Source organism: Sylvia atricapilla, chromosome 16, assembly GCF_009819655.1.
Source record: "Sylvia atricapilla isolate bSylAtr1 chromosome 16, bSylAtr1.pri, whole genome shotgun sequence".
In the NCBI taxonomy this organism is placed as follows: domain Eukaryota; kingdom Metazoa; phylum Chordata; class Aves; order Passeriformes; family Sylviidae; genus Sylvia; species Sylvia atricapilla.
Window position 1 is genome coordinate 6818303 of NC_089155.1, and position 60948 is coordinate 6879250.

The 60948-nt window shown below is 56.8% G+C and overlaps 3 protein-coding genes across 9 annotated transcripts; 1 reads left to right on the forward strand and 2 right to left on the reverse strand.

Annotated features, from left to right (window-relative positions):
* Positions 1-7497: 7497 nt before the first annotated feature.
* CD40 (CD40 molecule) lies at positions 7498-13264 on the reverse strand. Of its 2 annotated transcripts, none has more exons than XM_066330665.1 (9): positions 13183-13264; positions 11853-11934; positions 11175-11300; positions 10942-11085; positions 10622-10721; positions 9663-9724; positions 9310-9408; positions 8851-8876; positions 7498-8471 (listed from the first exon to the last, which is right to left on the reverse strand). In XM_066330665.1, the coding sequence occupies exons 1-9, from the start codon at positions 13228-13230 to the stop codon at positions 8394-8396; spliced, it is 765 nt and encodes a 254-aa protein (XP_066186762.1). In that variant the 5' UTR covers positions 13231-13264; the 3' UTR covers positions 7498-8393. The 2 variants fall into 2 exon arrangements, with proteins under 2 accessions (XP_066186762.1, XP_066186761.1); XM_066330664.1 differs by having other exon boundaries at positions 7498-8549.
* Positions 13265-14910: 1646 nt separating this feature from the next.
* On the forward strand, positions 14911-34133 carry NCOA5 (nuclear receptor coactivator 5). 5 transcript variants are annotated; one of them, XM_066330666.1, is made up of 10 exons: positions 14911-15226; positions 18179-18365; positions 18862-18969; positions 22880-22946; positions 26356-26715; positions 26969-27060; positions 27187-27313; positions 29301-29500; positions 31426-31749; positions 32158-34133. In XM_066330666.1, exons 2-10 carry the CDS (start codon positions 18203-18205, stop codon positions 32814-32816), a joined length of 2100 nt encoding a protein of 699 aa, XP_066186763.1. In that variant the 5' UTR covers positions 14911-15226; positions 18179-18202; the 3' UTR covers positions 32817-34133. The 5 variants fall into 5 exon arrangements, with proteins under 5 accessions (XP_066186763.1, XP_066186764.1, XP_066186767.1 ...); XM_066330667.1 differs by lacking the exons at positions 18179-18365; positions 18862-18969; XM_066330670.1 differs by lacking the exons at positions 18179-18365; positions 18862-18969; positions 22880-22946.
* Positions 34134-34776: 643 nt separating this feature from the next.
* Positions 34777-59891, reverse strand: SLC12A5 (solute carrier family 12 member 5). 2 transcript variants are annotated; one of them, XM_066330672.1, is made up of 27 exons: positions 59712-59891; positions 52775-52869; positions 52402-52533; positions 52043-52189; positions 51379-51433; positions 50387-50517; positions 50011-50252; positions 49721-49932; positions 47683-47850; positions 46630-46728; positions 46405-46462; positions 45574-45748; positions 44613-44731; positions 44223-44321; positions 44011-44130; positions 43768-43872; positions 43511-43679; positions 42402-42597; positions 42152-42321; positions 41918-42049; positions 41641-41748; positions 41366-41488; positions 41105-41286; positions 40740-40754; positions 40065-40198; positions 39471-39579; positions 34777-39331 (listed from the first exon to the last, which is right to left on the reverse strand). In XM_066330672.1, exons 1-26 carry the CDS (start codon positions 59761-59763, stop codon positions 39488-39490), a joined length of 3330 nt encoding a protein of 1109 aa, XP_066186769.1. In that variant the 5' UTR covers positions 59764-59891; the 3' UTR covers positions 34777-39331; positions 39471-39487. The 2 variants fall into 2 exon arrangements, with proteins under 2 accessions (XP_066186769.1, XP_066186768.1); XM_066330671.1 differs by having other exon boundaries at positions 34777-39579.
* Between the last annotated feature and the right edge of the window lie 1057 nt (positions 59892-60948).

Consider the following 60948-nt stretch of genomic DNA (forward strand, 5'->3'; position numbering starts at 1 on the left):
ATGCACTGGGATGTACTGGGAGGCACTGGGATGCACTGGGAGGGTTTGCAGTGAGTGCTCTTGGGGCAGCATGAGGGGATTTTCCCAGCACCTATCCCTACTGTCAAGAACTCTGTGCCCATCCATGGGCAGGGACATGTTGGTGATCATTTTGCTGCCCTGGTGGTGATGGCAAGACAGGGTTTGGAGCTGCAGCTGAGCTATGGTGTTGGCAGGAGTGAGAAGGCTTCTGGTGGGTGACAGTGCCTGTCCAGGCCACCAAGGCACAGGGGGGGGCTCTGCTGAGGCTCCAGAGCTGCTCTGGGCAATGTACAAGCATTAGAGATGAACAAGAGAGGCTCATGTCAGAGCCCAAGCCAGCCTGGGATGGGAGAACTGGGCTTTCCCAGGATGGCAGAACATGTCTCTCCCCTGTGTCACACTCAGTATGCATTTGCCAGGGACAGAGGGGAGTCCCAAGGTCTAACAGGCCTTGGAAGTGACCCTGTGCTGGGTGTGATGACACAGGCATGGTCTATGCCAGCAGAAACCAGTCCTGGCAGTGCTGGGGTAGCCAGGGTGGCTGTGGTATGAGCTGCTGCCCTTGCAAAGCCATTGCTTTCCCTGAGCTGCTTTTGTACTTGGGGCAGAGTTGAGAAATCTCTGCTGGTATTGTGGGATTTCACAGACATGAAGGATAAAGTCTCTGAACTCCCACAGCTGCATTTTCTGAGCACTGCAACACTCCGATACCTCTGAACCGCTATTAAGCACCTGGTGCTGGTTTGTCTTTGCAACTGTGTCCCCTAAATAAATCCTTTCCCCATGCTGAGCCATGCTAATGGCCTATTGTTAAATGGCCAGCCAGCACACTGTAAGCTGAAGTCATTATTTTTTCCACTCATCGCTGGGAAAAAAATCTCTCTCCAGCATCTGTCTTGAAGGATAAGACTGAAACTTTGAAGCTGCAAGCTGCTGTGCAGGGCACATGCCCTTTGCCCTGAAGCAGCAAATGGTGGCCACTCAGGCCCCTGCAGGGTTCCTCGCAGGAAGCAGAGAGTTTGCCACTATTGAGCTGGATGAGACACCTCTCTGGTGGGACAGGATGGCACCAGGGCTGGGGAGCAGTGAGGCAGCAGCTTCTCTGTCAGGGTCGGCTGGCAGCACCCACAGGGACCCTTGGCCCCCTCAGACTGTCCTGGACCTACCAGCACCTCTGGCCTCCCCTGTTGTGAGCCTGGGCCATCGCTGCCTGGTTCTGGGCTGCCTGGACTGATGGTGAGGCCAGGCAGGGACGTGGCCCTTGGCACGTGTGTGTGCCTGGCACTGCCTCCCACCACATCCCACCCTGGCTACTCCCTGGCACCCGCGCCTGTCTTTGTCTGCCACCATCTCGCACGTAAGTGGCTCCCTGGGAGACTTGCTCCATTTTTTTCTTTTAACCTTGAAATGCAATTTCCTCCCCAAAATATCCTTTTTCCTGTAAACAACATCTCTTTAGTGAGATTACAGCAGAAATTCCCTGAGTTCCCAGGTCCCGGGTGCTTTATCACCTGGTGAGCCCCATCCGTCACGGCCACGCGTGGGTTCTCGCCACCCCGCCCTTGCCAGCGGGTGATGGTCTTTTCATCATTTTTACAGATTTATTTTACAATAATTTAATTTCATCCTCAGCCCTGGGAAGACGAATTGGCCCCTGATGTGACTGGGGATTCAGAGCCAGTCTCATAAATTTGCCGCCTCTACACAAAGCTCTATTTGGAGTTCCTGATGCAGCCGTGAGCGAGAGTCCTTAAACAACAGGGGACGGGCTGTAAATCCCGTGTGTGGCAGAGGGATGTCGTGGTGCCAGTGATGCTCCCTCAGCCTGACTTGCTGGCTCTGGGTGGCCACAGGGAAAGCAAAGGGCAGAGGGCTGGGAAAGGGGCAGACAGGCTGCCCCAGCACAGCCCATGTGGCACTAGGTGCTGCCAGTGCTGCACTGCCAGGATACCACCTGCCCACATGGGCACCACTGCACAGGTGCCCTGGAGTGGCAAGTGCCCAGGACCCATCTCTGCCAGCACGTGCCTCACTTCCCGACTCACTGGAGCTGGTGCTGTGCCGGGCACAGGCGTCAGGGTGGTGCTCTGCACATTCCTGCACATCTGTGCTTGACACATCTGGGACTTGCTGTGCTTTTGCTGCGAGAGACTTGCCAATGTAATTAAACTCGAGTGAATCCCCTGCCCCCAGGCACAGCCCCTCATTTCCCTTTGATTTATTATGTCTTCTTAATTTATTTAAATGAGCCTCGGTGTTTGCACAGGCTCGGAGGGGGCTGGCTGGAGCTCTAATTGCCGGAGCGAAGGGAAGGTGGCGGGAGGGCTCCGGGGGATCTCTGCAGGGGTGTGTGCTGTGGGGTAGGGGGCTGCGGCCAGACCTCCAGCTGAGCCCCAGGCGTGGGAAGTGCCTTTGGAGCAAAGCTTCCTGCACATGTGGTGATGGTTTGGCCCCTGGCGCTGGGCTGTGCAGTGCCTGGGGATCTGCCTCAATGGGGCTCTGTAGGAAAGGCTGAGCATCTTTTGGAGCTGGCATAGGGGCATCTCCCTGGGGCATTGCAGGGCAGTGTCTGCCCTGGCTCTGAGCTGCCAAAGGCAGGGGATTGAGAAGCCCGGCAGATAACCTCTGCTCAGCCACGCACCTGAAGTGTACAGAGCTGGGATGCTGCCAGATCTCACTGTAGCTCCTGGCCAGGTGGGAGAAGTGTGTGGGACCATGGGGGAGCCCACGGCACAGTTTCAAGAGGTCAGTCTGCGCTTCAGGCCAACAAGGGTTTCTCTCACTCCCTCCATCCATTCCTCCTGCCTCCTCATGGCCCTACTCCCCCAGCTCAGACTGAGCAGACAGCATGCCTCCTGCCTGCCCCACGCCTGCCCTGTGCTTGTGTGGCCTCATGCCTGGCTAGACCCCATGCTGCTGGCCTTGCTTGTGTTTGCACAGCTGATTGTTCCCCTGCTCGGAGTACTGCCGTGCACTTGTCCCTGTTGAATTTCATCCTATTTTTTCCAGTCCATTTCTCCAATTTGTCAAGATCATTTTGAATTCTAATCCTGTCCTCCAAGATACTTGTAGTCCCTCCCAGCTTCGTGTCATCTGCAAATTTAATAAGCACTTTCTCTATTCCATCATCCAGGTCCTTAATGAAAACATTGAGCAAACCAGAACCAGGGCAAGCCCTTCGCCACCCGAGCAGCCCAACACATGCTGTGCTCACCATGCTCTGCCCAAATGTGATGGGAAAGGGTACCAGAGCTTTGCCATGTTGGCTGTGCCTCACTGCACCCCCAGCTCACATGGGACCTCTCTGCTTTGCTGCCCTGGAGCAGTGCTGGCACCATGGTGTGCTGACAGTATCAGGGGTGCTGGTGCTGGGGTGAGGCTGGGAGGGGACAGGGTTCATGTCCAGGAGGGCTCCAGTTTGAGCTGCCAATGGCTGGCACAGTGCAAAGGCCTGGGAGCAGCTCCCATGTGCTCCCAGTGGTCAGTGTGGGCACAGGGGCAGCACAGCAGCCCCTGATGGGCCCATCCTCCCTCCTCACAGCTGCCCACCTCCTATTCCACCGGGTGAGGCTCTGCCCAGCCACACTGTCTCCTCATTCTGAGGCTGCTCCCTTTGGGCTGGGACTGCTCCTGGGGCTGCAGGGATCTGGAACCAGCCCCATCCTGGAGCCATCTCGTGTTGCCACCTCTGGCTACAGCCATCTCTTTCCTTTAATTGATTGTAGAAAGCAATTTACAAAATACAAACTTCTGCTTGTGCCAAGCCCTGCATGTCCAGGCAAAGCCTAATTTCACAGTAAAATTTCAAGTGCAATGAATGGCTTTTCCCAGCACCAGTCCATGTCCAAGCCAAGAGCTTTGCAGTTTGCATAAGCTGTGTGGAGCAGCCCAGAAATGGCTTTGCACTGCCCTGCAGAGTATGCAGCTCCCTTGGGCTGGCTGTAACAATAGCCAGGGCAGCTCTGCCAGCACTCACTTTTGGGCTGGTGCTGCCTGGGTTGGCGTGGCTGTGTATAGGACCACCATGGCTGCAGCCTGGTCTGCAAAGAGTCACAAGCCCCAGCTCTCCATGCAGCCAGCTGGATGATGTAGGAATCCTGAGTGGTCCGTGTGGCCCTCAGGAAGGTGTCCCAGCAGGGCTGGCCAGAGCTGCAATGATGGGGACTCAGCTGAGAAATGGTGCTCCCAGGCTCTGGCTCTTTTCATGTCAAAGCTGTAATTTCATGGTCAGGGTCTAAGAGGTTTGTACATACAGATGCATTAATTCTGCATTTAGTGATACAGGAATAATTGGTGTCACATCAATTAGATCGGTTCTTGGATACTGCAGTGATAAGTGCTGTGCAAAGGCCTCTGGGCTGCAGGATGTGAGGAATTCCAGCAGTGAGCGAGCCTGGTGGGGCTGGCAGCAGCAGGCAGAGCGGGGCTGGCAGGGACATTGGGTGCTGAGAGAGTGGTGGACTGTCCAGCACTTTTGACCTTTGCAGGAGAACAGCAAGGCCTGGGGCTCTCATGGTAGTCAGTGCCTGGGGGTGCTGTGCTGGGGGCTGCTGCACAGCCTGGGGGTGCAGGCCTGTGCTTGGGGAGGGGCTGGTAACTTAGCAAACCTGACTGAGCCCAGTCCCATCAAGGTGATCCTCTGTGTCAAGCCACTTGTTAGGCACCTGGTTCAGCATCATCAGCTGCATCCCTCATCCCTGAGACATGGCTTTGCACACATGGTGGGCTTGCCAGCTCGCTGCTGCCCGCCCCACCAGCTAATGGGACGAGGCTCAGGTGGGTCTGGGGCAGTGTGGAGACCCCCTGTGCTCACACTCCCACAGCACAGATTGGTGCTGTCAGTCCCGTCCCTGCTGCGAAATGTAAGCAGAGGTAATTTGCAGATGACAAATATCCCTGACAGTAAATATTTTTCCCGCCCTCATCTTTCTACAAGCAGATAAGGTGGCAGCACTGTAGCAATACAGTTGCTGGAGGGAGACAAACTCTTTGGCAGACTTAAAAGTCTATTGTGTCCCTGCAATTATTTATAGATAAAGAGAAGAAAGCCAATAAGCAGAGAAAGGAGCTGCACAACTGCATTTGTTATGACGATGATGATGTTATCTCTCCCTCACACCCACACACACATCTTCAGTGCATGGAAACTTGCTGCTGGCAACAATCAAATCCCCTACCAGGACAAGCCAGGACGTACTGGAGGCTTTACCCTCTCATCACTGACTTGTGTCCAGCCCGTTTTCCCACAGTGAACCCACCACACAACTCCTGTGGTTTCTCTGGAATAGCACCTGCAGTGCCCCAGGTCTCTCTGTTTCTGGCTGCAGGATGTGGAGACCAGGTGGTCTTTGCCCCCAGCCCCTGGCATGCTGGATGCCTTGTGGTGAGGGGAGTCTGGGGTTGCCTGTAGGGAATATGGGACTGGCTGGGTCCTCACCAGCTCAGGCAGCAGGACCCCAGAATGTGGGTGCTCCCCACTGATGGCAGGGTGCAGGGGGAGTCTGTCAGCTTTCCCAGATCTGCATGGCAAGGATCTCGTCTCCCATCCCACACCACTACTGAGAACAGAAATGTGGGTGTTCGGAGGAATCTGGGATTAATAGATGTGGCAGGCAAAAGTGAAGGAGGTCACTGCCAATAAGTGCATTTCTGCAACCAGTGGAGCAGAGACACCCTGAGTGAGAAACATTGGCTGCAGCAAGGGAAGAGGTTGGGAAGCACCATGTTTTCCCTTTTCAGTGAGCACTGCAGGAGCCAGTGGAGGAGTCCTGGCAGGGCTGGACCCACAGAAAGGAAGAACAAGGAAGTTGAGGGGTCAAGACCTAGAGTGCAACTGAGCCAGGCACCGAGGTCTCTGGGTGACCTGTCACATGCGTGACACTGGGGCCCTTGACCAGCCCATGTCTCCCCATGTTCCAGGGTGCTTCATGGCATTGCTTGGCTCCTGCTGGGGCAGAAGTCTGCACCTCCCCAGAGCATGCACAGCCACTGCTCCTACCCAAGGCTGGGAGTGCAGGAGGGGTGTGGGCTCCTGCCAAGTGCTCAGCCCTGTCTCAGTGGGACCCCCACCCCGAGAAAGCCCCAGGGTGAGCTCTCCAGCTGCTGAGATATTGCCCAAAAGAGCGACTGGGAACCCTTAACTGGACTGGAGAGTGGGATGATTTTTCATTGCTTCCTCATAATATGAGGACAGGAGTAAGTGACTAGTACAGTCCGTTCACTCGGTAAAGATTTATACAATCACTTCATCCGGTAATTGGTATTCTGGGGAGAGAGAGCGAGCTGCAGCTCCAGCATCCGCCTCTATTTGTTTTATCTCTGTCTTTCTCTCTTTCTCTCCCCTTTTCAGAATGAGTAATTCTGTCCCTCACAATCCCATTTAAACAGAGCATTTGCAGAGTGAATAATTAGTTACATTCAATTAGGCCTCACGAACTCTCCCTTCTCACTTTGGGGGACAGACGCGCTAATGAGATGGTACATGTCTGACACGCGGGAGTGGGCACCGAACACGCTGCATGCCAGCATGGAAGGGTCAGCCTTGGGGGAAATGGGGAGGTGGCCCCAGAGAGTCCAGCCTGCCACCTGGGGAGACAGTCCTTTGGAAAGCATGCGAGGCCAAAGGTTTAATGTTTGGAGCCAAAGACTTTGCATCTGTGGCCCACATAACACCTTCTCCTCCAGCAGGATCACATCTGTCCCCAGAACTGGGTGTTCTCTGGGCTGGTGCCAAGGGAATGCTGCCCAGCCTGAGACCATCCCACCAGCACTGCTGGGAGTGCCAAGCCCTGAGAGGAGGGAAAGCTGCTGCCATGTTTTTATCTCCGTTATTAAACCTAACATTAGGTTTTAAGAGGAGCCTTAAATAATGTGCCACTGCCTGTGCAGGCAAAGTTGCTCCATGCTCCAGCTGCTCCTGCTCTGGGATTTATGGCCTTTCCCACGCCATGCTGCCTGTGTTCAGGCAGTGGTAGGTCACAGGCTAAGGATGCTCCCAGTGCCTAAAACCTGCAGTGGGCTCAGAGCCACTGCAGACCCACAGCACTGCTTTGGAGGCCGTGGTAGCTCTGCTGCGGTGTACCGCTGCACCCTGCAGTGTGATGGACCCTACTCGAGCATTTTACTGCCATAGCGGCGAGGCGAGGGGCACGGAGCTGCCTGCTGCAGGGAGCCCTGCCCCATCCTCTGTCTCCTCTGGCGTGGGGCACGGGCTGGGCATGGCCGTGCTGGGGGCAGCTCCTGCTGGGGGCGTCAGTGAGGACAGCCACAGGGGAAGCACATGCAGGGGAGTGGGCCCAGCCACGGTGTGCTCGGGAGGGCTTGGGGGAGGATGAGGGTCAGCGCAGCTGGTGGCAGCTCTTCCCTCACTCCTCTGGTGGGAGCATCCGCCCACTCCCAAAGCATCCTTCTCGGAACATCAGAGCTGGGACCGCCGGTCCTGGGCGCGCCGGGAGCTCGGGGCTGCTCACGCACACGGGGCATATAATCACGTTTAATCAATCACACGGTTTCGCCAGCAGTGGGTGGAGGGTGACGGAGCGCGGCCGCTCCCGCACGGACGGGTGGGTGTGCGGGGGAGCCGCGGGAGGGGCCCCGCGCTGGGCAGAGCCCCCCGTGCCCACCCGGAGCCTACGCGGGCCGGGGCGGGGGCGGGCGGTGCCGGTGCCGCCCCGCGCAGCCCTCGCCGGTCCCGCAGCACCATCTCCCGGCCGCCGCACGCCGGTGTCTGCGCTCCGGCCCCGCCGCCATCCCCGGCCCTGTCCCAGCGCAGAGCCGTGGGGCCGCCGGTCCTGCCTTCGTTCGTCGCACGGAGCCCGGCAGCGCCGGGCGGCACGGAGGGGCCGGGGCTGGGTGCCCTGTCCAGATGCCAGCATCCACCGGACCCTGCTCCAGCACGGGCAGCACTTCCACAGAGCCCCAGACAGGACACTGAGTTCTGCCGTGGTGATCTGACACTAGCAGCCCCCTTTCCCAGCCCTGGCTTCTCCAGCACTGAAGGAGACCGGGCTCCGTGGTGGGGTCTTCTGTCAGTAGTGGCACTCTGCTGTGGCCAGGGACTGCAAGGTGCTCTGCAAGGGCTCAGCAGGTGAGCAGCCACGCTGGGCTTCATTGCATCGCTTGGGTAGGAAGCAGGATGAGGCTCTGTTCCATGTCCTCATGCGGGCACCCAACCCTTGCTCCACCAGGGTAGCCCTGTGCAGGTGACCAGACCAGGAGTTGTGGTGGCATTCCAGTGGGGTGGTCATGCCATGGTCCACTGCAGCATCACATAATTTGCAGCCAGGCCAGATGCCAGATTTCCACCCCAGCTGGAGAGGGGACAGAGGAGATGGTGCTGTCCCCAGTCTGTGCTCCTGTTAGAGGCAGTGCCTTCAAAGCATCTCCTGCTCTGAGATGCGACTCTCCTTGCCATCCTCCTGGGCCACAGGCTGGCCCCCGAGTAGGGTCTCCTGCACAGGCAAGACATTCTCATCCTGCTCCGTGGGCTGCTGGGTATGTTGGTTCTCTCCGGGCTCCCCAGCCTCTATCTGCACAGGGGCAGGGATCAGGGGCAGACAGCTACATTCCCTCGCTCTGCACCCATCTTTCCACAGGCTCCTGCTACACGCCTGGGCAGGCCAGTGTATGAATCCCTCCCAAATGCTTAGCACCTGCCAGCAGCACCCTCGGGTCACCCCAGCCCTTGTCCTGCCCCAGCCAGGCAGCCTAGCTCAGCCCCCATCCCTTCTGCATTGCAAAGCCACAGCCCTGCTCTGCTGCTGGCACATCCCCAGCTGTGTCCAGGAGGGATCCCAACCCACTCCTGGAGGGGGCTCTAGATAGACTCACCTCCTTCGACACCCGTCGCCTGGAATCTGGATGGGAAGAGGGACAGAGAAGGCAATGATTAGGGGGAAGTATTCCTGCCCTGCAGGGAGCTTCCCGGGGTCAGAGCCAGGGCTGGTGCTGCTGCATCACAGGTCCTGCAGCTCAGGTTATGCCTGCTGCCACTGCCAGGCTGGGCAGGCTGGGAGTCACAGCAGGAGCCAGAATAGACTCATGGGGCACTAGTGCTGTCCCCCAAGAGCTGGGCCAGCTCAGGCTGCAGCAGTGCCAACACACCTGCTCCCAAAGACAGAGCAGAATTCAGCAAACCCTGTCCTGGTGATATTCCCAGAGGAGCTTCCTCACTCTCACCAGAGCTGCTGCTGTCCCCCCTGGCTCAGCCCCTCAGCCCTTTATGGCCCCTCTGGCCAAGGTTCTCCCTCTCTCAGCCAAGGCAGCAGTTCACATGCTTTAGCCCCTCACCTGTGTGCACCAGGCAGTAGATGCAGACACCTACGAGGCATGTGACAACTGCAGCTGTGATGGGGATCAGCACTGACAGTGAGGAGCGCCTGCTTGACTCTGCGGGAGGACACAGGGTCAGTGAGGCACCCACAGGACACCCAGCACGACACAGAGTGCTCCACTCCAGCCCCAGCCCCACAGGGATCCCCCATGGAGACAGAGGCAGGAAGGCATCACACTGGCCATGCACTCAGACCCTCCTCTCCCAAAAACACCATTCATGAGGCCAGCTCTTCTGAGTGCTGCAGGATCTGGAGCCCTGGGGGGCTCTCTGCTTTGCACTGGATCAGCCCTGGGCACCAGGCACTTACCACAGATCACATCTGAGGAGTTTGTCCCTTTCACCTTCACGACCAGCCCCTTTTCTTCACAACTGCAGGGAAGAACAAGACCATGTAACCATAGCAGTAACTCAAGCTCAGAGAATAATAGTTGGGGCTGGGCAGGCACCTGAGCTGCCCCAAAACACATCCTGCTTTGAGCCTGCCAAGCTCCAGCAGGGTGAGCAGGGGGATCCCCAGTGACACAGCGTGATGGGGACAGCAGGGTACCAACCCAGGGGCTTGGCCTGGAGTTGCTGAAACTGCTGAGGATGGGAACAAGTTTAGGGACAAGGCAGAGGAAGGAGCAGACCTGCCTGGTCAGGGAAGCCCCCAGGGCTTGTGCACTGTAGCTATGACAGAAAAGCTCAGATAGGCTACAAGTGCTCTGTGGGGAAGTAATTTCTGGGCACAGATAAAAGCAAAGTGAAATCCAATGGCTGGCAGCTGAAGCAAGACTAATTCAGCTTGGAAATAAGGCTCATGTTTCTACCAGGAACTACAATTAACCCTCAAGCATCTTTCTAAAGACAGGGATGACCTGCCAGCTCAAAGCCAAACTCTCCATGGAGAGGGCTTGCGATGACTACAGCCACAGAGGGCACTGGGAGGGAGAACCTGAACAGGGCATGGGGCATTCCCATAGATCCTGATCTCTATCTTCCAGCATTGATGACAGCATGGACACCCCTGAAGGGACAAGCAGTCTGTGCACATACTGAGGGACAGACACAAGTGCCTGAATGTCTGCCTTGACCTCAGTCAGTGCTGTCCTGGACTGCACTGTGCTCCTAACTCTGTTCCTCTCACTCTGGCCCTACACCAGCCAGATGCTGTGTCCCTCAGAGACCAGCCTGGCTTCCCAGTCCTCCAGGCCACCAAGAAAACTGGCAGCAGAGGATGTGCTCACTGGGGCTAGGGGAAGGACATGGTCTGTACTCAGACAATACCTTGTCCAGGGGTGGCATGGCTCGGTTTTAGAGGAGACATTGGAGAAGGTGCCTTCTGCACAGGGTTCACAGGGGGATGACATCCGGTCCATGGCCTTGGCTGAGGAGGAGCAGAGATGGCAAAAGGTCAGCAGGGGCTAAGGGGAGTGAAGGCCTGAGGGGGCCAGGGGCTGCAGAGGCCAGGTGTGCAACATGCCCTGTGGCAGTGGCACAGCTCTCCCAAGGCCCTGCCAGGGGGCACCGTGCTGGGGAAGCCCCCATTCCCTGAGGTCAGTGCTGATGGCATCGGTCATTGAGTGGGAACAGCTTGTCAGATTTACCTGCTACAAAGCCAGAGCCAAGCTGGCAAGGCTGGTTCTCCACGCAGGTCTGGCAGCTGGTGTCAGAGCAGTGCATGCCAGCCTGGCACTGGCACACTGTGTTGTGTGTTGTACTTCCTTGGATCTTCACAATGAGGCCAGCATCTGGGCAGAGAGGACATGGACAAGGTGAGACACCGAGCAGGAGAGTCAGTCCCCACAGGTTGGGGTCAGTGGTCACAGGGAGCACTTACTGTCTTCACAGATATCATGAGGAGCACAGTGCTTCTCCTTGGTCCAGCTTGGCTGATAGTGTCCACTCTCACAGGGGGAACATGCAGAGTCTTGTGTTTTATTGCACTCAGAGACCAGCTTTTCCCCTGTAATAGAGGCTGGTGAGAAAGAGACAAGGGGGACTTCCCTCTCTCCAGACAGCATCTCTACCTGCAGGACAGGGGAATGCTGGCAGCTGTGGATGCCAGGGCTGCTGCAGCATTCTGCATGGAACCCAGGGATGAAGGAGCCAGCTTGCCTGATGACTACAAATACTGCAGGGGCCAGGTGGGGCAGGAGAACTGTGAGGCCACTCCAGGGACTGGGAGATGACCTGACTGTGACAGCAGCAGCTAGCAAACACCATCACAATTTGCTAGTGCCAGCAGCAGCACTCTCCCCACAAAGCTGCCTTTGCCATGGGGTCCTGTAGCTGCAAGAGCACAAACAGTCCCAAGAGAGCTGCGGCACCTTTGGTGAGGTCCAAGGGGTCTCCTAGAGCACCCACAAGGCCCTGGTTGCTCTATCACTGAGATAACACAGGGAAATGAAGCTGTCAGCATTACTGGCAATGAGGTGGAGGGGCTTGCCCCACTGTGGCCAGGCAGTAGGTCCTGGCACAATGCAGTTGTGAGGTCCTTAGGAAAGGGTTTCCATACCTGGAGGACACCGGTTGCAGCATCTGCCCTTGTATACATACTGCTTATCAAAGCATGTTAAGGCATCACCAGGTTCCCAGCACTGGAAGAAACAAGACCTGTGAATTCATAGCCAACGCTCCCACATCACCATGCTTCCACAGACACACGAGCGAACCTGCACCCTGACGTGAGGGCTTCCTCACACTGCTCTTCCCACACATCCACTAACCACAGACCACAGCAGCCACCCACGCTGCCTGATGGCATCAGTGCTGTCTTTGAAGTGGGGTAACAGTGATTCCGGTAGAGTTGCTCCACACTTCGCCTGATTTCCTACTATAAGGACTGCACATCACCCTGTGCCCCTGCCAACAGTACCGCAGTCCCCCATAAAGGGAGCAGCGATCAGCAAGCTTTCACACCCAGAGCACTGCCAGCCCCTTCCCAAGGCTGACACACCGTCCCTGAGGGACAGGAAATCCCCAGTCAAGCACATCACCCATGCAAACTTTGCCAGAGCCTGCCCTTGCTCCTCCTAGCAGGGGATTGCCTGCACAGGGAAGGGTAAAAATGAGGTAGGGAATGAGCTCTTGGGCAAGACAGGCTGCAAGAGGGCACCCGGAGCACCGTTCCTCTCACAGAGCCAGCCCCTCGCTGCCCATCCCCAGCAGTCCGGCAGCTCCCAGCAGATCCGCCCGGCCATCCCGGGGAGCGGGACGGGGGCTCCGGCAGAGAGCGAGGGAGAGAGGGCAGGGCCGAGGGTGCCGTGGACGAGCAGGCAGCACCGCCGGGCGCAGCCCACCCCCGGGGGCACCTCGAGCAGCCCCGGCTCGGGGACAGACAGCGATGAGGCCGCGGAGCCGCCACAGCAGTCACACCCGCCCACATGGAGCCGAGAACTGAAAGACGCGCCGGCAGCCGGTTCCAGAGCCCCGCCCGAGGGGGGTCCCGGCCGAGGGTCCCGGGGGTCGCCGCTACCCGTCCCTCCCGTGGGGACCCCCGGGGCAGCGCAGGGCGGGGCTGGGCTGCCGGGCCCGCGCCACCGGAGGAAAGCGAAAGCGTGTGGGTGAAAGACCCAGGAGAGGAGACCGCGCAGTCCAGACAGCTCCTCCGCCCTGGCTGGGTCCCGGGAGACCGGACCCGACGGACCCGACGCGGCACTACCGCCGGGTCCCGCTCACGCCGCCCGCGCACAGCCCCGGGGCTCCCCGGAGGGGACGGGCCGGAGCGGCCGGACCGTGCCCCGTCCCGGCAAGCCCGGCGGGACACAGACACAGGGATGGAGGGATCCCCTCCGTTTCTGCCCCGTCCCGCTCCCGGTCCGTGCCCCGATCCCGGCCCCACTCACGCCCAGCAGCGCCGCGCAGAGCAGTCCCAAAAGCCCCAGCCGGTTCATGGCGCTGCGCCCCGGCCGCCGCCGCCGCCCTCCTAAGAACGCCTCGGTCCGTTCCCGCCCAGGAAGGGGCGTTCGGCCGCCGGGGCTTCCCCGCCGGCCCCGGCTGGGGACAGCTCCCGGAGCCCCGCGCTGCCCGCCCGGCCTGCGGGCAGGCTCTGCCACGGCCGGGAACCCCCGGCCCGGAGCCACGGCCACAGGCAGGAGCCGGGGCAGGGGTCGGCCCCGGGCCGCGGGATGGGGAGGGGAGCGCCTGTGCAGCCCCCCCGGCAGGAACTCCAGGTTTCACTTCTTCTTTCACACAGCAGCTCAGAGAAGTTTGGTTATTTTTTTGGGTTTTTGGGGGTTTTTTTATTTAGCCTTTAAGAGCTCCTGAGGTGTCGCCCTGGAGGGCCCCCACGGCTGTGGTCAGGCAGTGCTCCTCTGGCTGCAGCCCTGGAGAGCCCCCAGAGCCGCCAGGAGCCCGGACCTCTGCGGAGCGTCCCGCAAACACGTCAGTCCTGAAAGGGGAAGGGGCAACAGTGCTCTGACGTGTCTCTACCTCCGTCTCAGAGGGGTTCCCAGCAACGCTCAGGGAATTTCTAGGATCCCTGCCAGCTCCGGAGACATTGCCTGGACTCCCCTTGGCATTGCGATGGCTGAGCAGCGAACGGCGGCTCCTCAGCGCCCCTCGGTGCCCCGGTCACTTCTGGCACTGCCGTCCTGTCCCCCGCTGCCACGCTGCCCACACTGCCGCGACGCCGGAGAGGACACACCGCAGGGGCCGCCTCCCCGGTCACGGCCCCGGTCACGGCCCCGGTCACGGCCTCGGCCCCGGCCGGAGGCTGATGGTCACAACCGGCCGTGGCCACGTCACAGCTGCTCCCGGGAAGAAGGACAGCGTGCTCCCCGCGAGAATTGGGAACCGAGTGCTCTGGATTCCCCGGCCCAATGTCATTTCCCAGAACTGACTCACTCGGGAGCACGAAGGGTCCCTGGGGAATCTCGTGGGCAGAGGGGGCGGCCGCGGCGAGAAGGGGATTTTTGGGCACGACTCCCGTGGGCCTGGCCTGGGAAATCCCCGCGGCTCCTGAGCACTGGGCACTGCCTGAGCAGGCTCTCCTGCGGCCCTTGCTCCCGGTGCCGGGCAAGAGCGGGGACCCGGTGCTCGCGGTCGGCAGGAGCTGCTCAGGGAGCCCCTACGAGAGGCCCCGGTCCCGCTACTCGCCCAGCGGGACAGAGCAGAGGGGCAGCTGCTGCTCGGGGCGGCGCCGGGGCTGCGGGCGCAGCACAAGGACACCGTCCCTTGAACGAGGCAAGGACACTCCGGTCCTGGACCTGGGTCCGGTCTGATCCCGACCCCTACCCCGCTCCCCGTCTGATACCGACTCCGGTTCTGGTCTCGGTCTGATCACGATCGCGGCCTCAGTCTCAGTCCCTGTCCTCGTCTGATCCTCATCCTGGTCCTGATCCTGACACTGGTCCCAGTCCCGTTCCAAAGCCCCGTCCGGTCCCTGACTGATCCCGAACCCTACTCCGGTCCCAACAGCAGTTTGATCCCGACGCCTGTTCCTGTCAGTCTGACCACGATCCCTGTCACAGTCTGATCCTCATCCCGGTTCCTGTCAGTCTGACCACGATCCCTGTCACAGTCTGATCCTGATCCCGGTTCCTGTCACAGTCTGACCACGATCCCTGTCACAGTCTGATCTCGAGTCCGCCGCCTCCCCCGCTCGAGGTCCGATAGCGCCACCCAGCGGCCGCCTGGGCTCCTCGGCACTACAACTCCCGACCTGTCTTGCGGCGCCGTACCGCAGGACATGCCGGGAGCCGGGGCAATTGGCCTTTGCCTCGGCAGGTATGGCGGCACGCCGCCGCGCCGTAAAGTGCGCTACGTCACTATAGTGACCGTGCTCCCCTCTCCTCCTCTTTGCGACAGCGCCGTGCGGTAGTGGCGGGTGGCGCCTTTGTCCTGGCGGCAGCGGCCTGACGGGGCATCGGGTCCGGGCCGGGACCGGCGGTGAGTCTGCGGGTCCGCGGCCCCGGTACGCGGAGCGCCCGAGCGAGAGGCTTACGGCAGCGAGCCCTGCGGAGGGCTCGGTCCTCCCGGCCCTCGGCATAGGCTGGGCCGGGCGTGCCTCGCGGCCTCCGGGCGGGCCGCGCCTCCGCCTCGCGTCCGGGCAGCGCGGGATTACCGGGATTCGATGGGGCTCGGTGGGGCTGCTCCGCATCCCCGCGGTAGCCGGTGCGCGGGTTGAGCGGCGCTGGCAGAGCCCAGGCCCGGGCGGAGGTAGGGGAGCGCGCTGGGAGCGGCGGCCGGCGGTGACGCTCCCGGCCGGGCGTCTCTCCCCGCTGCCCCGGGAGCTGAGCGGGGCCCGGGGCAAGGGCGGCGCGGGGCGCGTTCGGGGGGCCGAGGCGCTCTCGGGGTTACCGTGTGGGCCGCACCGCGTTTGCCCAGGTACGGGGGGCCGGGCCGGGCCGGGCCAGCGCTGCCCCGGGAGGGCCCTCCTGGCTTTTGGCAGAGATCGCGGGTCTGCTCCGAGGGAAGCTCCTTGTTCTTCGGCACCTCTGCCTTCCGTGCCCGCTGTTTCTGCTTTGCCCCCGAACTTCTCGGAGACTTGTGTCGTGTTTTGCTTGTGGCAAGTTAATTTCAATATCCCATTCCAGCAGAGTCTTGTTCCTGAAGCTGTAGCGCTGTTAATAAACAACTCTGGTTTTAATATACGATTTTTAGAGAGGTGTGGCTTTAATTAATTTCCAGAGGATTTGTTGGCTCATGAGGCGCCGTGGGCTGTCCTGCCATAGCACCCACAGTTACTGCGCGGGGAATTGGCACCTTTAAACTCTCCCGGTGCCTCTCTGGCTGCATTCATACAACAAGACTCTAACATGGGAATTAGGTATTCGTCTGATGTAGCGTGCCCAGATGTGGGACAACATTCATTTATTCTGGTCTTATGATCACTAAATGGCCCTTAACTATGTAATCTGCCTTGTGGAAAACGGTAAGAGGCAGTGAATTATCTTAGATGAGAATTCTGGGGTAACAAATCTGATTTAGTGATTGTCTTGAAGTGGGAAAATAACTCTCTGTTTTTCGTAATGTGGAAAGTTCTTGCAGCCTCTTCCTCAGACACCCCCTGCTATCCCCACCAATAAGGAATACATAAGGGAATTTCTTGCAACTTTTTATACTGAAAGTGAGATGTCCTGCCAACATTTATAGGCCTGTTTGACACCTTTTTGCTGTGTGTGCCTGTGCACTGCATCCTGCTTCTGATGTAACTTAGATGGTGCCTTCCGTGTTTTATTGCCACTTATTCATTTTGAGGCAATTTTGAAAGCTTCTCTACCCTCATCTGATGAGAACTTGAGCTGCAGTAGTGAAATAGAAGTCCAATGCTTCCATGTAATAAAATGGGATTTGGTACTTCTCATGGGGAAAGCAAAACTCTGTGTATGTGTGTGGACAAACTTGCAGGGAGATAGGGGCAAATATGATAGAGGAGATTAATTTTGTTGCATTTGGGGTTGAATGTTGGGTTTTTTTACCCACCCCAGTTCTGGCAGTTAATTTTATAAAGTTTGTTAGACAGGGAAGTGTTCTCTGCCTCCCATCTCTGCACGGTTTCCTGGAAAGGGGGAATAGTGATGCAAATGTCAAGTTGATTGATCTTTAAAAGATAAATAAATACATTTTATGTCTCAAATCTGGAGCAGATATATTTTTCATGCCAGTTAAGTGTTGCAAAAGTATTGATATAGAGCTGTCTTATATATGTTGACATTTGATTTATTTGTTTAGAGATTACTTTTAAATTGTATTTACTCTAGGGTACTGTTGAGAAGTATCTTGGTTGGAGGCATTGCATGATTAAAAAGAGAAGTTTCTGTTGATAATTTAATAATCTTTCTTTTTCCAGGCTTCTTGCATGTTACAAACAGAAAATCCCATCCTGCATTCCTGTAGGTGAATGCTTAGGAAGTAGAACAACTTTATTAAATAATTTTCAAACTTTTAAGCTCACTTGAAAGTTTCAGTGTCATTAATTTGCTTAAGCTTTATCTATGGTGGATTTTAAACCAGAAAGTCTGAATCCTGTGGATGGTGTTTTTTGTTAACTTTGGCAGTGTTCATTAATTTTTTGGGGGGTAGGGGTAAGGTTTGCTGTTTATTTTTATTTTATTATTTGTTTGGGTGAGTTTGTGCAGTGAATGTTGCTGACTGCTCCACCTGTGTGCTGGGGTATGGGCTAAGGGAATGTGCTTCTGCTGCATGAGGGAGGTGAGGAAGGTGCAGCATTTACCTGGGGGTTGTTAATTGCCCAGCTATGGACCCGCCTGCTGTGGGAGCTGAATCTCCATGGGGACAAGAATATGCTGTCTAATAGACATGCAGATGAGAACCTGTGTTTTCTGGGATTGGAAAACTGAGATTTCACATGTAGTGAAGTGATCCAGGTGTGGTCACTTAGGACTATTTCAGCAGTATTTCCTGATTCCTCATTCCAAACCCTACTGGAATATTTGAGTGCTGTTATGCAGTGTTGCAGTGAACATTTCCTTTCTGCTTATTAAAATATTGCATAAATTTCAATACTTCTTATCAGTGGATTGAAGAACTAGATGTAACAACAATGGGTGTGTTGAGAAGCTTAAAGTTAAGGCATTTTAGTGGAAAATTAGTTTTATTTGTGTCTTAGTTTGGAGTTAAACCATTAAAACCTATCTGCAAAATAAGTAGGTTTGCTACCTTTCAGTATTACAGAAAAGCTCAACCAGAATGCTGCAGTGAGTGTTTTTGCCTGACCTCTGTGTCCCTCGTATTAAGATTTCTCTGGAGTGAAGTTTGCGTCAAGCAGACCCAGTTGGCTTCTAGTCTGCAAAGCTGTTAAGTTTAATCTTGTTCCAGTTTAATTTTAATGTCATGGATTGAAATTATATGCATGGCCATTTTTTTTTTTTTGCGAAGAGTTGAATTTGGGACGAAAGCAAAATGGCTCGAGGACGCAAGAGCAATAGCATCAAACAGAGCGACTTCACTAACAGCACCAATCCTCAGGATTTAGAGAGAAGACTTTTTGTCGGCAATTTGCCCACAGACCACATGACTCGTGAAGAAATGGAAGAGATATTTTCAAAATATGGCAAAATCAGGGGTTAGTATATTATCTTATGCCTCTTTGTGGCAGGGATTTCAGTGAGAAATATTGCTTCATGCTTGTCAAATGCTGTTTGATGATGAGAGGAGTGACCAATGTTGTTCCTAAGTAGTGACCTTTTAATAATTTTAATAATTTTTTGGTAATTTTTTTCTGGAAAAGTGATTCCTTCAGTACAGCTCAAACATAATGCAAGTATATCACTTATGTTTTAGCTTTTAGGATTGCAGTGTGATGTCACAATACTCTTTCATAGCCTCTTAATCAAATCTTGGTCACTTCACGGGCTGTATTTTGGTCACTGCCTTGGCAGAAGGAGCGTGATCAGAGTCTTTGAGCTCTGCATTTTGATCCTGGTGGATTTGATTTTCCCAGGAAGAGCTTGCATAGTGTTTTCCGGGTAGAGTGCAGCTGGTGGGGTTAGCGATGGCAGGGTGTGGGTCAGCACTGTCCGTGGTTGTAACCGGTCTTGCCCTGCTGTTAACTCTTGCAGCCCTCAGCATGTACCATGGCTATGGGTTCGTGCAGTATGACCGTCTAGAAGATGTCCAGGCCGCTCTGGACGGTGAGAAGGGCCGCCTTTATAAAGGGTATAGATTAGGTAAGGAAAACTGCTCCTCGCTCTCCTGACCCCAGCATGCGTTCGGGAGAAAGAGTGCTGTTGGTTTAAAGCCCTCTGGAAAGGTCACGATATCTGGCCTTAGCCTCAGTCACTTTGCTCAGAATGTATTTGCCTCCTGAGTTCCTGCTGTGTGCTTCACCTGCAGTGTGGTTCACCTTGCTGCCTGGGTCTTACCCTGAATTTTTGTGTATTTGTTAGTATTTGGAAAGCTCTGATAGCCTGTATAAGAAACTGTGCAACAAGTAAGCCCTGGAAAGGGATCATTGAAATGTCCAGCACAGAGTTTAATAGCATTTGTAAACCAAAACTGGGCTTCATCTTGACATTCTCAAAGGAATTGGTCACAGCACTAAGCTGCTGGTTGGCTAAGTAAACTTAGCTGGGATTTTTGCACAAGTGGAGCCAGCCTTTAAGCAGTGCTATAAATACTGGGTGCTTTAAAAAGGATATTTTCATAAAGATGAAGATAATTCTGCTAAATGTGCTGGGAGCAGACTTAAACAGAAATGAATGGTTAGAAATCCACGAGTAATCTTTTAAATGCAAAAAATTTACTTTCAAAGTAAAGCCTATGATAATTTGAAGAAAAACTGTTTGACTTTAAAAAGAATGACAGAAGGAATAAATAGTAACCTGTGGGAAGGTGTATGTACAGTAACAAATAGGAGCCTGAAGATGGAAATTGAGGCAAATAGACAAGAATGGTAGAAGGATACAAGAAGAAAACATGTCCAGCATTACCCAAGTGTAGAGGCTTAAATAGGAACAACTTTGGCTGTTTTAGAAGCTAAGGGTAACTGACTGATAATAATAAAATTTCCAATTGAGAAGACCAGGTAATGTTTCTGCTGTCTGTTTCTGAAGAGGCAGGAGGTGTGTTTAATGTAATTTCCACTTCAGTAGCAAAACCAAAAAGGTAAAACTGCAGCCACCAAACCTAGAGCTCTCAAAAGAATTGACATCAGTGAGGCTCAGTGAACTACTGACCTGCCTAGTCTGTTACTGGTGTTTTTCTACAAGACTCCCTAGTTTTCCAAGGAAAACTAGGGAGTTTCCAGGGAGCTGGTAGAGTGCTGCAGGTGAGCCAATAGGCGGGGTAAATGGGATGAGCCTGGCATCAGTGCCTGGGAATAAAGGGATTCTTTCACCTGATGCTGATGAGAAGGCAATTGATTAATGTTCATCAGCGTAAATCCTATCTTGGTTACTCTTATGGTACTGCAAGCTCTAGGGCTTGAAGCAGCAGTGTTAATGTGCAGATTGCTGTAAGGTGTTTGACTTGATGCAAGAACAGATAAAAACAACATTTAAATGTATTTCAAGTGCATCTAGAATGGTGTAGATATAACATAGATGGAATTTCTCAGTGCTTTGAGTGGTGGTCTAGAAAAACTGAGTCCTGGCCAGGGCTTTTATAAAGTGACTTGGAGAGAAAAACGTGTTTAGAAAAAAGGATGAAATAAAGAAGATTTGAGTCACTGATGGTGAAAGGACCTGGACTTCCTATCCTGGATGCAGAAAGACCTGAACTTTAAATGAAGCTGACAGGGAAGGTCTGCACCCAGCCAGAGTGCTTTGGTCATCCTTGGCTATGTAAAACACAGGTGTGCAAGTAGGGAGGTTTTGGTACCTGTGTGATTTTACTGCTGGAAGAGTGCTCAGTTTTGATATGCCTGGTTCAAAAAGGATAATGCTGAATTGGAAAAGCCTGACAGAGGTTTAGAATTAAAGAACAAGCCCAAGAAAAAAACCTCAAGAGAAAGGAGTGATGTGATCTTTGTACAACAAACAGACCTGGGGATCAGGGAGTTTTAGTGTAGTAGGCATAGGTGTGACAATGCCATAAATGTGAATAAAGACTTTTCTCTAACAGCAGAGTAATTGGCTTCTGGAGTAATTTATTGGATCTGTGGTGGTTTCTGTGCCCTGAAGACTTTTAAATTGGAATTGGATGTTTTGCTAAAAGATAAGCACTACTTCAGTGCCACTTCTGCATTTGAGATAGATGGATTCCAGAAATTCCTGTCACTTGTGTTTGCTAGAAGGTTACTGTGTGATTACAGTGGCCCTGTCATCTCAAAATCCTACGGGACAGAAGACTTTTTATTTGGGCTTTTTTTTCCCCCGAAGTTTTGTCAGTGTTCAAATACTTAACTTGTAAATGCTCTGGCATTAAATAAAATGTTACTATATGTGTTTTGCACGAAAAGAATCCCTGTCAAAGTTTTATTTTTTTCCCTTCTAGTAGAATATTTTTGTGCAGATTTAAATACATTTTTATTTGAAAGAAATGTATGATACTGAGTGTAAAAATCTTAATAGGTTTCTTCAATGGCACCTTAAAACAGAAAATAAAAATAATCTTAAACCAAAGAAAGCAACTAGTGTCTTGCTTAAAGATAACACTTTAAAGGGGAAAAATATCAACTAAAAAATAAATGCAAGGAGAACAGATACTTCAGTTATGCAGCCTGAGTATTAAATACAATTGTTAACAGCACAATAAGGTTAGAAGTTGTGGGAGAGTTTAACTCCAGTGTAGCATTATACAAGTATTTCCACAAATGCACAAAGTGTTTTCATATCTTTAGTAGTGAAACTGTTTAGAGAATAAATGTCCTTCAGATGTAGTTTGGAACAGTAGACCCTGCAGCTGTGTTTAGTCCTGGAGAGGTGCTCTGAGGTCCTGTGAGTGGTGTTATGCTGCAGTTGTAGTTAATGTTCAGATTGGACTTGCTTCTCTGCCCCATCAGAGAGGCAACATTCTGCTTGACTGACATCAAGAACAAAAATTAGATCCATTCCCTTTATTTTAGTCTTGAAGACAGTGAAGGCTAGTTTGGGATGTTGCAGAAGATATTAAGTCTGAGTCTGCCTAAAGACATCATGACATGTTTATATTCTCATGCAAGCGCTTTGAAAGTGGTTAATGCAAATAACTCATCAGAAATGTTAATTGTTGGTAGATTCTGGGGGAGTAGATTGGGCGTTTTACTGAAAACCTTTTAAGGAAAAGAACCCAAACCTAGGCCCTAAGTCACTTTGCTGTTTGCTCTTGCCCCCCTCCAGTGCATTACTTCATCTCCAGTCAGCTGTCACGGGAGGCTTTGAGAACAGTGTGGGTCCCTAACAGTTCTGGGCAACTTTGCTTTTGGTGGTTGAGGACAAGATTCTGTTTCTTCACCTCTCTTACGTCTTTGGTTTCCCTTCGTGGTGTTTTTCACGGAGATGCTCTGAAGCCAACCAATTTTCAAATTTCTGATCTGTTGCCTCAGTTTGCATCACAGTAACAATGGTGTTTTGAATGCACCATGTTGACTTCATAAGGAGCCTGTGTTCCAGGCTCCCGGATCCGTTTCTCAGTGGTGGGGGCCGTGCACCTTAACACTGCAGCAGCCCCTTGGAAGGCAGCTGCACGTGCCCCTTTGAGAACCCTTGGATTATTTCCAACAAGGGTATCGGCATGCTCCGTTGAACAGGACTGGCTGTGAACTTAAGACTGTGCTGGCCATCATTCCTTTCTCAGAGGTTTTCAGACTCTGCTTTTTCTCCTAGAGTCCATGAGTTGTGTTCTGCTCGCTCATAGACTGCAGAAGAAAGAGGTTCTCTTATGGAAGGAAGAGTCTGGATATAGGCCCGAACATGCAGGGTTAACACTTCACCCAAGCTCTCCACCCTATTTTGAAGTCAGAGAAATCCATGAAATTTTCATTATGTTGTACTATCTAAACTTAATAAAAAATTGTCAAAGTGACAATGTCTGTCTGCTGAATGGATTTCCTTGCACCATCTGGATGTTGTTGAGCTTAAGTTGCTTTCATTTGAATTGTGCTGATGATCTTTTTTTTGTTTCATAGCATTGAACAGATGGGTTGATTATTCTTTACAGATATTAATAAAGCAGTGGAAAGAAGAAATATGAATAAGGCTTCATCAAGGTCCAGTCCATCACGAAGGTAAAGTACCTGGAAGCAGTGAGTTATATTAGGAATTCAGGCCTTCAGGGCATGAGCCCAGCGGCCTGTGCTAAATGTCTTTGTCTCTTCCCTACTGCCACCTCCCCAGTCAAACAGTGATGCTTCAGCAGGAAAGTGTCTGCTCCACCTCCAAGAGCCCTTTTGGCTCTGGCACCTTGGGAGGCATGAGGGAAACCTTGTGTCTGCTGCGCTTACTGCAGCCCAGCATTTGGTTTTGCAGCAGAGGCTGTAACAGACCTGGGAGGAAGAATATACATGATGTTTGCTCCTGCCTCCAAGGATCAGAGAAGCCGAGTCCTATCTAGAGAATGCCAAGGGGCTGCAGCATTTCCAGTGCAGAGGATATTGAGATCTTCCTCTTCTGATTTTGAAAGCTTCCAATGCTGTGATGAGACTACAAAAGAGCACTTGAGCAAAACACAAGACAGAGCAAATGTCTCTTGCACGGTCCTGTCCACCCATGTGGTTGTGTTATGAGATCCTGAAGCCAGCCCCCCTGTGCTGTTACTGATGTACTCTTCAGCTTCTCCTGCCTTCCCACCACCCAATGGGCACAGCACATTCACCTCCTTCACCTCCTCTGTGGGCAGCCACAGGCAAGGGGAAAAGATAAGGATTGTCCTGTCACAGGAAGATGACTTCAATTTCCTTTTCACAGCATCACTAGGAAGCACACAAAGACATGCTCCAGTGTTGTTTGGTACAAGGTATCACCCTGGGTGCCTCTGCTGTAAAGCTGTCCATGCAAAGGCGTGGTGCTTGTTGGACTTGAAGGTGATTGAGGTTGCACATGTGCTTTACTAACTTGACCTGTTAAATTACCAAAAATAAGGAAAAAGTGCAACTACCAAGACATCTACACCAAAAAATAAAAGTGCAGAGAATGAGTAGCTGCAATTCTGGGCACCATCTAGGATTTTTATGCACCACACATAACCCTGCACAGTATCAGATGTGCTTGCAGAGACCAGCGTGTGGGTGTCAGGCCCAAGAAGTGCTGGGATTCCTGTGGCAGATGCATTAAGTCTTGGGCCTGGTGTGTGCTCAGTGCTGGTGGGAGGACCCTGGGAGTATGTGAGCAGCAGGCACTGAGTGGCATATCTTTGGCCTCAGTGCCACCGATGCTGCAGCATTGCAGGGATGAGGGGCAGGCATCCGTACCATGACCCTTGGTCCTTGGACTGTGCTGCAGAGGGTCGAACACAGGCACTGATGCCATGGGCATTGCAACCTCTGTCATCCTGCACGTGTGCAAGAGCCTGTGCCAGAGTCCTAAAGAGCATTACGTGTGTATGAGCTGTGGTGCTGTGGGCACCAGGTTGTGGCCTGGACAGCAGCCGAAGGCTTTGGTGCTGCTGACAGTCACTGGATTTCATCTGGCACTCCATACACCATGGCCATCTCATGTGGTTAGCACCAGGTCCCAAGCAGCAGTGCGGGCACAGGTGGTGGTGGGGTCACAGTCATCGAGTCCTGGGCATGGCTGTGATCGGTGGGCTCTGGACCACACTGTGGCCTGGGAACAACAGCTGCCGCTGCCAGTGCTGCAGAGCCCCACGCTGCGCTACACACAGCAGTGCTGGGCTGGCAGGGCTCAGTCTCAAGCAGATGAAGGCAGTGGTGCTGATGCTGCAGGAGCCAGGCTGTGGTGACTGAGGGGTGGAAGCTGTGCTTTTGTGCTGCTCTCTCCCTTGGGCAAGGCAGCCATGTGGGCACAAGAGTCCAGGGTACCAGTGCCATGTCTCTGCTTCTGTCTCAGTTGTGCGTTGTTCATTCCAGATCTCTTTGTCTCTGCAGATAATGAATGTGGCCTGTTCTGGTCACCCCCACTCAAGCTGGAATAAATGTCATATGCCAAACAATTCCTCTGCATCTGGTTGTGTTCCTAAATGGTCTTACAGCTATGGCAAGATCAGTTACTTAATATCCATTAGAGCAAGTCAGAAGTTTCCCCTGAGCTTCTGCCATCATTCATTGTAGGTTTTGAGGGAAGGGGGCTATGATGTGTCTCACAGGATGTGGTTTCAACGCAGATCACAAACAAAAAGTGGATTTATATGTCCAAGAGGCTGAAGGAGTTTACACCTGGCTGTCTGCAAATTCAATACGTCACTTAGAGGAGGAGGCTGTGTGTGTCTTGGCATCTCTCATTTGTCCCAAAATCTGGCTTGTATCTGACATGCAAACAGAGAATAGCAGCACTTATGTGTTCTCAGCACAGCTGGGTGTCTGACACCAAAATCCGTGCACAGACTCTGCTCTTCCACCTCGTTCCTGTCACTCTGCCTGACACCAAACTTGGGCTCATCTGACTCGTTCTCTCCAGATGATCTCTGTATGACTGCACTGCAGTGGACACAGACTTCGGTTCTGCTTATCTTTCATAAACTAGATTAGGCTGTTTGAGGACTGTAAAAGTCATGTCAAGTATGGGAAATAAAAAGATTCAGAAAGCTGGGTTTTTCTTTTCCTGATGGTTGTCAGTATTTTGGGGAAAAAACAGTCCGAACACATGAAGCTCCATAGTTTTTCTGCAAGATTTTTTTTAATGCTTTGTTTTGACTACAGTGGGAAACAGAATGCAACCTGGAAAAAAACCTACTACTTTGGGAAAAAATGAAGACTGGAACAGTATTCTTCCTTGCCTCTGAAGACTGCAGTACAGAGTCTGAATGAGATGGATCATTCAGATCCAAGAGAGAAGCCCTTTGTGGCGGCAGAGGATGCAGTGCTGGTTGGGTTTAGTACCCTCTTAAACCAGGCCATTATAAACATAAGGCTGGCTTTCTACAGAAACTATCCCTCAGATCCAGGATGATACCATAGCTGTCTTTACTTTCTGTCTGCAACACAAACTCAACCTCAGCGTGGAACCTGCAATGTCTTTGCTCACAAGCAGCTCCTTTTTTAATCATATGCCAATAACATTACTTCATGTGTTCTGCTGTCATTGATGAGTGAATTTAATGGATCCCTTGAACACTCCTGGCTATTGCATATTTGTGGGTATTAGCCTACATCACCTTAAATTCTCTCAAAGAATTTGCCAAACATGATCGATAGATCGTGTATGGCTGATGTTGGAGGTCAGAGGCCTAAAAATGGTGATTTCTGAAGCACCTGTTCACTTCATCCACAGGTGCTCTACACTTAGTGCTCCATTAAGGAGGTTTCTGGGTCTTGTTTGGCTATGCTGAATATTAGAATTAAAAACCTTCTCCAGACTACTTAAAAAAATATGACTTTTGGTCAATTTTTGTTGTTGTGGGATAAGAGGGAGGATTCAGCTGCTGTGAAAGGTCACTTTGGCAGCTCAGGTAAGAGATCTAGGGGTAACTGTCCTCATGTTGTTAGGAGGCTAATGGAATTTCCCTGGTGTTTTCCTCAGAGAGCAATATGCCTACGGGGATGGCCGAGATGCCAGGCGCGACCGCTCCCCTCTTCGGGGGAGCCCACGGAGAGACCCCAGGGATGGCAGGGATGGCAGGAACGGGCGAGATGCTAGAGACACTCGAGACATTCGAGGTAGAGACATGCGTGATGCCAGAGACCACAGGGACCCACGGGACCTGCGAGACCCACGGGATATCAGGGACCCAAGGGACTTGAGGGACCCACGTGATGTTAGAGATCTTCGTGACCCCCGGGAGCCGCTGTACGATCGATACAGGGATCCGCGGGATATGAGAAGTGCACGAGATGTGAGGGATCCACGGGATATGAGAGACCCTCGGGAGCCTTTGTACAGGTAAACTCTGTGGGATCCTATTTGCCAAAATAATGTTTTTATGGCATTTCTGCTGCAATTGTTTGAGTGGTGTCAGGTGTTTAAGGAAATCGCCCTTGGCTGGGGACAGTTGGGTGCTTGCTCTAGGTCTTGTGAGGAGCAGATGGGTACCTCAGAAATTAAATTTGGGGGAGGTCTGGGTGTGATGCATTGGCCAAAGTCACTGCCCGAGGTGGTGCTGGAGGAAACCCATTGCTGCTTCTGAACATTGCAGACGAGACGAATCTTATGACCGATACCTGCGCCTCGACGACTACTATCGGCGCAAGGACGACTCCTACTACGACCGCTACAAGGAGCCAGAGGGTGAGTACCTGTACCTCTTCAAAGGGAGGGTGCTGGGACGCCCCAGTGCCACGCTTGTGGCACTCTGTGCCCCTCTTGAGCAGGTCTGAAGGGTGTCACTCGTTCTGTCCCTGCGGTTCGTTGCAGACCGCCTGAAGCGCGAGGAGCGGCGCCGGGAGGAGCTGTACCGTCAGTACTATGAGGAAATCAAGAGACGTTTTGATGCAGAGAGACCCGTGGATTGTTCTGTGATAGTGGTGAATAAACAGACAAAGTAAGAAAATAGTTACAATCAGTTTAATAATTGCATGGTAGAAGAGAATGGATTTAAACTTAGTCCTGCCTTGAGGCTGTTTGTCTTAGAGGTTGCTCTCGAGGAGTGTGGCTTTGAAATCCCCACAAAGCTACAGCTCCAGTATTTCTTCTGGGAATATATGTTGATGAGATGAGGAGATGTATCTTATGCTTTGCTTGTATTTTCCCCTTGTAATCTATTGCTGTACCTTCTCCTGATACTTCTATACCTACTCTCCATATAAGCCTACCATTTCAACAGGTTTTAGGGAGGCTGTACTTGTTTTTCCTGTGTTAGCATGATATGGAACTTAGGAATATGTGCCAACCAGGTGACAATACAGAGCAGGGGTCAGGGTGGATTGGGGAGTGTTTGTTCAGAGCTCCTGCTGGATTGATTCCTATGCCAGAGACCAGTCATTGCTGTTAGTCCAATGTGCAAGAAATACAAAATCACTGCTGAAGGCAGGCATGGATAGTATCAAAAGCAGGTAGAAGCAGTAACCAGGGAGATCTAGTATGGCTGTCTGAGCACTTACTGAGTTCATGGGGCAGGCACTCTGTTGAGAACAGGAGGTACACTTGGCGCAGTAGTAGAGGATTTTAACAATGTCACTAGTCTGATGTCTGTATCTTTACAATTAAATATACTAAAGAAGAGTAAATATGTAAATAAATCACAGATCTGGCTTGTAATCTGAGGAAAATGTTTTTCACAGGGGAAAGGTAAAGCTCTGTCTCCTTCACCCTTCAGAGAAAAGATCAAGGGTTATTTTTCTTTAACTTTGTTTTACATGTGGGACAGAAGAAGACAGCTGGCACTTGCCGCATCTGCTGGTAGAAAATGGAGCAGGAAATGGAAACAGGAGAAGCAGTGAAACTAGAAATAAACTTCTGATGGAGTTGATTACTTATTGGAACAAATCTTGAGAGGAAATTTTAGATCCTTTATCCCCTGGTGGCTAAAAGTCTTTGAAAGATATTCTAATAGACCACAAGTTATTGTGCTTGATGCAAGAATAATTTTTTTGTGTCAGAGGATCAGCTTAATATCCCAAAAATCATTTTGGTCTGTCACAGCTACAAACCTTAAGAGTTGGAGCCTGTTCATAACTCTTGTATTGAAGCATTGATGTCAGCTGCTATAGACCTGTTGAAAGATGACTCCTGAATGCCTTAGATACAGTCATTTTACTTTGAAGCTCTTAAAAAGATGGTTGATGGGGGGGATGGTTTTAGTCACCATTACAGACTTTGCCTCCAAAGACAATAAAATGACCCTCTTTCTTGAGGTGTGGGTGCACACAAACTGAATTTGTCAGACTTTTTGTGCAGTCAGTATTGCAGTTTTGGTTCTAAGTATAGTAGGCTTAAAAAAAACCTTGGCAATTTAATCTCAGCCTTGTGAGCTGTGTTTTGTGCTTGAATGAGGAGGTCTTTAGAACAGGGTATACAGGAGCAGTAGAACCAGAGATGCTGTGTTGGCAATAGGTTAGAGCAGGAAGCAGCTAGTAGAATAGAGCAGGCTCATAAGGAATAAGGCACGTGTGAGCAGTTGAAGTACTGAACAAAGCAGGAGTAAATGAGTTCTGTAGGGTGACTCCTCTGCTCTGTACTCCTTGGACCTCTGCTTGCGTAAATTTCTTCCCCTAATGAATTCAGTTGAAACACGTTTATGTGTAAACAAATTTGTAATAGTGTAAATCCCTTTGCAAGCACTCTGTTTCTCAGCTAAGCTGAGGCTTGATTTGTAATTTATTTTGGTTGAACTGAAATTACTGATTCAGATCAGAATAAAGGTTTTTATATTGCTATAATGGGATTGCTTTCGTACTGTCCTGGTAAACGTCATGAAGCTGGGCAAGTAATCAGAAAAGCGAATTTGAGATGTGGAGAGGGTGCAGTGCCAAGGTTTCTGTTCCTGTATGTGACTGATTTGTTAAACTGCTGGCTTTGCCTTGTGCTAGGGAATACGCAGAGTCTGTGGGACGGAAGGTGCGGGACCTGGGCATGGTAGTGGACCTGATCTTCCTCAACACAGAGATGTCACTGACGCAAGCCCTGGATGATGTGAGCAGAGGAGGGTCTCCTTTTGCCATTGTCATCACCCAGCAGCATCAAGTTCACCGTTCTTGCACTGTTAACATCATGTTTGGCACCCCACAAGGTACTAAGGTCTCAGTAGGCTGGGAATTGTGTGGTCACTCACAACCTTTCTTTCAGGCAGAACCACATAGGATGAAGTTCATCCTTGCTGTCACATAAGTAGTTATAAATGGCTTGACACCATGTCATGAATGTGAATATCATTATTTACAAGCTTCCGTAATATTCTATTTGCCCCTTGTCAAAAGGAGTGTGCAGTTCCTGCCAAGAGGGAATCTCATCTGTGTTCTTGGCTCCTAACACTGCCAGCCGTTCCATCTCAGGGCAAGTCATGGACCCCAGAGCTGCAGTGCTCTGGGAGATCTCTGAGATACCCACCCAACCTCACTCTACCATTTGTTGCTCTCAGAAAGAGCCTGTGGGAAGTGTAGCAAATTAAAGGACAGATTTTAAAATCAAATGTGATTTAATAAGGATCTGGTAGAGGTAGAGAGTTGATAATGAAACTGGGAAGAGTAATGAAAAGATAGAACTACAAAGTGTTTGGGTATATGGGCTCTACCTTCTTAGCACAGTTACACTTGTCACATCACTTTCCATCACAGGGTATGACTTGGTTGTTGCATGAGGGTGTAGATACTAAAAATGTCTTATCAGAATGTGATTGGGGAAAGCAGCTGTTACTCTGATCAGAGGCCCGTTCATGCAATCTGTCAACACAGGTGACTGGTTTGACCACAGTTGAGCTTTCAAAGGTTATTTCTCCCTTACTGTGTTCCCAAGTAATGTTCTGCAAGTTCATCTGGGAGAGGAAACCTCTGAGTGCACAGTCAGTGCTTAGTGTGTGCTCCCTGACTGGAGAAGCCCGGTTTCTTTTAACATCAGACACAGGTGTGATAAAAGAGCTCCCTCATTTCCTGCAGACACATAGCTCACACACACTGTCACCGGGCTTCCCGTTGCCCTTGGTTTTAATTCTTAACTTCTTTGGTTTAACACCTGTTAAACCTTTGGCAGAAGGCCAAAGCTTCTTTTCTTCACTGGATCTGCCGGTGTATCAGACCTGATGGGAACCCCAGTCATTAGCTCATCCACAGCTCATTCCAGAGATTAAATATGCTCACTTCAACTGCTCCTGGCCACCTCTGTGTGCATGTTTGTTTCAGGGAACTCTTTCACAACTTGTGCAAAGCCTAATGTTAAAATGAACCCAAGTTTCCTGTTAGGAGGAGAAGGCTTGCAGGATTTGATGTTCTGCAGGTGTAAAAAGGACCCTGCCCTGAGCTTTGGGCACTTTTGGGAAGGTAAAGGCTCTTTTGATCCCTCAGTTTAAAATCTGTGTTCAGGTGACTGTTCATGCATGTGCTTTGGGAGGTGGAAATAATGACCTCAAAAGCCACTATTGAAATTGTCCAATACTCACTTTATCACAGAAGAATTTGATTGCTGCTTGTTGCTTCAGAATGGTGAACGTGAGCAGCCACGTGACACTGAGCCAGTGCTGCTCCCTCTCCAGCTGCATGTGCACATGAGGTGTTAAGGCACTGGCAGCACAGAAATAAAGGTATTCCCATGGCTGTCCTGCTCTGGAAAGCATACAGCTTTCAGAGGGCAAGTTTTGGATCTGTCCGAGGGTTTAACAGTAAAATAATTGGGACCACTTCATCTCAGAGTACCAAGGATTTATGTGAGAGGTAGAGGGAGCTGCTTTCCTTTTAACTGGTGAGAGACAAGAAGGACATTTCTGGGCTGATGAGATGTCTGCTTAGAGCCCTCAGCTGTGAAAGGAAAGATTGGCCTTGCTGACTGATAGCGGTGGGTCTTCTGTTGGCTTTGGAAATGCAACTGTTTCTGTGTGCCTGGGAAGTTCCCAAGTCTGCCCTCCCGCTCCCTGAGCTGCTGACTGGGCTGTGCTGGCAGGCAGGAGGAACAGCACCTCTGTCAGGGTCACTTTGGGTCACTCAGAGCATTTCTCCCTTTGTGCAGAGCACCGCAACATGCCCCAGGCTGATGCCATGGTGCTGGTGGCAAGGAATTATGAGCGCTACAAGACAGAGTCCCGGGAGAAGGAGCGGGAGGAGATTGCCCGGCAGGCTGCCAAGATGGCAGATGAAGCTATTCTGCAGGAGCGGGAGCGCCCACCCCCCATGGAGGAGGGTGTCAGAGGAGGTCACCCTCCTGGGATCCAAACTCTCTTAAACCTGCTGGCAGACAATCGCTATGTGACTGCTGAGGAGATAGATAAAGTCATTAATTACCTGAGAGACCGGAAGGAACGGTTGCTGCGGGGCAGCTCTGAATCTCTGCAGGGTAAGTCCCACGGTCCCAGACTGAGTTTCTTGTGTGGTTTGTGGTCCTCAGGGCTGGGACAGGAAAAGGTTCTTGGGACTGCAGAGGAGTTTGGGAGCATAATATATTCATGCAGCACCTCATTTTACTCAGGTGGACATGTCATTGCATGCCATGAGACAATGCGGAGTTGTCATGTGGAAGACCTTTTATACTGGATTCTTATGGGGCAATAGCAGAACTGCCATAACTGGCTGGGCTGCTACTCTCAGTTCAGTAGAGTGATTTGGGTTCCGAGAGCTGTGCAGGTGTGATCTGAGGGTGGGTGTTCACTGAAGCCGTGTCTTTGGTAGCTGTTTCATTAGTTTTGTTTAGATGTCCCGTCAAGGGAATTTGCAGAGCTTTAACCATCTTTCCTTTCTTTCTCAGCACCCATATCAAGACAACCTTTGGGGGCACCTTCAGGATCATCACTGGGTAGTCAGTCCAATCTTCCAAGTTCTCAGGCTCATCAGGGTTCACAGCCTCTGGTCTCTACTCCTTCTGTTCCAGTGTCCTCTTCTACTCCTCAGCAGGAGCTTCAAGCAAAAATCCTCAGTCTCTTCAACAGCGGGGCGGCGGCGGCAGCGGCAGCTGCTGTGGCAAACAGCGGTCCTGCGGCCTCTGCGGGCTCTTCGGGCAGCACTCCAAACCAGAACTTTGCTAACCTGGCCGGCGGGCAGCCCCGGCCAGCACAGATGAATGCTGGAAATTTAAACCAAGCTCCGCAGAGATTGCAGACTCCAAACACGCAGCTTCCTGCTCTTCCAGGCCCTTCGAGAAACGCAGGTCCGAGACCTGGAGCTCCTCCACAACCTCAGCCGCTCTATGGTCAGCACCAAACCCGCCTCCCTGCGCCTGGCAATGTGCCCGCCCAAAGGCCGGTGTCTTCTGGTATCAACTTTGACAACCCCAGTGTACAGAAAGCCTTGGACACCCTTATCCAGAGTGGTCCTGCACTCTCCCACCTTGTGAGCCAAACCGTGGCCCAGGGGCGAGCGGGGTCCTCAGGCCAGCAACCAATGGGTGCCTACCAGCGACACTATTAGAGCTGAGCTGTTGGGCCCATTCCCCTTCCCTTTGCCATTCCATACTTGTAGGTGTTTAAGGAGTTTCCCATCCTTGACCCGGGACAGATGCCCTGGACATGCATGTCCTCTCCACTCTGGTGAGAGCATACCCCCTGCAGCATTGCTGCCAATGGTTGCTGGCGCTGCCCTCCCTCTTCTCGGTCTGGTTAGCAATGTTTGGAGCAGAATGCTGTTTTCTCCACAGCACAATGTGCTGAACTGTGTTGGATCGTTGGTTGTCTTGTCCCATCCCAGAACTTGCCGCAGTATCAGTCTTGCTGCATTTTCCTTACTCCTAGAACCTGGTGCACCTTCCCACTGAGGTGCAGTCTGGGCTCACTTACTGGTCTTGGTGTAGTTTTGGATCATCAGTTTTGATGAATTAGAGGACTGAAAAGAGCAGCAAACTGACGGGCCTTGGACACCCACCGCTGTGGAATGGGCACTATTTTTTTTTTTTTTTAATTTTTTCTTTCCCCTTTTAATAGCATATAAGCCATTTGGAAAGTCCAGTGATAGTGCTGGCAGCCAAAATCATGAAGCACATGCCTGACCACTGCTCAGTAACCAGGACTGTGCAGTCCGTCCGCAGCTGGCCTGCCCTGTCCAGGCAGAGAGGCCAGTGTTCCTCACCTCACCCCACTCACAGAGACTGGCAGCTGTGGGCTGAGCACACATCTGCAACACAAGAACTTCCAGCCAAGGTAGAGATTTCAAACGGTTTGTCAATTTTCCTACCATGAGTAATCAGTGTTAAGATCAACCTGGTTATTTGGTGTGTAAATTTCCTTTTCTTACAATCTTTGGCACCAGTGTTAGTGTAGCTCAGCTGCAGCCATGCTGATGTGCTACTGGCTCTCCCTGGGAATACCTGTCACCAGATATGAGGGGCAGTGCTGCTCTATCAGACCTCTTCTTACTGTTGATGGATGTTCGGTCCATCTGAGGAGGAGAGGCAGTGCCAAGATGTAATACCATCACTTTAAACATTTTTTCAACACTTTGGTAGCTGCAGCGGACAGTGGATTGGTAAATCAGGCAGTGATTCCTCACCATGTTTTTACTGGGAACATACTTTGATACCAGAAACAAAACATCACTTAATTGTGTGGTCCTCCCCATCATGGCCTACTTGGAGTCTGTGGGCTTCCTGCAGGGAACCAGGAGATACTAAGAAAGCAGTGGATTGAAGCAGAGGATTTTCTTTGTCCCAGGTGGTTTGTGTTGTAGCATTTCTTTTATCTCTGTGCTGTTAACAAGAAGACATTACTTTCTAATAAAAGGCCAGAAAAATTACATATTGCATTTTTTGACACTTGAGTACTCTCAGAATACAATCATTCAGTCATTCCATGTGTTTGCTGTTACTCTCCTCTCCTGGATAAAGCTGTGCTGGAAGCTCCACATAGGATGCTGAGCAGAATGTGTGTGGACCTCACAGGTCCTGACTCCTGCACAGCACTGGGGTGGCCTCAGGCTGGGAGATTTGGAGTGGCACAACCGGTGTGAGGGGTCCGAAACCTCTTTGGTGACAGGTGGTCAGAGGGACAGGGACAGGTCCAGGTCAGCGCCACAAGCCAGTGTAAGGTCAAGGCTGCAAGTGCCTGTGCCTTCAGCACTGGTGTCCCATAACTTCATGCTACCATTGCCCCACAGGCTGAGTGTGGACAGCAGTGTGTCTGTCGGCTGTGTCTCTTCCTGTTAAATCCTTTTCTCCACCCCTACAGTCCTGCAGCCAGGTAGAGCACTTTTGCTGGGGTGACCAGAAATCTTTGTGAGGTGAAATGTGGGAACTGCATCCCTTTGGAGAGGCTGTTCCTCCCCTTGTGCTTTGCTTCCTCTGCAATCTGCACCCTGTCAGGGCTTGGTCCATGTGGTGGAAATAGTGCACCATAGCTGTGGAGACCTGGAAGCAAGTGAAAAGTCCCCATGCAAGTAGTGAAGGGTGTAATAAAATCATTTATTGCATTTTGTGCAGACAGGAGTCTAGAAAAATGAATACAGGTAAAGCAGTAAAGCAGTAACAGGGAGCATTCAACAGCTGAGGAGCCACTCCTCCATGAACACCTGCACAGAGAACACGGGGTCTGCACTGAGGCGGCTTAATGCACAACACTGAAAACACACACAGAAATTAAATGCAAGCCTAATAGGGGTTTTTTTGGTTTGCAACCTGTTTTATTTACAAGGTTTTAAACTTAATTGCATTGCTCTGCACACAGATTCTCTAAAACACAAAGCATTCTAGGTCACTACATGTCTATTGAAATATTGCACTCGAATAAAAGTCACTTGAATGGACAGAGAACATCTAGCTACAGTGATTAAAAGAGTATTGAATGAACCGACTTTGTGATAACATTCATAACAAATATATTGCACATGTAGCACAGAAAGTGTTGTAACCAGCAGGTCTCAGACCTTTTGGTCTTTCTGCTAGTTTTTAGTCCTGCTACACAGAGGAGGGTCTTGACTCTTCTAGTGCAACTCTTGCCCTTGTGCAGTCTCTTGTCCTTCCTCTCATCCAGCCACAGACCAGCACCTGCCCAGGCTGGATGCTGCCTGTGCCTCCTGTCCCTGCTGCCCTGCGGCTTGCTGCCTGTGCTGCGTGGTGGCCACAGCGACCTGAGCTGCCCTTCACAGTGACCTGAGCTGCCCGCTGCCACTCACAGGCGCCAGGGCTGCTTGGCCCTCTTGAAGCAGGGACTGGAGCTCATGCCACCAGTGCTATGTGCTGGCCAAACGCTCCCTGCCGGCTGTGGTCACACTCCAGCCCACCCTCCTATGGGTTGTGCTGCTTAGTGCTGCTCCAGCAGCAGCCTGCCTGTGAAACAAACTGGGGGGTCAAGACCTTCCTATCTGGAACAAAAACCGGACCATGTCTGCGCATGTGCCAAGGAGGAACTTGCATGTCTACCAGAGGAGGACACTGTCTTCACCACGGTGGAGCGGCAGAAGGGTGCTCCATGGGGAAACTGAACACTCACAGAGGCCAAACGTGCAGGGCTGGGTTTGTAAACTAACATGCAGTGCTGTCTGCTAAAACTGGCCCTCTCCAGCCGACAGCGAGGGGACACGCTGTAGAAACCAGCTCCTGTCTTGCCACAGCCAAACTGCCTGGCAGGGGTGTGGGAGCAGCCCTGGCTCTGTCCAGAGCTGTGCCCCTGCTCTTGCTGAAGGATGGGGAAGGGAAATGCTTTTTTTCAGCAGTAGTGATGGAAAGGAATGGCCTTCCTGCTCCCTGGGGGAGCCGGGACCATGGTTTTGCCGTCAGGGTGGAAGTGATGCTAAGGGGAATGGAATCCACTGGTGATGCTCAGGGGACGAAGCCAACCTGTCAGAAGTGTGCCCTGGCTGCTCTCACCATTGCTCTGCAAATGTCATTCCTGACTGCCCCGTACCCGCAGCCAAAGGAGAAGCCTCTCACCTAATGCTGTGTGGGTGAGTGCCGTCTGCAGACTCAGCAGAGGCTGTGCATAACCTGCCCCTGCCCTCTGCCCGGGCAGGAGGGGACTGTCCTCGCTGCCTCAGGCCCAGCAGCACAGGGGGCAGCAGCCAAGCTGCAATTAGAGGGCAACTGAAGGGAGCGAGTGGCATCTTGTGAAGAGGCAGAGCAGCTGGCAAGTGCTTGAGGCCCGACAACATGGTGCTAACACATGAGCTGTGTGGGCAGGCTGCTGTGCCTCCCTCGCTGCTGCTGAAGTGCCTCAAATAATTTTGGGAGGCTGGAAACAGCCTTTGAGCTTGCGTGTGGTGGTATAGGGCCAGCTCCAAGGGGCAGAGGAGCTAGACATTGGCAAATGCTGGTTCCCATGGGCTGCCCTTCCCAAAACTAAAGGAACTTTTCGCTTGCAGACCCCTAGCTGCTCTTCTCACAGCTTCCAGGCTGCTGAGGCAGCAGCAGGATGGGACAGTGCTACTCTGTGCATCTGCACCACTCGTCAGCCCTGAGCTCGTGTGCTGAAGCCAGGTTTCAGCTCAGCCCAACAGTCCCCCTGTATGTAAATGCTGAGCTCCCCATGCCTGTGGGAGCGGCTTCCACAGCAGCGCCTGTGACATAAACCTGCAGCTACACAGGCAGCCGAGCTACCCTGGCAGAAAGTCTGGCTGTGACTGGGACTGCTCCTGGAGAGAAGGGAGGCACTTTGGGAGTAATGGAAATGTAGGAGCAAGGTATGAGCAGGCACAGATGTGCGGCTGGGGCTTGGTTTTGGTCTAGGAGTGTGTCCAAGTAGTATCTTATAGCAAAAAAAATCCAACATCAAAAAACCCACTGCTTTTTATCCAAGCATCCCCAAATAGCTTTGGCCTGGACCTGGAGTAGAGGAGCTCTGAAAGGGAGCAGGGGCTGGAGTGGCCGGTGCAGGGGGGTTTCCTGTTCTCAGGGAGGCAGGAGCCAAGGTTGGCAGGGAGTCGGGTGGGCAGGGAGCTGGGACCAGTCAGGGCTGCCTGTCCCAGGCAGGAGGCAGCTGCTGCCTGGATGGACACCCGTGGGGATGCTGTAGCAGCACCCGCTCCCCCTGCGCCTGCTGCAGTGCAGAGCAGCACTGGGGAGCGTCTGGAGGGGCTGAGGGAGCGAGTGCTTCAGCCTAGGGGCTCAGCTCTGGCCAGGGAAAAAGTGCTGCCCCAGGGCCCAGGCTGGCACAAAGCCGCCAGCGCTGCCAGGAGAGGGCAACTCTTAGCAGGCTGCACTTTGAGTGGAAGCTCAAGTCTGCTGTGAAACAAGTTCAGAAAAGTCTGTGACTTCTTTTCCCTGAAAACTCTTAAGAAGCTAAATTGAGAAGAGAATAAACCTGCGACCTGGCCCTTTCCCAGGGGCTGCTGGTGGCCGGGGAAGGCTGCAGCCTTCACCACCACACTGGAGCGCTCGGTGCAACGGATGGGCTCCTGGTTTGTGCAGGAGCAGCCCGGCTCAGCTCCCCGTCCCTGCGGCCTGGTGCTAGCAGAGCCCTGCATCTCTCAGAATAGATATAGATCTCTATATATAGACTTCATCTGGTTCTATTAACATAAATATGATCACTTTAAAAATACACGTACTGTATTATGTACACTATGTACATGGGGCTGGGGCGGGCGCCAGCGGCACCCTGCTGCCCTCGCACCGCTTCCTGCGTGGTTCCTGGAACCGTTCACATTTGTTAAAAGCGCCTCAGTTTCTCTTCTGTGAGAGATGCTGGGGGTGAGGGGGGTGGGGGGGGACGGCGGCGGGGGCGACCCTGCAGCTGCTGCCAAAGACAAGAGGTGTTTGATCTGCCCCGGGGGGCTCTGCTGCCCGCGGGGGCTGACGGCTGTGGCGTGGCTGGTGCCTGGGCTGCCCTGGCCAGCCGGGTGAGGGAGTGTCATGATGCCGGGGGGAGGGCAAAGGGACCCCTACAGCCCCCACCTCACTGTGACGTCTTGCTGGTCAGATCAGCAAACAGCCTTTGCATATGTTAAAAATACACACAGCTCCAGACTGTCCTACAGCCCCCGGCAGCATCTGCGACTGCCTGGGGCCGCGGCCAGGGCTGGGTTAGCAGCGAAGCCCTGGGGAGCAGCAGGGAGTGCAGCGGGACACGGGGGGGGACCCAGACACATGTGCAGGTGTTGGGGCCAGCCGGTCTGGCTGGTGCCGGCCCCTGAGAGCCCCCAGTTTAGTGCAGCGGGGGAGCAGGGTGGGCTCCGGGACACCCCTGTGCCAGGCCAGAGCAGGCGCTGGTGCCTCGGGGGTCCCCGGCACCCATGCGGCTCCAGCCCAGAGAGGGGCCCCGGCTCACGCTGCTCATGGCAGGGCCTCTGCGCGGCTCCCGACACCGCAGCTCCACACCGCGACTCCTGCGCAAACACCTGGAGAGCGCCAGGGGAAAGAGAGCCTGGAGTCAGGCAAGGGGCACAGGGAACACCGCCAACCAGCCTAGGTCAGGACTCCTGCTCTCACGGCTTTGCTGTGCTCCAGCACCTGACCCCGCACAGCCGCCCCCCGCCCCCTGCCTCCTCCAAACCATCGTGCTGCATCTCCACAAGCTCAGCCCGCGGTCTCCGGAGAGGACGGTGTCCAGGCGAGGTGGGGCTGTCCGGGCCCACGGCGGCGAGGGGCAGCGGGGCAGCAGGGCGGTGGGAGGCAGCCCCGGGCGCTGCTGGAGGTGGGCAGAGGAGCGTCCGGCGAGGGGAAGCGTGGCGGGGCCTCTCTCTTCTCCCCGCGGGGAGGCACGGCGCAGGCGGCGGGCACAGGGCACGGGCGTCCAGCCGAGTCTGTGCAGGAGTAGCAGCACGGTGGGGCCAAGGTCCGTCTCGGCACGGCCGCCCTCCTGCCCGGCCAGGGGCTGCAGCGGCAGTGCTGGGGCTGGCGGCGGGGCTGGCCCGGCCAGGGCAGGCGGTGGAGGCAGCGCCGAGCTCTGGTGCTCAGTCCGCGGTTCACTGTATATATTTATATATAAACAAGGACAGCAGTGCTGTGGTGTTGCAATGAGGAACAGCTGCTCAGGTGCTGGATGCTCCCGGAAGATCTGGTGCTGCAGTTCGAATGGAGAGATCAGGGGCACGGCCAAAGCCAGGAGTAGGTTCTGCGCACCGGCTGCCATCCGGCCTTCCCTCCTCCCCTCCGGGAGCGCGGTGCAAAGGGGTGGCGGGGCTCTCAGTGTGCAGACAAACCTCTCTCGCGCCGTCTTTCAGGAGTAGATGGTGATGACCTCCCGGCCCCCACCACGCACTAGAAGCACTCTGTCCAGACGCTCTGTCAGCACCTCCAGGAACTCCATGTCTGCACAGCTGTCAAGGAGGACAAACTTCACACTTGAACATAGGTACAGCCCTGTGCCATCCCTGTCCAGCGCCAGCTGAGCCTGCAGCGCTGACACTTCCACACCAGAGCCAGGAGCTGGCAGGGTCAGTCCCAAACCAAGGGGCTAGGGAAGCCCACCCATGCTGGTGCTGTGTGATGAGGATGGTGACTGAGTCAGCAGATGGCTGAGCCCCACCGACTTCTGCCCAGGCCCCTGTCATGTGCCATTGCCCTCATGAGTGTAGGTGCACTCATGTGATCCCATCACCCATCACATGTGGGACGGGCAGGCTGGTGCCAATGACAGCTGCTGGACCCAGCCAGGAGCAGGAGGTGTGGCACTCCAAGCCCTGCAACTAGACCTGTGCCTCTTGGCACTTGCCTAAAAGAAGACACGGGGAAGACAGGACTCTCGTCCCCCTGGCGTGGAGGGGTTTTGACAACTGGCCTCACAGGAAGGATACAGTTCTCATCCCCTTTCCGGTTACGGGGAGGCCCTGGCATGTTCAGCAGGACCAGCTTGGCGTCCCGGGACTTCTCCACAATCGCCTCATTGAGCTTCACAGCCGTGTGCATCCTCCGCACGTTGGACCGGTTCCTGTGGGTGACAGCACGTGTGGGCACGGGACAGGCATGGTCAGTCCCCAGCCCCACACCAGGGAACACTGGCCTCCCACCCTAGAGCACGGCAGGCTGGGCTGCAGTGCAAACTTGGGATGCAGCGAGCTTTGCCAGGCACTGCGCTGCTGACTCTGAGCCCGCACTGGTGGCCATGAGCTGCAGGGCCATGCACAGTGCCCACGGGCAGTGGCAACCACGGCTGCTTGGGGCCGGGCATGTGGGAGTGAGCAGGAGCAGACAGCATGCGTGTCACCATGGGTGCCTGAGCCCAGGCTCGCAGGGAGCTGCTGGCAGCATAACAGGACAGACGAGGAGTGTGTGGTGCGGGCAGTGCACGGTGCACAGGGCTGGCAGCCAGAGCTGCCGTGTGCTGCCCGGGTGAACTGTCTGGCACGGCAGCTGTCACGGCTCACTGAGCCGCCCTCCTGCACAGGGGCAACCCCAATGGTTCCCATCATGCTGCCCCACGAGCACAACCCCGCTCCCTCCACCCGGCACCCAGCCAAACCCAGACTTACAGGTTTTCCCACTCCCTGCCAGGAGCACGATGGAGTCGGAGAAAGAAAGAGAGAGAGAGAAAGAGAGAGAGAGAGAGAAAGAGATGTGGTGAACACCAGGTGTGTACCCCCACTCCCTGCAGTACACTCAGCCTGGGCACCCCACCTCTTGCCAGCACAGATGTACACAGGAACCCCTCCCCACTCGCCCCCATCCCCTCTGCAAGGGCACACTCAGAGCACCCAAGCTGCCTGACCACTCCTCAGGGCAAAGATCAAGCTGGTGCTTCCAAGGCCCTGCCTGCACCCGCCTGGCTGGGGCAGGCAAGGACAGCCAGAATCACAGGGCATGGATGGTACAAGGTGGCAGCATGGGGGGGCCGTACGGCTTGAAGATGTCCTTGATGTCTTCAGGGCTGACAGGGCTCTTGCTCTTGTTCTTCTCAGCAACAGACTTCTCCTTGGTCCAGGTGAGATGCACCTTCTCAGGGGCTGCCTCCACCTCATCACCAGGGGACTGAGAGCTGCTGGAGAAGGTTGTGGCATTCTTGTCGTGGATTAGTTGCACCTGCAGAGGGAAGAGGGGGATGGTGGGCAGGGCCTGGGGCCAGCTAATTGCATGTCTGTGTCTTGGTACAACCCCTCACCTCCTCCTCTGGCTTCTCCTCGCTGTCAGCAGCCTGCTCCTCAGGGACGTTCAGGCGCAGGCGTGTGTTGGCTGGGTTCTTGCGCCGGATGGAGCCACGGGACTCATCCGTGATGCTCTGGATCTGTACGGGAGGGGTCAGCAAAGGGACTGGGGCACAAGAGGGCTTGGCTGGGCAGAGCCTAGCCTGAGGCCCTGTTTTCCATTAGGATGAGCCCACAGAGGTGGAGGGCAGTTTGGTTCACATCAGAGGGGTCAGAGCCCACCCAGCCTCACCTCCCGCTCCCGCTCATTCTTGGTGAGGTGCATTTGTTTGAGGATCTGGGAACGCTGCTCCATCACCAGCGTCTTCTCATAGGTGTAGGCAGAGATGTCACTCTCATGCTATAGGGGTAACACGAGAAATTTGTAAGGGCAGGTTAAGCTGTACCAACCGCTCCCAGCATGGCTCAGCATGTCCCCCCGTGGTGCTATGTGCCCCATGTCAGGCTCTGTCTGGCTCTCCCATGCACAGCATCCCTGACTGCAGCACATGCCCCGTCCCAGTACTCACCATCTCCACCACCTCCACCTCTGCAGTGATGCGCAGGTGGTACAGGAACGTGGTCAGGTCCTTCTTCATCTGGATGCTGTTGTCATCCATCTGTGCCACCGTGAAGATGCGCATCTTGCACTTACGCCACACCTGCAAGGGATAGAGGAGGCTTGGGCACGGCTCGACAGGGATAGCGGCAGGCCAAGCGCCAGTCCCACACTGCAGGGCACAGCACTGCAGGGCCCAGCCTACCTTGTGCTGCCGCAGGAGGAAGGGCAGCAGCATCAGCATCCCCCCATCATGGACAATCCACCAGACGTCTATGTGGCCCTCCGAGAACCGCTCCTGGTTGCCCGGAAACATGGCAACATTCTTGGCCACCAGCAAGGCCAGGTGCCCAGCTGTGGTCTCTCGCACCAACTCTGGGAGGGGAAGGGCCACGTCAGCCAGGGCAGCTTGCAGCCCGCCAAGCCCAGCAGCGCCCACCCTCCATGGTGCCTACCAATGAAGTTCCTCCAGGTCTGGTGGTCCTCCTTCTGGCGCCAGCTGCGGGGCCAGCCCACCAGCACTGTGTTGTGCTGCAGCCCCCCCAGCCCGCTGGACTGGATGAGGTGGGACATGCCATCCCGCAGGTTAGAGGAGATCACCACCTGACAAAAGCCCTTCACCTTCTCTGCTTCCATCAGGCGCCGGATGGACTGCAAGGGAGAGGGAAGTCAGAGATCCCAGGGCCTCGGGGACAGGCATGGATCACAGGCACAGCAGCTGCCAGGGCAAACAGTGGTCCAACCCAGACCAGATGAGGTACAGGGTATGGGGTAACGGGTACAGACTGTGGGGTACAGAGTACAGAATGGGGGGTGCCGAGTATGGGGTACAGGGCTGTGAGGTGCAGGGTGAAGGCTGTGGGGTACAAGTCCTTGCAGGGTGCCTGGGTCTCTGGGCCCCACAGAAGCCAGTGGCTCCAGGACAGGGGGGTGATACCCAGCAGTGCACAGAGCTGGCACATGGCTCTGCACCATGCAGAGTGGAGGGTGTCCTTGTGCCAGGGCTCTGACAGGCAGCGGAGCAGCAATTAGAGTTATTTACTCAGAGAAATTATAACATGTCTGCATGGGAGAGAAACTGTTTGCTTCCGAGGGCTTAATCTCATTAATGTGCCGCCCCGCGGGTGCAGGGGGTGGGGAGTGCTCGCACTCTGGCGGGGAAAGGCTTGTCTCCCACCTTGCCTGGCACCAGCGCCACAGAGACTGTGGTGAGGGTTGAGGCTGTGGAATCCGCTCAGCCCACAGCCCCTGGCAGGGCACTGTGCTGTGCTGTGATGTGCCATGCTGTGCCAGGTCCTGCAGCAGCTGGCCAAGACTGGGACCAGTGCTTGGCTGGTGCCAGCATCTCTGGTGTCTTGGAGGGGAAAAGGGGTCCAGAGACCCCTGTGGTGCTATAAGCACCAGTGAAGCATGGAGTTCTCAGGCTCTGCCTGATGCCACTCCAAAGCTCTCTGGGCCATCCAAGGCCACCGGCCCTAGCCATGGGGCAGAAACAACTCCGGGCACCTGTGGACCAGGAGCACCTGCTGCTGGTATGGCCTGTCCTGGTGCAGGCAGCTCTCACCTCCTCTGCCCTCTGCGCCTGAGGGTGGTTGTCCAGGAAGGTCCCTTCTAACACAGAGGCCACGATAGTGAGGCCCTTCCCAGCCTTGAGCTGTGACGTGAAGGACAGGAGCTGCGGGTGCACCACATTCTGCTCCTGGTCCCCACGGACCAGGACCAGCAGCTGCGGCCTGGAAGGAGGGTTCTGCAGTCAGTGCCCGCACCCAGCGTGTCCCTGCCCCAGCACCCTCAGATCCCCATCTCCCTGCCCAGCCTTACCTCCAGTTCTTGGTGTGTGGGGGCCCTTCCTCCAACCGCAGCAGGGCATAGCGGGCTGCACTCAGGGACAGGCCCCGGATCCCATCACCCCACTCCTTCTCCGCCCTGCAGGAACCAGCAGCACATAAGGGATGCCCATGGCTCTGGCCACAGAGCACCACACTAGCACCCTGGAGCATCCTGAGGGAGGCCATGTGGCCACGGGGGGCTGGCCAGGACCTGCAGCACCATGGCCTCCCTTACCCACGGTATTCGATGTATTTGTAGATGAGGCCAGCGATCAGCATGGCCACCAGTGCGTAGTACCAGGAGCAGATGAACATCAGTGCCAGGCACAGGCTCATGCCCAGGAAGGAAAGGGTCCTGCAGAGAGCACAGAGCTGTCAGCCTGCCCTGGGGTCCCATGCCAGGGTGTCCTGGGGTGTCCCTGTCCTGCCCCATCCCAGCTGGCTCACCAGTGGTAGTAGCGGAAGCGGGGCCGCCAGTTGGGTGTCCGCAGCAGCGTTTGCACCGCACACGCCAGGTTGACAAACATGTAGCACATGAGGAAGAACCTGCAGGAGAGAGACGGGGGCTGAGTGGGCGCACTGTGAGGGACTGAAGTCTCCACACCTCCTCGCCCCAGGATGGCCAATGCTGGAGCAGGACCCACTAACAGACAGAGAAACAGTGCCGTGGAGAATCCAAGCCTCAATGTGGCCAAGATGGGACCCCAGAGTCCCTGCAGGGCCCCCCTCTTCCCAGGCAGGGGGCAGGGCAGCAGATGCATTCCCCCCACGAGAAGCAGAGACCCACACTCGCCACCCGCTGCTTGTGAAGGTGCGGGTCGACAGCACGCTGCCTACATGGAGAGGATGGGAGCCACCTCATCCAGGGAGGCGATCAGGATCCCGATCTCGCAGATGCAGGCTGTGAGCAGCAGGGCCCATGTCGGCTCCCCGTTGGCTTTGCCATGGCCAAAGACCTGGAAGTGGGGGGAGAGGGGCGTGTCAGGCTCTGCTGTGCCTGGGCAAGAGTACTCAGTGCAGCCTGATGAGTCTGGACCTTCCCATATATCCAGCCCTGGCAGGAGCAGAGACTGGGAACACTGGGTGCCGTTAGCTGGCACATGTCCCATGCTGGAACCAGCCAGGGCAGCAGTCCCAGGACTGGCTCCTACTGACAGTACAGTCCCATTCCCGGCAGATCCCGTGGTTCTCCCCACACCCAGCGCAGCAGCCCCTGTACCCCCACCAGAGATGAGCCCCAGCTCAGCCTGGCCACAGCTAGCACAGTCAGGCACCCTGTGCTTGGGACGGACAGGCTGCCGGGGGAGAGTGGCCCCTCCTGCAGCCGTGGGGACGCGGGAGGGGACAGGGGAGGGGACCGGGGGCGCGTGTCCGGACGCATTAGAGGGTGCGGGCGGCGCGAGCGAGAGCTCGGGCTGGGGCTGGCAAGGAGAAGGAGGGAGGATAAAATTAGCCCGCTCTTCCCTGGGGGGGAGCTGTCGGGTTGGATTTGGAGAGATGAGGTTGTGGGAACGCGTCTTCAGAGAGCAGATAAAATATGAAGCGGCACGGCAGCGGGGGGGAGGGAATTGTGACCTTTCCCGACACTCTCCTCCCACCGATACCGCAGCCAGAGCCACCGCGGCCGCCCACCGCCGTGCCGGTGCCGGCGGGATGAGGGGCAGGGAAGTGGGGCTGCTCCGGCAGCGACGGTGTCGGGAGGAGGCAGGGTGGGCTCCCACCGGTCTCTGGTGATGGTGGGATTGCAGCCACAGTGGGCCCTCAGGGTGGGGCAGCACCGGACTCGGGGCTCACCTACCCTGAGGAAGGGTACGATCCCATCCCTGGAGATGGCTTGCAGGAGGCGGGGGGCTCCAGTGAGACTCTGCAACCCAGCCCCACATGTGGAGAAGAACGAGCCGATGACAATGACCCACGGGGACGGCCACGCCAGGGTGCCAACCACCAGGTTCCCGTTGACGGCCTCACCAAACCTGCGGGGCATCAGCACCACCTGCAGTTCCATCCCATGACCCAGCTCCGAAAGCACCAGCACCACAGTGGCACAACCCAGCCCCCCGCAACGACACCGCTTTGGGGGGATGTGATACAACAGGGCAAGGGCCCACCCCCTGGAGGGGTGAGCAAAGGAGCAGGGTCAGAGCTTGCCAGGGGTCTGTCCTCATCCCTGTACTGTTAGCACAGCCAAGGACAAGGGCAGGTGTGGGACGGGACTCCTCATCCCTGTGCTAGGGGAGCAGTGATGATGCATGCAGTTGGATCCTGTTTGTGTTGGTGCTGGCGACCCAGAAGTGTCACCTGCCACGTGCGGTGAGCAGGGCTGCCCCAGATAGGCAGGAGCACAGGCAGCCCTGCTTGTTGACAAACAAGTGGCTGCCTGCAGCCTCGGAGCGGGAGAAATGCAAAACATGGATGGTTGGGGTGCACACAAGCCCCCAGCGCCTGTCACAAGCTGCGCCCCCCTTCCCAGTGACACCCACGAGTCCCTCAATGCCACCATGTCTGCCCAGTGTGTCCTCGTTGCAGCCTTCCCCACACTTCTGCCTGTCTCTGGGACTGCGCCTGCCCCAGCCCATTCCAGAGGGCTGCCGGACTGTCCCCATGCCCCCCATGGCCTTGGGCCACTCACTTGTCACGCAGGACGACCCCCTCGATGCATGCTCCAAAGAGGACAACAGAGCTGATATCTGCCAGGTGGTCAAGGAGAGCCAGGAGGACACCAAGTCCTGCCTGCCCAGCCAGTGGTGGCCTGGGACCCTGTCCCAGCCCAATGAAGCACCCGAGTTTATCTGCCCTGCAGAGCCCACCCACCCTCAGCCCCTCAGCCCAGGCTCAGGCAAGCCCTGAAGGATACAGACTGCAGAGGTGGTGGCAATGGCCAGGATGGTGCCCGTGGGGATGGACTTCTGGGCATCCCGCAGGTCTCCAGAGCGGTTGGAGCCAGCCATGATGCCTGAGGAAAGAGGGGATGGTGTCAGGGGAGCAGAGCTACAGCCCATACCTGCCCCAGATACCCTCTGCCAGGCACCGTGTGAGCCCTGGGCACAGCAGGGCACGGCTCGTTGTGCACCAGGACGGGAAGCAGACATGATGGGCAGCGGAGAAGGCGCTGCTGCGGCTTGGGGTACCCAGCCTGCTTTTCTCATCCCCCCCAGCACTTCTTCTCCCACCCCAAACCGCAGTCTGAGGCCACTCAAGGATTAGACTCAAAAGCTCTCAAGTGCCTTGTCTCATTAGCCCTTAATTAGCTCAAGCAGGGACGGTGGCTGCCGCAGGGGCAGGGACAGGGTCCAGCCCCGACGTTGCTCTGGGAGGGCAGGAGGTCACGCAGGGACACGGCTGCACAGGCGCGTTCAACACAGCCCGAGAGATGACCCGTGCTCCGGCCGCAGCAGCAGCCCGGGGCAGGACCCCACAGCCCGCGGCATCGGGGGGCAGGCGTCCCGCAAAACCCGGGAGCTGCTGGTGAACGGGCAGCGGGATGGAGGGCCGCGGAGGCTGAGCGGCTGCCGGGGACCCCGCAAGGCCGGACCCTCCCGCGCTCGCCATGCCCGGGGGCAACCCGGGGGCTCCCGCCGGCTTTGGCCCCGGCGGAGCTGCAGGGGAGCCCCGGAGGCTGCGCCCCGCTCGGCTCCGCAGCGGGACTGGGGCGGGGGGGGGGGAGCTCCTCTGCCCCCGGAGAGCTAAAAATACCGAAGCGGCGGGACGTCAGCGCGCACCGGGCGGCACCGTCAGATCTGGAGCGCGGGCGGCTGCGTGGGAGGCGATGGCGACCAGCCGCCCCCGCGACGCCGCTGTCACCGCCGCACCCACGGCGGGGGTGGCACACGTGCGGCCCCGCCGAGCACGCCCGGCGGCACGTGCCCCGTGTGCCCCGGCGCGGAGCGGGGCCGGCGGCGGCTCCCACCTGTGACTGAGGGGAAGTAGATGCCGACGAGCAGGGTGAAGTAGGACGTCATGTCGCTGAAGACGTAGGGCTGGTCCATGTCCACTGGGGTGTCGGGGGAGCTCACTGAGGGCAGCCCCCGCTTCTCCACGATCACGCCCTTGGTCAGGTATGAGCTCCAGAGGTTCTCTGTGAGGAGGGAGGAGGCCGGGCAGCGGGGATGGCGTGAGATGCCCACAAGCCCCCTTACCCAGCACAGCACCCCCACCCCACAGGGATGGAGCTGGGGGGTGTCTGGTTCTCCCTCCCCCGTCCCCACCGAGCAGCTGGCTCAGCAGATGGGGCTATGGGCAACCAGAGGGTGAGGATGGCAGCGCAGGTGGGCAACCAGAGCAGGTTCATATTGCTGCTGGCAGCATCCCCACAAGATACCGGGAGCAGCTGACACGGGATTGCAGTAGCAAATAATTAAGAGGGTAATATAATTAATGCTGATCAACACAGGTTTAAGAGAAGTGGATCGTGTCAAAGTAACTTGATAATGTTTTTGATGGGATTATGAGGTGCGGGGCTGATGTAACAGGCTTAGTGTCCCTCCGCGTGCTGCTTTGGCCGCAGATCGCAGGGAGAAACTGGAGCAGTGGAGAGCAGCCAGCACCAGGCAGGGCGGGCAGAGGCAACTGCCCTTGGCATGTCACTGCCGGGGGGCTGCAGGGAGGAGCAAAGGGGCCCCCAGGGACCAACCCTCAGCCCTTGGCACTGAGCCCCCTTCATGGCTGCTCACAGGTGACAGATGGGGCTGGCAACCCCTATTGGCATCGCCTATCTCATCCTGTCAGAAACGTGTGTTTCTCCCTACAGGGAGACCCCTCACCTAGGACACAGCAAGCCCCAGTCATCTCTGCCAGGGTCAAACTGTGCCACCTCTCTCAAGACACTCTTGGTCCAGTCACCATTGTCACCAGCCACCCCAGAGTGGGGTCCTGGCTCTGTCCTGATGCCCCTAGTGCAGGAGTGTTTGCTTCCTGTTGCCCTGAGAGATACCGGCTGGGTGGGTGGGGGTCGGCACCCCCTCCCCAGCAGCATCACTGCCAACAGGAGCAGATTCCACCCAGCAGCCAGGAGCTCCTTATCTGACCCAAAAGACCTCAGAGCGGCACACCATTGGGAGGCTCCCAAACACCTTGTGACTGCACTCCACTAATCACAGTCACAGCTGCAGCCCTGAGCACCACGTGCTTAGCCAAGTCTGAGCTCCCATGCCTGTGTCCATTCAAACACCAGGACAGGATGGCTGAGGTAGCCCTGCAGCGATCAGGATCCTGCTCGTGGCTCTCCTGCTTTCCTGAGTCTCAACAACCACTCTGGCATGGGGGTCTGCAGACACCCTCTGAATGCGCACAAAGCATCAGCCTCTGCCACCCACTGCTGAGCGTGAGCACCTGGCAGATGTACCAGCATCTCCAGAAAAACAGGTCATAAGTGGCCCCTCCCACCAAATTCACTTATCTTTCTGTGGTCCTGGCCACTCTCCCAGCCGGGCTGTAGCCACAGCAGCTAAGTGGCCCCAAGGGGTGATCGCTTCTCTCAAAACCTCAAATCAATACCAGTCTTTCCAAAGGCCAAGGGGAAGCAGAGGGAGGATTTATTCCTCCCCAGCCTTTGGGCATCATGCTGAGCCACCCCACTGGCTGACACAGACTGCGTGCAGGCGGCTGCAGCACCCTGCTCTGTCACCCAGTGCAGGAACCTGTCCCACTGCCTAGCACAGCATGAGCACAGTTCACTGTGCCTCAGGAGCAGAGCAGACCCCAGCAGCGATCACCCACACGCCCTCTCACCTGGACCCAGCACTGTTTGCCCCCACAACACCTGGCATGGCTGAGGAGCCATGCTTAGGACAGCCTCCCACGGCACACCTCCACAGCCCTGCTGGCAGAGCTGCCCAGAAGGCACAGCCACTGCCCCACCACAGCTCCCGTGCACTTCCTTCTCCGTGCTTCCACTCCCATGCCCTCATGCCCATGCCCATGTTCCCATGCCTCTGTCGCCTGCTCACCTTGGATGAGGCCGCTGGCAGCGCCGGGGATGCCCTCGATCTCAGTGACATTGTTCATGGTGAAGTACTCATCGCAGGTCGCATTGAGGAAGCGGGAGGTGCAGAAAAGCTCCCAGAGCTTGGAGCCAACTGTCTCGTTCCCCTCCACCACCATCTTGGTGCAGAGGTCAAAGCCGTGGCGTGAGAGGGTCCTGTTGCCCAGGAGGCAGATCCTGGGAGGACACGGGCACTCAGCACTCAGCATTTGCATGCCCCAGCCCTGCTGCATCCCTGCAGAACCCCGTACTCACGGGAAGCTTGGTGGGTCAAAGGCCGATTTGATGACACCAGCATAGATGGCAAGGATGGAGAGGATGACACAGCCCAGGAAGACCAGGGCAAATTTGTTGACATACTTCACACCCACGAACACGACGGTGGCCATGCAGGTCAGCACACAGGTGCCGTACACACGCATATTGTTGAGCATTGCGGCCGCCTCCCCACTGGCGTCCTCTGCCTTGAAGATGGCCATGGCTGGGAAAATGTAGGCCTGGGAAAGAGTCATGGCATCACCACCTGGCTAACAGCCTGCAGAGGGGATCCCAGGGAAGGGTCTTTCAGGTCCCCTGCCCTGCCAGGAGCTGAGCCCCATGGCTCTGCACAAGGCAAAGACCAGGTACCTACCAGCAGGATTTCGATGGTGCCCAGGATGTACATGGCACCGGCAAAAGTGGTGCCCAGGTAGAAGCAGAGCCCCACAGCCCCACCAAACTCAGGTCCCAAGGAGCGTGAGATCATGTAGTAGGAGCCACCCGCTGTCAGAGAGAGCAAAAGTGGGTCTCAGCCAGACCCCAGTGACACCCTCATCCAGTTATCCCAGAGGGCAGACTGGAGCCAGGATAGGCATAGGCCCTGCTCCAGCACTGAGCAAGATGCTCAGCAGCAGGAGACCACACTGGAAGAATCATTCCCCGGGAACCCAGCAGCCAGGTGCAATGGCCAATGGCACAGGTATTCCCTGGACACCAGACAGGAGCTGGAGCCCCAGGGGCCTGGGCCATACCCTGCTCCATCCTCCCAGAGGAGCCCTTAGAGCTGGGCTGCTAGGATCGATGGTCCCGCTGCGGCAGCAGGATGATAAATAGCTTTAATTACACCCCGTGTAGGGCTGTCAGTGACGTGCCCAGCCTGGCGCAGCTCACAGCTCCCCAGGGCTCTGCAGGGCTGGCGTGTTCTGGGGGAGGCAGCCAGGGCACCCACCGGCCAGACCCCACGGTGCCTCCCGGGGGGCAGAGCCCACACACAGCAGCGTCCCTGTGTCCGGCGGTGGGAGAGCCCACCCCATCACCCAGCCCGTGGCACCCAGCACGCCCTGCTCCCATCCTCCTGCCGTGTGTCTCCCGGCTCCCCGCGGCCTCGCCAGTCTGGCGGAGGGAGGAGCCGCGGCTGGCGGCTCTCGCTGCCATCTGCACCTCGCGGCTTTGGGGACGGGTGGCGGCTTCCAGCACCGCGCTCCCCCGGGCCGTGGGGATCCCGGCCGGCTGGTGGCAGAAGGCTGGGGAGCGGCTGGCGGCCCCGGGGGATGTTCCCTGAGAAAAACCCCTGCAGCCACCCCACCCCGCAGGGGCCAGCTGCCCACACACGTGGCACACGCGCGGACGCGGTCTTGGCTCTACCTGGCACCACACCGTTGGTGGCGATCGCACTCATGGAAATGGCCGTCAGCATCGTCTGCGGGAAGAAACACAGAGTGAGCACCCGGCGGAGCTGGGCAGAAGGACAAGGGAGCGGAAGGGAGAGCTGGGGCCACGCTAGGACACGGGGCTCCCTGGGGCCACGCTGAGATATGCCACAGGGCAGGGATGCCAAGGGAGGATGAATGGATAGATGTATGGGTGAGTGGGCAGGCAGGGCTGTTGGCTGGCAGCACCGCTGAGAGAGCTGAGCCCTTGGAGGGGCTGGCAGAACCGGGGTGGGGGGGTGCAGGTCAGGCTGCCCAGGACACTGGACAGGGCCAGCCTTCCCAGCCTCTGCCTGGGGGGACTGTTCTGGCAAGGTGGCTCTGCAGTATGGTACCAGAGCAGGGGATCCCCAGCACATCCCCCTACATGGCAGCTATGATCTGGGTCACCATTTGAGCAGCATTCCACTGCTGATTCCTTTGGGAAGCCGAAGGCTTCTCCTTGTTCTAAGTGGGGCATGAGCTAGGGCAGGGGCCGAAGCTGGGGCAGGAGCAGAGCAGGGCATGGTGGGCTGGCAGCTAGTGCACCTCTCCATAGTCCAGCCAGCCAGACTGGTGACCCCCAGGCCAGTGGAAGCTTATCTGGCTCCAAAACTCACGCAGGAGCAGCAGAGGAAGACCATGCAGAATGACTCCATGATGCCAGCAATCCCCACCACCCAGGTGAGACGCAGGAAGAGGATGACTCCAAAGATGTTCTGGAGGCAGGGCAGGTAGACACCCATGAAGGTGCCCATCCGTGGGGCCTGTTGAGGGAATAGCAGTTATCAGGGCTCAGGGGCCTGGCTGGCAAGGAGCAAGAGGTCCCACTCCTCCTGCAAAGCAGCCAGGAACACAGGGTAAAACTTCCCCTGGTTGAGGCCAAGGAGTCCCCTGTTTCCAGGGCAGTCTATGGCCTGGCACTACACAGGTAAGGCCAGGAGACAGAGGGAAGGTTACCTCTCTCCTAAGTCCTCACCTGCACCGGCTTCTTCTTGCCTCCATCATTGTTCTCAGCCTCCTCATGCTCCCGGCTGCCCTGTGGCAAGTTGGTGTAATTGGCCAGTCCACTCAGCAGGGACGAGACCATAGGACTTGTGTCCATCTCCTCCTGTGGAAAGCAGAGCCCAAGTCATGAGAACAGTCACTTGGGACCCCAGCCAGCTCCAGAAGACCTCACCAGATGCTACCCCACTGCCTGCCCCTCTTCCTGCCAAAGGGATGGCTTTGGCAGTGCACCAACCCTGGTCTGGGGTTCTAGCATGTCCCAGTGCCCAGGGTGCAGGTTGGGTGCTGTGGGACAGCTGCTTAGCTCAGCCCCCTCCCCATGCCCCAGTGCCTGCATGCCCTACCTCGAAGAGGGCCATGTTCTTGCCATCATACTCTTTGCCCTTCTCCAGGTCCGTGCTGTTAATGAAGGGGCTGCTCTCCTTGGGATTGCCATCACCTGCAGAGACACCACTGAGTCAGTCAGGCACCCCCTGCCCCACCCACACCTGGAGAACACCCACCCCACAGGGTCACCACTGTGAGGAGTCACAGCCGCCCGTGGCTCCTGCAGGAGAGCTGCCAGGGCTGCGGGCACCATGCTCGTGCCCAGCCCCAACACAGGCGACGGCAGGCCGGCATCCCGGCCACCAGCATCACCTCCCACACCACACACGGGCAGGGGCTGCCATCCCCAGGAGCCACACGCTGCCCTGCCCAGCCGTGCTGACACGTGGACCCGCCGGAGCGCATCCACCCAGTGAGGCAAGCAGAGTGGATCCGGGGGGAACCCTCCGGCGGGATGCACGGCAGCAATAACTCACAGCGCAGGGTGCCTGCGGGTGAGCGCACTGGGACTGCCCTCAGCACTGCGTCTGCAGGGGCAGGATCTGGACGGCTGCTCAGCATCAGCGCAGAGGGGCCGGTCCCGGCACAGTGCCTGGAGTGGGGCGACTGGCCAGGTGTCTGGTCCTCCTCCCAGGCACGCACCACAGGGGTGGGGGCCACAGGGCAGGAATGTATCTGGAGGTGTCATCACTGAGGGCAGGTGATACTCAGGTCAGTGCAGCCACCCACAGCACTGTCAGGCCCATAGGGGCCACACAGCACCAAGACAGGGGCCACAGCCACTCACTGCATTAATGACCTAGTGCAGAAGAAACCTGGAGTTGGCTTAATAGCGACGAAAACAGCTGAGCTGCAGAGCAGCAGAAATAAATCAAGCTGGAAATGGAGCAGCAGCAAGGATGGTGCTGCCGGAGCAGCCCAGCTTCAAGAGAAGGCCCAGAGCAGAGGAGGACCAGGGCATGGGGGCCAGGAGCCAAAGGACACAGTCCTGGGCAGAGCAGCTGAGGGGGTACCCATGTCATGGGGAAACCTGGGCAGCCAGGCTTGTCCCCAGCCCTCAGCAGGGGGAGAGAGGCTCCCTGCCACACACGCATCCCACCACCACAGCCCTGCAGCCAGAGCAGTCACACTGCCATTGGCCACCGCACTGCTGGGCAGGCTGCCCACATGGGCAGGGTCACAGACCATCTCCACACTTTGGGGCCAGGGAGAGAACTGCCCCCTCCACCATCCTTCAGCATGGAGCCCATGAGTGCCCTGGGGCAGAGGAATGGTGTCCTAGCAGTGTAGTCCCTCACTCATGGTGGCAGCCACAAGACAGACCCTGTGACCATCTGGAGTATCCTGGTCCTTTGAAGACCACCATTCTCCTGCCAGTTGACTCATATTTGCGATCCTGGAAGCCCGCGTACAGTGGTGATTCACCATCTGCAATTCCCTGGCAGACAGGATGCTTCTGCCTGACCAGGAGGTGAAATCTCAAGTGCTACAGGTGACACCGACCTGCAGGCTGGTCCCCAACTCCCATCATCCTTGGGATCCTCCAACATGGGGCAGCGCAGGGCAGCAGTGTCCCTAAGGGCACAACCAAACACCAAGGCACAGCCTGCAGGCTCCTCCTATGCAGGAATGGCCATGGCAGTGGCACTGGGACACACTGGCCCACAGGTCCCATGAGCTTCACTCCAGAGTCCCCTTGGACACACCTAGCACCCCAGGTTGCACCACCGGCATGTGCCTGCCCTGTACATCCCACAACAGCTCTCATCACAAACCTCATGCACTCCCTGCTCTGTGTTCGGTCTAGAGCCCCAATGAACTCTGCTGTCATTAGGTAACAGCGATGGTGTGGGCTGGCAACCACCCACCCGCCACAGCTCTTGCCCATCTGCACCAGCCCTGGGGACCACATTGATAAGAAACATCCACCACACTGACAGGACACCCTGCAGGCTGATGCTGTGGCCACCCCCAGTGCGGTGACACAAGGGCGCAGGAGCAGGGGTGGCTGGAGCTCACCTCCCCCTTGGGGCTGGGTGGCACCGGGGGACACGGGCAGCTTGGCAGGGAGACATGCTCGAAACGTGGCAAGGCTCTGGGACCCCTCCGGGAGAACGGAGCCCGCGGGGGCCTCGCCTCACCGCCTGGTACCCAGCCGACGACATCACCGTGCAGATTTCCATGGCAACGGCGAGCCACGGCCGCCTCGGCTCCCGCTCTTATGTAACGGCGCAGGCAGCCGGACGCTGGCCCCACATGGCACCCGCGCCCCGGCCCACCGGCGCCTGATGGACGGCGCGGCCGGACCCCCGGCCCCAGCCCAGCCCCGCCCCACGGGACTGGCCCTGCCCGGCTCACACGACAGGCGCCAGCAGCACCCCGGGGTGCCCACGCTCCCATGGCACTCACAGCACCCACAGCTCGCAGCCCCTCTACTCCCACCTCCGGCCAGCGCTCCTCACGCCGGGGCCACGGCCCGTGCCGACATCACCCAGGCTGCCGGGGCTGGCCCGCGGCGCAGGAGCCCCTCGCCCGACGCTGCTGCTGCTCCACTGGGAGAGGCCCCAGGCTGCTGAGCATGAGGATGCAGCACGGCTCGGGGAGACTCTCAGTCTCCCACGTCACTCCAACCCCACAGCCTGGAAGGAGTTAAGCCCAGGGCGCAGGGTCCCAGGTGACAAAGCGCTCCCGCTTCTGCTCCTGCTCCTGACGGAGACCATTTTGCCGCAGCGGGGCTGGTGCAGCCTCTCCCCGGTAGCTGCCTCAGACCCGCGGTGTGAAGTCAGGGGCAGGCAGGGCAGGCAGGGGCAATGCGCCCGCCCCTCACCTGCCACTGCTTCGGCCAGCCCTGCCCGGCGGCACAAACGCAGGGCTGCCTCCCGGGCCGGGGGACGCGTGGGACACCGCCAGTCCTACCAACGCTCACGGAGCTGCCCCTGCCCCGCTCCCCCAGTGCAGCCAGGACAGAGCAGCGCAGGGCCGGAGCGCCGGACGGGGCTAGCAGCCCCAAGGCCAGCAGCCGAGCCGGGAGAGGCAGTGTGAGCAGAGCCGAGCCGAGCCGAGCCGTGCCAGGCTTCGATCCCGGCGCTCAGCCGGCCCCCTCCCCAGGGATCACTCAACATGAATCGGCCTTTTAATTTGCTGCGGCGCCTGGAAGGGCTGGCGGCGGGATCGCTGGCAGGAACCCGCAGCCCCGCCGTGGGCACCGCGCAGCCCTGCTCTCGACAGGGCTTCCACCAACCTGCCTGCCCAGGGCAGTGCAGAGCAAACGCGGCAGCGTCAAAGGACCGTCACAGCACTCTCGGAGACCCCCAAGGCAGCGCTCAAGCAGCAGTACCAGCCACAATTTGATCTTCTAATGGCTTTTTACTTAGCCCTAAATTGGGTTGGGAAGCGTCATGTCCCTTATCCCAAATCCTCCCTAATCGCTTTACACGGCGCAGGGCACTGAGCACTGGCTGGGGTAGCCCCAGCAGCCACCCCCTCGGGCTAATTAACCAGAGCTGCTGCCAAGGCTGCAACCCGACTACGGCCGGCCTGTCCCCTCCGCAGCACCCAGAGCACAGGGAGCCCCAGCCAGGGACATCGGGCACTAGGGCTGCGGCACTGCCCGGGAGGTGCAGTGGGTGAGGGGGGCCGTGACTGGGGTAGCCCCGACCTCACAGCCCTCTGCGCCTCCGTCTGTGCTCCTGCACAGGGCTGCTGACAGCTCCGGAATTCCCTGTGCCACCCCCACTCCGGTCCCCTCCACCCCAGGGGCAGCAGCAGTGCGACGGCTGCTCATGGCATTAGGGATGCCCTGGGGCTCCCCGGGAGGTACACAGGACACCTTGACTTTTGCCACAAGACATCTGGACTCCCGAGGCTCTGCCTGCAGCAAGGGGCACCCCAGGGTGACCCCAGCAGGCCAGCGAGCACATGGGCGAGCACGTGGCCCTGGCTGATGTCCCCAGCTGCTGCCGTTTTGCAGGAGCTGCTGGCCAGGGAGGCCACGCTGCTGTTCTGTCACCTCCGGCTATCAAGGGGACTTGGCTGTACACAAACTGCCTGGCCCTGGGCTGTTGGCCTGGGGCGCCTAAGGCAGATGGGGATGGCCAAGATATTATTATTATTCTGCGCCCACCTGGCTTCCTTCTACCCTGCACAGGAGTGTTCGACATCTGCCCTGGGGAGGGTGAGCCTTGGAGAGGCCACACAGCCCGTGCAGCCCCACTGAGGGAGACCACTGATGATCAGAGGAGTGCTGGCTCGTGCTGGCAGTGTCACAGCAGAGCCAGCTCCAGCTTCAGCGTGGCAGAGGAGTGGAGGTGGGGGTCAGGGGTGGGATGGTGGAGTATGATGCTCCCCCCCCATCCCAGGGCTGTGCTTTCCCCCTCCAGCCAGCAAGCACACCCAGTGGCCTTTTGGGCTGGATTCCTTCACTGCCTGACCCAAATTGGACCAACTGCTACTTCAGACCTATCCTCTTCCTTCCTAAACCCGGGATTATCCTCCCTTTGATCAGCCGGCCCTGCAGCGCAGGATTTCCAGCACAGGCGTTTTGGCTGGCTGCATTTAAACAGCTTCCCAGATTCTCCGACAGTCCAAGCCCTGCCTTGGAAATGGCCGTGGACACAAGTTCCAGCAAAACTCCTAGTCCTGGATCTGGGCTCCCCAAGCATCCCAGTGCTCCCGGGCTGGGTGACAGCACGGCACCCTGCAGTGGGGCTGCGGCTGACATCCCAACACCCCAAACAGAGGAGCGCAAGGTGCCAACCCAGACACCACAGGCAGGAGCCCTGCCTGCTCCCCACTCCCACCATCTCCCCAGAGGGTCTGCATTGGTCCAGCCCTTGTGGTGTTGTTGGGGCTGGAGCCCTTCCAGCCCTTGTAATGCGGCTCATGCATGCTGTCCAGAGCACAACCTGAGTGGGGACACTGCTCACCTTTTTGATAAATAAGGCCTAAGTGGCACCCAGGGCTTCAGTGGTCATGCTGGGCTTGGCAAGTTGCTGGACAGCCAGCACTGGAGCAGCCAGGACATGTGCAGGGGGCCCACTGGCAATGCAACAGCTTTGCCACCCAATGGGTTTTCCATGGTCCCTGCACACAGAGCTCATGATGGGAATCCAGCTGACCCTTGGCATGGGGGGGACAACCCACACCCCTGAGCTCAACTACCCTTGTCACAGGTGTGGGGAGCTCTGCTGAGCCCCTTGCTACAGACAATCCCTGCTGCCCTAAGCCTCCCAGGCTCCTGCTTCCTCCAGCCCTTGACCCGGCTGTCCCACAGGGCACCGTCTCACCAGGCTCAGCTCCAGGGACAGTCTGCCTGGTCCATCTGTAGCGGCACTGTGTCCAGCCCTCCTGCCAGACCCCAGCATGGCAGAACCGCCTGCTGCCACGCCGAGGGCACTGCCGCGATGGAAATCGGTGAGTGAGCGAGATCCCGGTGCTGCAGAGGGCAAGGGGAGGGCAAGTGCTCACAGAAGGGCATGACCGAGGGCCAGTGCGACAACCTCAGCACAGCAAGGTGCCCCCAAAAGTCTCCTGCCAGCCCTGACCTTGAGCAGAGCTGCAAATAAACAAGCAAATAAACAGACTGGGGTCGGCAGAGCAGAGGAATACAGAGAGCCTGTCTGGCTGTGCCCAGAGCCCCACTGTGGGCAGCCGGGACCCCCACAACCGCTGCCATAGTCAGCCATGTGCTCCCGGCTGGGGCTTTGGCAGACCCCACGAGGGGGCCTGGAGAGGAGACTTGGCGGGGGGCTAGGAGGGTCAGAGAGGCAGTGCAAGTCCTCCTGAGCACACACTGCATCCCCCTGGCTGCAGCCCATCCCCGTGCCCGGCAGGAACACCTGCAAGAACGGGGCCTGTGCTGCCTGACTGGCTGGTGCTGGACGTGGCCCCGGGAGGAACGGGGACCCTCACAGAGCTCGGTAGTGCCGGGTGCCGGGAGGGGCTGAGGCCAAAGCGCCAGCAGTGACGGGGCTGCTGTGGGGCCGAGCGGCCCCTCGCCCGCTACGGGCAGCGGCCCTGCGCCGGGGCTGCGCCAGGGCTGCAGCGGGACGGTGCACCGCGCGGCACGGACTGCACCGGACCGGACCGGCTCGACTCGGCACGACAGGGCTCGCTTTGGCTCAGCTGGGCTCTCTTTGGCTCGGCTGGGCTCGGCCGCGGGACGGACGCCTCCTGCGGCCCCGGAGCAGGGCCCGGGCGGCCACTTCAGCACCGCGGACAGCGGCAGCGGCCCCGGGGGGCGGCAGGGCCGGGGGGCGGGAGCGGAGAAGGGAGCGGGGGGCGGCTGCCCGGGATGGGGAGGCGGCTGCCGGAGATGGGGGGGCGGCAGAGGAGAGGAATGGGGGGGAGGGCAGCGGGGGTGACAGAGGCGATATGGAGAGATGGGGGGGCGGCAGCCGGAGATGGGGGGCGGCAGCAGGGAGGGCTGGGAGGGCTGCAGCGGAGATGCGGGAGGAAGGGGTGGGGGGCCGGCAGCTGGGTGCGGAGACCCTTGCGGGGGTCCTGGGCAGGCAGGAGCGGGACTGGTGCCACCACTGGCGGGGGCTGTCCGGGAAGCGGCGGGACCAGCCCCACAGGGTCGCTCGGAGCACAGCAAGCAGCCCCCACGCAGGAGGAGGCTCCTCAGTGAACCCCGCACGGCTCGGCCGCACGGCCGCTTCCCGAGGCTGCCGCAGCGGCAGGAGTGCGGCCGGGGCTGCGCGGAGGCGCCGGGAGCGGGAGCATCCCCGCACCGCCCGCCGCAGCCCCGCGGGGCCGCGGGCGGAGAGCCGCCGTCGCGGCCGGTGTCGGTGCCTGTGCCTCCCGCCTGCCCCACGGCAGAACACCCCCAGCCCCCGCTGCCCCCGGCTCCGCGCCGCTTCTGCCCCGCGTCGGCGCCTGCCCCCGGCCCGGCGGGGGCGGCCGCCCCGGGCCGTCCCGCTGTCCCGCTCGTCGGTGCCGATGCCGGTGCCTCACCTTGGCTGGCGCCGCCGTCGCCGTCCTCGCAGTCGGTCAGGTTGTTCAGCATGGCGCCGGTGCCGCGGCCGCTCGCTGCCACCGGAGCTGGAGCTCTCGCTCCGCAGCAGCCGCGTCCCCGCGCCGCCCCCCGCGCCGGTGGGAGGGGGCTGCAGTGCGGAGGCGCCCGGGCTCACGGCTCACGGCTGCTGCCGGCGGAGCCCAGCCCGGCCGCCCGCTTCATCACGTATGCGGGAGGCATTGCCCCCGCCGCGGCGGGGAGGGGGGGGCGCGGCGGCGCGGGGGGGCGCAAAGACGAGCGAGCAGAGCGGGGCCGCCTCCCGGCTGCGCCAGGCGTGGGGGGGAACTAGGGCATCGCTGCGGGCCCGGCTGGCGCGGGCGGGACGGGACGGGACGGCCCCGCAACCGCACCGACCCTGCACCCGCCCCGGCCTCGAACCCCGCCTCCAGCCCCCGCACCGGCCCTCGCACCGGCCCCGCATCCGTCGCCAGCCCCCGCATCTCACACCAGCTCCCGCACCGGACCCCGGCGCAGCCTCCGGACCTGGAACACACTCGGGGTGTTACAGTGGGGCAGAACCTGCGCCTGCGGGACCGACGCATCCCCAGAGGCGGTTGGGGCCCGGGATCAAGGCAGCCTCTGTTCGCGTGGCCCCTGTCCCGCGACGGGCGGCTCCCAGGTGGGGACGGCTCCCGGGTGGGCAACACCACGTCACGCAGGAGACCCCTCTGCAGGCGGCAGGGCCCCGGCCGTGGATGGAGACCCCTGCCCCAGTAGCAGGACTATCCAGGGCGTGCAAGGAGGGGGAGGATGTCCAGACCACTCCACAGTGATGCTGGGGGGATAGCAGAGGTGATTGACCCTGCTCTGCCCAGCTGACCTGCAGACGGGAGCAGGCTTGATGTGACCTCCCCTGGTGACCAGAGAGCTGAGTTCACACCCGTAACAACCTTCTCAGACTTGGAGAAGGATTGCAGCAGGGCGGAAACCCCCAGGCCCTGTGCCATCCATGGAGGTCCCAACTCTTGGAGCTGTCACCCACAGGGCCAGGGGCACAGGCGACTCTAGAGATGGGGTTGTAGAGGGACCCTGCAGGGCTGCTTGAAGCCCCCTGTTCTCTCATGCACTTAATCCGGGAGGATCCCCCAGCCGGAGCTGGCTGCAGCTCCCGGCATCTCCTCCAGCACAGGCTGAGATCATGACAGCCCGCTGGCCTCCGTTACTTCTTGACGGCTG

Bases quoted from the DNA above. Each gene is read 5' to 3' on its own strand.
- CD40 (XM_066330664.1), bottom strand. From the start codon at position 13,230: ATGAACCGGCTGGGGCTTTTGGGACTGCTCTGCGCGGCGCTGCTGGGC. The intron at 11,086-11,174 runs GTAAGTGCTCCC...CTCTCTGCCCAG, and splicing joins TCATGATATCTGTGAAGACA to ATGCTGGCCTCATTGTGAAG. The intron at 8,550-8,850 runs GTGAGTCTATCT...GCCCCTGTGCAG, and splicing joins GGCGACGGGTGTCGAAGGAG to ATAGAGGCTGGGGAGCCCGG.
- NCOA5 (XM_066330666.1), top strand. From the start codon at position 18,203: ATGGCTCGAGGACGCAAGAGCAATAGCATCAAACAGAGCGACTTCACT. The intron at 22,947-26,355 runs GTAAAGTACCTG...TGTTTTCCTCAG, and splicing joins AGGTCCAGTCCATCACGAAG to AGAGCAATATGCCTACGGGG. The intron at 27,061-27,186 runs GTGAGTACCTGT...GGTTCGTTGCAG, and splicing joins CCGCTACAAGGAGCCAGAGG to ACCGCCTGAAGCGCGAGGAG.
- SLC12A5 (XM_066330672.1), bottom strand. From the start codon at position 59,763: ATGCTGAACAACCTGACCGACTGCGAGGACGGCGACGGCGGCGCCAGC. The intron at 45,749-46,404 runs GTGAGTGGCCCA...GATGCCCCGCAG, and splicing joins GGGGTCGTCCTGCGTGACAA to GTTTGGTGAGGCCGTCAACG. The intron at 39,580-40,064 runs GTATCCTTCCTG...ACAGCTGTGCAG, and splicing joins CCGGAAAGGGGATGAGAACT to ACATGGAGTTCCTGGAGGTG.